Below are 70459 nucleotides of genomic sequence, written 5' to 3'. Positions count from 1 at the left end.
TCACTTTTCACCAGTTCCAGGCATCGGTTCAGAATAACATGGTGCTCACATCTCTTTGCTGCTTCAAATCAGCCTCTGGCAACCTTTGCGCTTAGGTATCGGCTTGTTTATCACCCCTTACCTCTAAAGATAATCTTGCCTCTTTTCCCGACCTCTTGTTTTGGCACCAGCACCTCACAGCCCAGCCAAGGCCCTGGAGCGGGCTGTCCTTGTAGGAAAGGCAGGGAAAACCCCATCCGAAAGAGGCTCTTCCCCTCTCCAACTGTCTCTGAGGAATTTCCTCGCCCCTTCAGGCAGGGCTTCTGCGCCCGCTCACCGTCCCGCCCGTGCCGGCTGAAGGCTCAGGCTCGCCCGGTGACCAGAGGTGCAGACACACGGAGAGCATCGTCGCTGGCTGGCTGCTGGGCGTATTGGCATATTTCTATGGAAGTTGCAGATGGGAGTAACCATTCGGGACCGTCTGCCGCTGGGCGCCAGTGCCGCTGGCAGCACCCCGCGGGTGCGCGGTGCCAGCGGCGGTGAGCGCTTCTGTTGACACGGAGAGCGATTCTTTGCGGCCAGCCACAGCATCAGCTTCCGCAGAGCGAGAGGTTTCAGCGGTCAGATCAAAGAGAGAGAAGATCTCCCCCTCTAGAGCACTTTGCATCGGCCGTTTTTTGCTTTCCTTCACTGAAGTCACGTTCCATGTGGCGCTTCTGACCAGTACAAAAAGCTTCCTCAGGTACGCTGCACGGCACTGCGAGCAAGGGCACGCGTTCAGGGCAAAACTCGCACAATGCTATGCAATAGCTTTTATTTATGTGCATTAATATTTCCTTTCCTAAAGTTAAGTGCAGGTAGTTGTTGCTTCTTCATTGCAATTACAGTGCAAATACTATAGATAGGATTAATGCAATAAAAATGAAATTTGCTTAAAAATCAGGATTTACTTCTGGAGAGAGGTTTTTGTTTGCTTGGTTGGCTGCTCCGGTAGGTGCAAATCTGTGGCTATGGACGAGATCTTTCCTAAAGCACCGTCTTCACTGAACAGTTTACACTTGCTCCTCAGTATATTAAGACTAGTCATTCTTGCCTGCCAGCCAGCCATAAGCAGGAACTTAGCATATATTTTATCCAAGAAAAATCCACAAAAATATACCACAAGAGAATCAGGAGCTTCAGGGTAGATCCTGTCCCATATGTGAGGGTCTTTCTATTCCCTGGGCTTATTGCACTGGCGGAGGAAAGAGTAACCCATGGGCCTCTCTTTCGTGTAATTAACACTTTTTTCTAGGTAATTAAGAAGTCTCAAACCTCAACAAGTGCAAGGAAGAAAACAGACATACAGCCCTGCCGGGTCACCCCTGTGTGCCCCGCCAAGCAGACAGCTCCGCAGGCAGCGTGTGGTGGTAACGCCTGGGAAAAATGGCCTCAGGGCGACCTGGTGGGGAAACGACTCCGGACAGGGTCACCCCCGTGCCAAGACCAAACTAAAGGACTTTGCCCCCAGCAACCAGCCGCACTCCGATGGGAGCGCCAGGGAGAGCTGCCAGCTGCAGTTGCAGGTCCCCTTAGCCCTCCAGAAACCCCTCCGGTTCCCATGTCCTTGGTGGGTTACTGCAGCATCCAGCTCCCTAACGGCAAACAGCAGGGAAGGGCAACTGCGATACAGCCGGCTGCTCCGGCTCCCCCAAAATGAACAGCAACGTTTCCACTGGCGGCAGCTGGAGCAGACGGCAGGGTCAAGGCTGGCATCAACAAAGATGCAAGCTGGGGTTGGCACTGATGAGCAACAGCAAGGAAGTTTGGCACCCACCACCAAATGCTCCCCAGCCCCTCCGAGCACCCCGGCCCCGCCTCAGCCTCATTGCACACAAATGTCTGACCCCGAACTTTCAACTTCACAGATTTCAAAATCTCCAAGCCAGATGTGATGAAATCCTTCCCCGCAGAACGCAGTTAGAGACAGTAAAGAAGCCGCTGTGCCGGGGTAGGAGCGGCGCTGCGCAGCGGGGATTTCCCCCGCGGAGGAGCTGGGCACGCGGGACGGGCCCCGTGGGCTCCGGGCACGGCGCTGGGGGCTCGCGGCTGGAAGCAAAGCCTCCCTGCCCGCTTCCTCCTGCCCGCGGGACGGCGCGTGCTGCTGCGCGAAAACGAAGGCAAGGAGAGCTGCAATGAGCAGAAGTGAGGGTGGGAGTATGGAGGGGCTCTGAAGGAGGAAAAATCCCTTTAGCAAATAACGAGGTTTGTAAATTAGTCCTGCTTAATAAAAATATGTGAATAAATTAGCTTTGCCTGCTGGTTAACTACGTTCAGTATTTCTCTGTTGCACCATTAAGCAAACTCTGGCAAGGCAGCTTGCCTCCTGAGCACATAGTATGACTATAATGGGTAACATTTTCTATTTTGTCACGCCATTGTCTTGCTGAGGAACAACACCTCGCGGGAGAGCAAAGCAATTTCCAGCAGCTCTGCCCCCCACCAGCCCCCCCACCCAGGGAAAGCATCGCAGCCCTGTTTGGCACCAGGGACAACGTGGCTGATGTGCCGCAAGCAGGGGCCGTCGGAGCATCCTCCGCTCCTCAGGGCCTCCCTTCCCATTTCTGTTCCTGGGGTCCTGCTGACACCCCCCAGGGAGGTGAAAAAACAAGTTCCTGCAGGGACTAAGCTCCTTCCTGCCGTGCTGGCGGGTCCCCCCTGCTCACCACAGGCTGCCCCGGGTCTCAGCTCTGTCACATAACTCTTCGGGTGTAACTCCATACCGGTGGTTTCCCCATGGTTCTCCTCCCTGGTCCTGCAGGCTGAGAGCTCTTCTTCCCTGAGTCTCCCACTCAAGCGTCACGTCTGCCACAGCTCCCTGGGTTTGGTTTCTTACATGAAAATCTGGGCTCTGGGTTAAGTGGCACAATGGCAAAGAGCCAGCTTTCAACATCCCTTTTCTCCTCAAAACAGATTCATCACTTAACTATGACACATATCTATATTTGATGACATCAACTCAAGCAACGGTAGTCTTGCGTTAACACCTTTTCCTGCGCATCGATTCAGTGATGTTCAACTATACCAGCCTTCAGCACATACACCTTTTAACATCAGTACGACTTCACCTCTAAACTAACCATAATGGGTATCAAAGTGACTTTTTCTCTCCTATAAATAAAAAAATCCTTCCAACACGAATGAGATGAGACTTCACAGCACAGGCACAACGTAACATTTCACAACGTTTATCACCCTCCTTTCCCGGTAACAAATCTCAGCATCACCATGACAAAAGCCAGTTTTTCGGCTACCGCCCAGCCCTCACCTCCTCACCAGCGCTTCGCAAGGTGTTCACCTTCCAAACCCCAATTCTGCCCCTGCTGATTTCTACATGGCTATTAAAGCTAAAAGCCCTGCGTGAGGGTCACGAGGCCAAGGGGACGGGTGGCCCCGGGGCACGATCCATTGCCTCCTACGGCAGATGTCCAAGCGAGGGCAGGAGAATTGACCCTAGACGCAGGCAGGCAACAAGGCTCCGCTGCCCGTGGCTCCCTGTCAATGAACCCACCGAGACTGGCGTGATGCCCGCCAACGAACTTCATAACATCTCTTCTGCCAAATGGAAACGGGAGCACAACTCTGCCTTGCGGGGCGTTTATGAAGGCTGCGACGCTGGGGGCAGAGGCAGAGCAGCGATACCTCCACTGATTAGTATCCTTTAAAGCAGATGTAGTTACGCTAATCAAGGCTTGTCTGATGCCGAAGTCTAGAAGTGCAGAGTTCCCAGGATTAGTCTTTAGTGGTTAAAATTTAGTGGGAGCTGAAGGAAACTCTAAAGAGGACAGGGAGAACTATTCTGGACTGGGGTCAGTTTTTTCCTAATAAATATGATTTTTGAGGCTGAAAAGGGCTGTTTCAGGAGCTGCCTCACACACTGCTCAGCTGCCCTGGCTGGGAGCTGGGCAGTGCCTGTCCAAAGGATGCAACGGGTGGTACTTAGTCCTCTTAGTCCATCTCTGTGATCTCACCCACGCTGAACCCATCTGAAACTGGAGGGCCCATCTCTAAAACAAAGGCCATCCCCATGCTTGCCCCCAGCACTTCACCATTTCAGCCTCCTCTCCCCGTGCCCCAGTCTCCTCTGAAGACCTCCCTCAGAAGGCAGGGAGAGGAACTGGACATTACTCAGGAGGGGCAAATGCTGTTTGACATAAAAAAAAAAAAAAAAAAAATTCTTAAAGATTAATGTGCATCTCTTGCCAAAAAGATAAGTCTTCCCAAGGAAAAACTTTTTTTTAAAGATGTGCTTGTTGGAAGGCAACATGCTGCTGGGATGGTTTGCTGGCTGAAGGTGCTCCTCTGTTCTCCTCAGAGCTATTTTAACGCTTATCTCCAGATAAGTGTGACTGCTCAGTGGGCACATGGAAAGCTTTTTGCTTTCCCCAAACACAACAGCACGGGGCATTTTCTACAGAACCGCATGACAAAGCCCCCTATTTGCTATAGAGGCAGAAAGGTGCTTGGATTAATCATCAGAACAGCAGGGAATTAAGAAAACTGGGGAGATGAATGCACCAGGATTTTGTTAGATGCTTAAAAAAGAAATAACCCAGACCTACTTTGTTTCAAGCACCTCAGAAGCTGAGAGAATTCGGTGCATCTGGCTGCAGCGGCCACTTCACTTCTGTAATTTAATCTCATTGAAGTGCATTATGTCAAATAATTACCTTAATGAAGACTCTAATGGAAGAAGGGAGGAAAATAATAGAGATGCTTTGAAGAAACGAAGCTGTGAAGTTGCTTTGTTTTTAACCTGGCACTGATTTATCTCCCCCTCCTCTGGCTCTTGCCCTTACAGAGGCATCCAAGCCGCCTCTCTTTCAAAAGGGACATGTTTCAGATGCTGCCCCAGTGATGGATTTTTGCATCTTGGATTCAATACTATAGTTTGAGTTTGAAACAACCCAAAATGTAAAATGAGCTCTCGGTTCAGGGAAGTCCAGCCCTCCAAGTCCTGCTACTTCCCCGTTGCCTGCAGAGCACTGACTCAAATGTCAAGTTTCTGTCTACCACTTTTGAAGTCCTCCAGGATGTTGGCCTAAATTAGAGTCACAGAATCAGAGAGTCATTTAGGTTGGAAAAGACCTTTAAGATCAACAAGTCCAACTGTTAACCTAGTACTGCCAAGTCCACCACTAAACCATGTCCTTAAGTGCCACATCTACTTGTCTTCTAAATATTTCTAGGGATGGTGACTCCACCACTTCCCTGGGCAGCCTGTTCCAGTGCTTGGCAAGCCCTTCAGTGAAGAAATTTTTCCTAATATCAAATCTAAATCCCCCCTGGCACAACTTCAGGCCATTTCCCCTCGTCCTATCACTTGTAACTTGGGAAAAGAGACCAACACCCAGATGGGCCTTTATTGGCTGGTATCATTCCCTTCTGAGATCCTTCAGATCTTCTATTTATATTTTATTTTGAAGAGCCATTTGAAGTGATTTTGTGTACCGATTTCCACCACCACTCATGCCCAGGATGTGCATCTCATGGTCATATTAGTCTTGAGTTTATTTCAGTGGGCTGAAATTACACTTTCTTCGGTGAACAAACTACCTTCTAAAAGTTAGTATTTACCCAGTTTACTCAAGTTTCTATGCATGAAACCTGAAAGAAAAACTCCCTGAAAATTAAAATAATCAAGTTTCCTTTCTTGCTGCCTGAAGACTTGGGAAAGAAAGGAAGTGCATACTTCTTCCAGCATGGATGTGGTGGGGGAGGTAAATGAGCTCTTCCCCCACCCCAGCTCCAACATATTACCCATTTAGCTTTGCCTGATGCTGCAGATATCCTCCAGCCATATGAGCCATCGTCTGCCACCGTTCCTGGAACAGCTGACCCCAGACTTCTAGACTAAAAAAAAAAAAAAGTAAATTTATCCCATTTTTCTCAAATTAATGCAGAATGTGTCATTTCACCCTTTTTTTTTTTTTTTTTTGGCAAATATTTTTGCCCAGACTCCAAATGCTTCTCTGACTCTGGAAAACTAAATGCGTGGCCATATTGCAGAAGCCTTTGCCCGGCCACTGCCACAGGTCTCAGGCATACCCTGCATTTCCAAAAGTACCCCTAGTTTCTCATGCAGTTTTGCTCCTCCTTGTGTTTCCTGGACAGCTTCTCGTAGAGGTAAAGTGCCCGCTTCTCCTCCCAGCTCTCGAAGAAGGAGCCTGCGATTTTCCTGCACAGGCGGTGTGCATAGGTCTCCAGGAATATGGTAGCGTAGAGGATGCAGAAGAGGAGCCCCACGATGAGCAGCACAGAGGGGTTGGGAGGCGTCGGGGGGCTGATCCTGCAGTGGGCAGAGCTGAAGATCAGATAATGGTGGTAGCTTCTTTCAAAGTTCTGAAGTGGTAGTTCTTCATAAGGAAGCCGTAAAAGTTTCAAAAGAAAGGGCAGGATCCTTATTTTAGCCTGAAATAAAAATTGTTAAGAGTTAAATGGGGGATGAACAAATCAAAATCAACCGACTACCACAAAAACATCAGCCTGGGGGTGTGTAATCAGCGTTGCAGCTTGTTTGGGTGCATGAAGAGAAGGACATCGAAGTGCATATACACTCCAGGCTGAGCGAGAATAACAGCACGATGTGCAGGCGCTGCGCACCGGGCACGGCGAGACCCGGTCCTGTCTGTCATCTTCATCTGCTGTTACAGCGATCGTAACAGGTATGTGAGATTGACAATGAAAGGCATAATCCAGGCAGCAGTATTAGTGGCTGCATATTTGAGTATTAGAGGTTTTTTCCTGATTGTTTTACTGTAAGCTCACCATAAGCAGGGATCTGTGCTAAGGAGCCCTGGGGCCGGGGAGGGAGGCAGGCTGCGTGGTAGAGGAGGAAAGCTAAAAAACTAAACCAGAGCTAGTTCAGATGAAGGATATTAAAAAGGATAGAAACTGGGGAGGTTTGCGAAAAGGATGGCACAAGGTGACAGCAAAGCCAGTGAGCAAGGCTTTCTCCTTAAAGAACGGCCAGTCACTAAGACGAGACATCCTCACGGCCGAGACGTGTATTCATCTGCGTGCCCCTTCTCTTTGTGCTCGCACCCACACTGCGGCGGGCAACGGTGCCGCAGGGACGCCCGTTCCTCCACCCCGCCTCGGGAAGGGACCTGGAGGTAATGGGGACGTCTGACTGCCATGCGCTAGCAGCGTCTTTGCAGCGTGAGGCGCCGTTTGCTGCCCTCCTCGCTCCCAAGGAGCTGTAATTTGGAGCGGGGATTTGCTGCTGTTTGACGCACTGGAAGGAGGAACTGAGGTTGTGCCTCCACCTCCTCCCCTCCAAGCCTCCACCCAGCCGCTGCCGGGGAGGGAAGTCAGGAACGTGTAAATAAGGCTACAAAGACTGCGATCCCCACCGCCGCCTCCTGTGACGTTCTACACAGGAGGGTCCCTGTGCAGGGACGGGCAGGAGACCCCAGCACTTACATTGTATTTGATGCTGAGCGCAACGGGCACCGCGGAGAACTGAGCTGCTTTTCTCACCGCGGTGTCTGCCACGCGGAACGCGAAGTGGTCCATCGCCACGACCACCAGCATCAGCATCAGGGCCACGGTGAGGAGCATGGCTTGCACGAGGCACAGCATCAATTCTTCCCGGGACAACTTTAAGCCTGTTGGTCGAATGAGGTTTTTGGATGAGCTCACCAGCAGATGAGCTGCTTTTCTATCCACAGCTAAACGTTCCAGCTTCTTGGTGATGTAAAAATTGTCAAAGTGGAGGTTGGTGAGGTAATTTTTCAAATACCAGGTGGACTCAAAACAGAGATAGAACATGGAGAAGCCAGCAACCAGCTTGTTGCCTACTCGTACAGAATCTTTGACCAGTACCTCAACAGCCAAAAAGTCCCTCCCAATTTTCTCACCAGCAAGGTGCATTTGTTGGTAAATCAAGGAGCTGTTCTTAAGCAATGAAAACTGAAAATGTCCATTCATAGGCTTATAAATATTAATGGAATGAACGGTTTCTTGGACTGCATCCCCAAACTCCCAGGAAGCTCTCTCTAGCAGAGCAGTTGAGTTCAAAAGACTCTCAGAGGAATTCTTGCAGATGCACTTAATAACCTGCAGTATGGTTTTCATGTTGCTTATGATGTTGGGTGTTATGTTCACCGCTACTATCATGATGCAGGTTGACAAGAGAAGCTTCCGGCCTTGTTTGGTACCTAACGTAGGCATGATCATACTGAAGACGCAACGGGCAGGATGCACCAAGAAAAGGGTCAGGAGAAGGAGCAGGCTGAAGGAGACGGCCATTGCAATGGAGAGATGCCAGGAGTACTCCAGGGAAGCAAACATCCAGTTGTAAAAGAGGCCTCCCATCACCGCTGTAACGCAGGAACACTGCAGAAACAAGGCCCACAGCTCTCTGCCGTTTGCTGGGACAGGCTTGGAGTAAACAGACCACAGGTCTGCCGTGGTCCTGCGCACCTTTGGGAGCAGAAAGTCTTCACAGTAGACACGGGCTCTCATCCTATAGAAAGAGCAAGTACTGGGGTGTTAGCAGAGGAAGTACGGGAATGCGCTAATTAGGGGGCTTTCTTGAGATGATCGCTCATGGGTCTCTACAATGTCCTTCTCTGAGTGCCTCTGGTCTCACTTTTCTCTACTTCTCTGCTAACCTGAGTAGCGTGGACCAAGATTTTCCCTGGAAGCACGCAGGACAGGGAAGTTCATTTCTTGAAAGATAAATACCAAGTACAATGTGACTGCTCCTCCTCTAATGCAAGCACAGGAAAGCATTGGTTTCGTCTATAAAAATCATAATGAACTCATTCGGAAGGGTCAGCTCCAGTGGCTAAGAGTGGCTTCAGTGGTTATTTAGAGGATGCTGAAGGGAGAAAGAGGAGGCTCCTGGCTGCTGTGGAATTACAGCTCTGCAATTACAAGGTGTTCGATGGGTAAGAGGTGTTTGAGCGGGAGTTTCTGATCTCCCTGCCTCTTCAGAGGAGACCAAGCAAAAATCTGCAGGTTTCAGGGTGACAAATACAGAACTGATCAGAGAAAACAGTTTCATACTGAAACTCCAGTACCAGATGAATTCTCCAAGGATAAGAACTTGGCCACTGCAGACAGGATGAAATGTCCTATAAAGCTATTTAAATGTCTAATAAAAACAAACATTTGGGAAGGAATAATAATTTCTCAGGCTTCACATCTGGAGTGACTCCCCAGAGACCGGAAAACCTGGTGGCGAGAACGAGCCTCTCCCCAGGATTAAACCCAGCCAGGCGATCCCTGTCTCCCCCCACCCAACAGCAGCCTCAGTTATCCCCTGAAGGAGAATTTTGACTAGCAAAGGAGGTCTTTTCAGTGGAAAAAGGCCATTCAACAGCTATCAAGACAGAGGGAAGGAAAGGGATTAAAGCAGACACTACATACCCAGAGGCAGAGAGGTGCCACAGTCTTGCTTGAAATCCCTCCATGCCCCAGTGCCTTAGCGCTCGGAGAGAGGGTCCTAGATGCAGCTGCTGGGACACACAGGATAGGAAACCAAGGCAGCTGGCACCAGAGCACCAGGAATTTAAAAAAAAAAAAAAAAAAAAAAAAAGTTGTTTTAAGGCAATTCAGACCATCAGTGCTGGCAATTCCTGAAGTAAGTAGACAAACCTGGTGTGTGAAGCCTGGGGAATAACCCCACAACAGGACAGAGCCAGGATGCACAGCACTGCTTGGGCTTTACACTTCTTCTGACCTTACCGTTGTTGCAGAAGAGGCTTATTTTCATGACACACAGCTGAAAAAAATGAGTCAATGACATATGGACTGCCGAAGCTGGAACAAGCGTCACATGGAACATGGGGTGTCACCATCCCTCATGGGGAAATCAGCTGTCTCGTCCCAGCTGACTTCTCCTCCCACTGCCCACCCGCAAGCAGCAAGGTTGAGATTTCTCTCAGAGAGAAGGGGAGGTTTTCCTCTTTCAGATATCAGTCATGGCACAAAGGGCATGGTAGGATCCAGCAAACCATGTGCTGACAATTGTTCATTTTTCCTGGCAGGCTGCTGCTCCCTGCTGAAGCCGTGAGCTCGTATGCAGGGTGCAGAAACTGCTTGAAGGCTCATCTCATAGTCCTAGCAGAAGAAAATGAAACTTCAGGCTTTAAACTTCCCCAATTCCATACAGCCAGCAAATCCACTGCAAAGAAAGCCCTGCCGGAGGCAGCCTCCCGAGATGCTGAGAAGCTCCCAGACCTCAAGCCAAGACGTGTGGATCCCATGGGACCGACTTACCTGACCCCTGGGATGTGCAGGGCACGGAGCTCCAGCTGGGACATGAGGACCAGCCCGTGGTGTTTGCACCTCAGTGACGTTTCCAAAGAAGAGGATTCCCCCTCCCGCGATCAGCTGGCACAGAAGAAACCCCCTGCACTGAGCTCGGGGGTTATGGGAGCCTTCCCGGGCTCCCACCAAACCTGCCCCTTTGCCCAACGCTTTCACACTAAGCCACCACCCGTGGGCAAAGGCGACACGGCTCACCCAGCCGCTGCTGAGCCCGCTCCTTACAGGGACCCGCTGCCCCGTGCCGAGCCGAGCCCTCCCACCGGCCGGGAGCCGCCAGGCCCCTGGGGTGTTCTCATGCTCCCCGGGCGGGAGAGGGCGAAGGGCTGGAGGTCAGCCCTGTCCCAGCCGCCCCCGGGGACGGAGCACGCGGGGCTCTGCTCTCCGGAGAGCGGTGGGAGAGCGGCGCCTTCCCCAGGGGACACGGCCGGACCCCAGGGCAGCGGCAGTCGTTGCAGGACAAGCAATCATGAGCGCAAGCGGGCAGAGCAAACCTCTGCCTGCTTCCTCAGCCCTTCCTGCAGGTGCCAGAGAAGGTCCTCTCCGCCCTTGCTGCGACACTCAGTGACTCCGCTTTAGTGCTAGAGGTTCTTCTTTTTCCCGCACGGCTGGTAGAGCAAAGGTTTCCTCCTGGTGCCCGGGAGCACAGACACCGAATGGGAAACTCTGACCGGCTCCAGCTGGGAAGAGGCACCAGCCGGGCGGGCATGAAAGAAAGTGCCGTTTGTTTGGAGCATCCATAGCAATTGCTTGCACAGGCCATGAATTAGGTCTTGAATTCAATTTGCGGACCGTAAAGGACCACCCCAAAAGGCCCATAGCTGTATTCTGCAAAACTCCTTGGGTTCTCCTTAGTTCCTATTCTGAGATTAAACTTCTTTCTTGCTGTATTTCTGAGCTAACTGATTTCACCAGCCACTGGGACCCCATCCAGGCCAAGCAGGTAGCTTTCTGGGTCACAAAAAAAAATGTTTGCAATAAAGAACAAAGAAACCTCAAATCCCCAACATAGTGATAAAATGTTTTCTGAGCCTGCTGCATCATCTGGCAAAGGGGAGCTGAAGTCTGTGGGGGAGCTGTGCTTGACCAGTAACTCCAGGAACACCAAGAAGTGTTTATATGCAAAGTTAAACCTAGATTTTCCTCCGGCTCAACTCAAAATTGATCTCTGCAGGCTGGACTATCCTAAATCTAGGATATCTCCTGTTTTATACCCCGAACTGATAACCTCTAAATGAGCTAGATCCATCAATGCCTAACTTTCCCCAGGACACTATGAACAAACTTGCTTTGCCAAAAAAAAAAAAAAAACCAAAACCAAAAAAACAAACTAAAAGTGTGTGTGTGTCCAGATACGGGAAGAACCGTGGGCGAAGGTGGGGAGCAGGACAGCGGCAGGACCGCGCGTCTCAGCGAAGCAACTGTGACATCTTGCGGTCACGTTCTGCTAAAGTGCCTCAAGGTCTGTCTTCATTTCAGCTCAGAAACTAAAGCAGTCTGTGGGTGGAGGAGTTTTAAAGAAAACTGAGGAAGAGAAGGAGAAACGGGAGGCTGGCGAGCCGGCGGTGGGGATGCGTACGCCGTGGCCCCCCGGGATGCCCCGAGCTGCCTTTTCCCACCCCGTGTCACTGGGATCTTGTGGCCCAGCTCCCAGGAGGTATAAAGGGGCTTTGCTTTCTTAACAAGCTCCAGTCCCTATAGAGCTTAAGCTCTAAAATTTTCTAACAACATCCCTGATTTAGACTTTTTAGTGCTACAGTAGGAGACAAAGAAGGGACCCACATGCCTGCAACCAGCTTGCTGCAACTCTAAGACGACAACAGAGGCTTTCATTTGTATCGTAGCCGGGAAGCATAGCCTGGCTTTGCTCTGCTTAGGGACGGTGACCGAGCTTGTACCCACCAGGACAGAGAGTTTAAATCCATTTCTGCTTTGCAGACCGCAGTGCTCACAGAGCGGGTCTCAGGGCAGTCCCAGCACGAGCCTCTTGCCAAGACACCTGCAAGGTCACCCCAACAGGGCAGCCCCGCGGTGGTGACGGTGATGGGAGGGGGTGCACCGTAAAGGAGCAGCTGTATCACAGGTAGAGCGTGGGGTACGTGAACTCTCCAGCTTAAGGAAATGGTTGGGTAAAGATGAATGCAGGGCTAAAAATAGGATGATTTAAGGGCGAAGATAATTCTCCATGGCAGTATCATCGGCACCTGTTGATCGCGTTATGCTGCCAATTCAAGAAATTGAGGATGTGGGAAAGATTAGCCCATTGGTGGTGACTCTTTGCTTGCTAAAATCACATGCAAATGAACAACTTCTGGTGATACAGAGCCAGGCCATGTCTTCTTGGGTTTCTACTGTAGAAATACAGAAAAATCCCAGTAATATCCTTTCCGTGACTGATGAGGGATAAATGTTATAAGGGAACCCAGGCCATCTAACCTGCAATAGCTGAATTTCGCCTATCGTGCCAGGCTTTCATTTGTTTCGCTTTCTCTCCTGAGCTTCCAGCATCTCCGCCGGGTGAAAATCGGCTGAGCGCAGCCCCGGAATCACTCACCACTGTGAAGACCCATACAGCAGCTCTTCTGTGTGAACAGTTTGTAAAGCAACTTGAATGCCTCTGGGATAAAAGCTACTACAAAATGCTTTCCTGCTGTAAACAAACCAGAATGATTTTCCTCCAAGTGTCTCAGGAGAACATGTGGATGTTGGTCTGGGATTGGATGGAGAACATCAAAGGAGTGAAGCAGAGATATTTGGGATGTTGAATTTCAATGCGTGAGTGGCATTTCCTGTTAATTAAAATTCACAAGCAGGCTGCTAATGTGAATGGCTTTTGTGATGGTTGTTGGATTTTTACATTCCTAGAGAAACGGTGCATAGGCGGGCACAGTTCCTTTAAAATAACACAGTCAAAGTTATAGACGGTTAGTACACCGCTTAAAATGCTCTTTCCTGGGAATTTTCATATCTCTACTCACATCACAGCCCCATCAAGAATAAGGGGGTTGACTTACCATTAAAAGCTGCTTTTGGCAAATTTTAGTACTAGCAGCAGCAAATGGAATCAGAAATCATTCACGCAGGCCAGTTCACCCTTGAACCCCAGAAATACTAAATATTAAAATCTCTGTTTAAAAAAAAAAAACAAACTTCAAAAATCAAGCATACCAGACTAGTCCTGCTCTCACAGATGCCTGGATATGAAAAAGCAGAATTAGGTAATGCTGTCGTCCACACGCCTTAAACCAGATCCTCTGGGGAGCCCTGGGAAACTCGGAAGCTGCTGACAGAGCTGGCAGAAGCCAGGTCTTTGTCCAAAGTAGAGGTTTAGGATCCAGGTGTTCCTCACACCTTTCCCAGGTCTGCCAAGGCCCCGTTGTGTGACTTTGGGTAAGTCACTGTTCCCCTCCCTGCCTCAGTTTCCCATGTCAGCACAGAGATAATAAACCTTCCCTGGCTGTGAAGTACCTTCTGCTCTCTGGACACACACTGCCACAGACATGCCAGGATGCTGGGGGTGATTTCTGAAGACTTGTACACAAACTTTGTGGTCTCAGTTCCACTTTCAAGCCCAAGCAAAACCATCCTCCTGGATTCAGCTAGGATGCACCAAGCCAGAGCTGCGACTCTAAGTAAACCTGTGGCCCCTGCGTCTGCAACGGAGCTGGACCCGATGTTACCCTGAGCCTCGGAACCAGACGATCCAAAGGCCCTCGCTGCCTGTCCTCCAGGCTGCAGGCAGACAGCTCTGTCCCAGTGACCGACCGATCCCCTGCCGCAGCAGCTCTCGCCATGCAGGGCAGCGGGACAGCAGGGCTCCTTCCCGCAGCTCCCGGCCGCGCAGGGCGCAGCCCGTTCCCCGGCCCGGGACAGCGATGCCGTGCCGCTCACAGGAGAGCTGGCTGGGAAAGGGAGCTGCAGCGAGCAATTCGCCCTTCAGCCCATCCTCGCGAAGGCGTGACGGGGAGCATCCGTGCAGAACGACAGAGCCCGGCGCAGCCGGCGTGGAGCTGCCCCGGGGCAGCGGGGCAGCGGGACGGGGTATCCCCCGCGGCGGCGGCTGCACCCCTTCGGCACCGCAGCCCTGAGACGCCGGGCTAGGAGCCTTCCCAGTCTCACCGCTCCTCTGCTTAACAGGGCTCCATTTTGGCTCAGACTGTGAGGGACACCTCACCGCCCTCCCGCTCCTCCGGGGGACCCACTGCCCAAATCAGTGGGCGAAGCTAGGGGAGGGGGGCTCAGGCTTTGCTCTTCTCCTCTCACCCTACACAGCAAACAGGACAATGTGATGTGCTAACAAATGTGCTTTATTGTACGTTTTCCACAATCATTAAGGATTTTGTCGAACTTAAGGATTTTGTTGAACATTAAGGGGTTTTTTGAACTTGACTGATCAAAGTTCCACACTCAATTCGTTTTGGCGGTTTCGGTTCAACCCCCACGAGTCCCCACCTACCATGCGAGCCTAGGGTAATCCCCCGCAGCAGCAGCCGTGGCTGGTGAGCATCGCCCTGCCAGCTCTCCCACCCGGCCCTGGGCTTTATCGGCAGCACAGGAGCAGGGGGGATGCGCTGGATCCCTACCCCGGGCCAGTCCGCCTTGCCAGCACCACCAGTTTACATCATCAGAGAAATCTGTCCCAGAGCAGGGATCCAGACACTCACCTTCCCTAAACCAAGAATCATACCCTTCAACTTTCAATCCATCTATTTCAATGACTGATCTTTTAATTTAAATAGTTTAGATTCTTACAGAAAATTAAAAAATCAGATAAAACGGTGATTAAAATCACAGTCAGTTGGCAATGCTTTCATTGAAAGTACCCAAGCAATCAGATTTAAAAAGATGTTAAGAATCAAAGCCTGTTTTTCAGAAGTGTCAATAATATTCCAATGCAACTTGTCCACTGACCTGTGACTCAGCAGGTCGCTCATGAGTGAGTCAATCTCACAAACCTAAAACTGGCCACATTCACCAACGGTGAAATACCACCGACGTCCAAAGTTACATCAGAAATTAATTTGGTCCCAAACCCCCATCTGTGTACTTAGTGCAAAGAACCAGGCAGCAATTACTGTCCCAGGTTTTCAAAATACTGAACACGTTTGGAAACAAACTGTTGCCTTCCTGTTTCCAAAGCTTGGAGTAATGCACTGCGTCCCACCGACACATCTCCTGAATCATCCCTTCATGCACAAACCTGAAGAAATAGTCTTCACTCTTCATGAGAGAATTACTCATGAGATCGTAATGAGACCCCATCCTTCGCATCCGGCTAGAAGCACCCGGCCACACCACCTTCCCCCAGTCAGGTTCTGATACACACACTCACATTGGGTTGCACATAAATAATCCAGTTGCCTCCACCCTGTTCCCAGGGCTACTCTCCAAAACAAGGTAGGCTATCAGAAGCTAGAGCAGCAAAGCTCACTGGCTTTCGCATGGGGAGAGGCATCTACCCAAAGATGCTCGACGCTTACAGGTCTGTCCAGTTAACAACGACCTACAACAGATGGACTCTGGGAGAGTCTGATTGGTACCTGTGGAAGGTGGGGAAAAGATCTTCAGAGAAAATAACAAATGGATGTTGTGACACCGACCAGTATTTCTAAAAATAAAATTAAACCAGAGGGTCCCATACAGTGTGAGCAGCCACGTGGCTTTCCTCCTGTGCATACTCTGATGATTCCATTGCCCAAGTCCTAAGTGAGTGAGTCCTTCCCCGGGGGTAGCTTTGTTCATATTTTATTTAGTGCACTTAAAGTGACATTTTCTACAGCTGTCAAGAGTGAGGTGGCATTTTCTGCATGGATGTTGGCCCATGCAGGGAAGGTCCCCAGCTGGAAGATGCTCTTGGCCCATGTGTTCATAGCCAAGCTAAGCAGCAGAACTCCCATAAGATTCATGAGCAACCCCGTTCTTGCCTACAAAAGAAATACAAAGACAGCTGTTGAGTTTAGACTGGACATCTACAGCATGTGAAGCATGAAGCTATTTGAACATAAACATTATAAAAATGGAAGGCTTAATTGCCGTTAATATTAGCAACATCTTAAGCAGGCTTTCTTAAGCCACAAAGGCCATTCTGCAGATGCTTACCAAGCTTTGATCCATCAAAAACATTAACATCTGTTTAACCTCAGGAATGTGAGCAGGAACTGCGACTGAGCCTAATTTTACTCATAAGCTTTATTTCACTGAGCTGGGGAACTTTTGCTGTATCCAGAAACATATGAAAGTTGAGCTGCTGACACTAGCAGGAACAGAAGCCGGGTCTGGGAGATGCTGAGCGCATTCAAGACCAGCTTTGTCACCATTTGGAGCCACAGTGGCTCCAAATTTCACAGGGCCAGATGTCATACAGGCTCCTTCCATATCCCCGTGCCTTCAAGCACTGCTGAGAACAGTATCAGACTTCTGTCTTTTCACTTTACTACATATTGAACTAGTAACAATCTGGAAAACTCCTTTTTTAAACACTCCACTCAGGCTGACTGCTTTCAGTTTTTTCTGTATCTAAAAGAACTTACCATATCCTTGACCATCAAATGTCCAGAAGAAAACGCAATTGAGTTAGGAGGTGTTGAGACTGGCAGCATGAATGCGTAAGAGCATCCTATAGTTCCTGGTATCATTAAATAGAGGGGATTTACTTTCAGGCGAATGGCCTTGAAAAAGAGAAAGGAACAGAAATTGTACCTTGGGGATTAGAAGTCATAGGCAGATATATCAAAGAACACAAACAGCCAATGCACCGTGCACAGCTGTATCCCACACTCCATGATAAACAATCATATATCTCGCCAACAACATCTGAAGGATTATTATCCTTCGGGGTCCACGTTATGCTACAGGCACTTGCTTTGCTGCTCCCAAGGATTTCAAAGTGCCTGAGGCCCAGGAGCAGGAGAACCGTAGGGTGCCTGTCCCAGCACAGACAGAATACAAACCTGCCCATCCAAGGGGCAGAGCGAAGAGGAGAGTAGAGGAGGAGCTGGTCTTGCCATGGGACTACCTTACCAGCTCTGCCAAGACAGGCAGAAAGATGATAATAGTGGCGGTGTTGCTGGCAAACTCTGTGAATAAGGCGATGACAATCGTGATGAGGATGACAGCCACGGGTGGTGGTACCCCCTCCAAGGGATGCAGACGGCCTCCAATCCAGACAGACAAACCGGACTCCTGCAGAAGGGGAGAGCAAACAAGCTGCAGAGCAGAGCTCCTGCATCCCTGGAGGTGAACTGATCCTCTCCTAGAACTGCAAATTACACGCGACCTTCACCGACCCACACAAGCACCTATGTGCCGTGTTCTCAGGGTATTTAACAGCAAGCAGCTTGAAAGGAGTTGCAAGATCTCTTCACCTCCTTAGTTATCTGCTGCACACTGCTGTCACTAGGAGTTGAGAAACATGTCCTTCAAGTGTTGTGACCCCGCAGATGCAAGTTTCCCAGAGCCAAATGAGAACCCCAAGTGACTCCGTGATAAAAATCCAACTCCGTTGGGCAGGATGACTGCAATGTGGCATCTGCAGCAGGCCTCACCTCACAGCCCTTTGCCATGGCAAAGCCTCCTCCAAGCAGCAAGATGATGTTCCAGGGAACTGTCTCTTGGGCCTTCCTCCAAGTCAGCAAGGGCTGCGTCTCAGTGTTTGGTGCTAGAATAAGAGAAAACCCCCATGTCAAACACCCACCCAGAGAGGAGCATGTCAGTCATCATCTGACAGAATGATATCATGAGCCTGACATCAGTGCTGAAGCTCACCAACCACGAGTTGCTGATGGTTAAAATATAAATATGGAGTCTCTTAAGCTAGACAATTAACAGATCATTTAACTTAATATAAGAACTTTAAAAAAAGGAAAAGAAAAGAAATTCTAGCCCTTAAGGATTTCTTTGAGGCTTTCTTGAAGGAACACTTTAATATCAGGTCAATGTTCCCTCTGTAACAGACATAAACATTGTCCTCAACAAATGGGAGTCTGTGGAAGGAGGAAATTTTCTACCATTTGAATTATGAATATGTTACTAATTTTCCACTTGCCGTTCAACAGCCGGCGAGTTTTATAGCAGAGAGCTCGTCTCCCCTAAAGGCCACCTCTTAATACATGATGAAGTGAGCTCTGTCATATGGAAGAATGCGCTAATGGGACTGTAATTTTCTGTTGAACAGGGTCACACATATTTTATCCAGAGGAGGCCTGATTAAACATATTTCTGTTTATGGACAGCACAACAAAGGACTCAGAGCAGCCAGTACTTTGTTCCCACGGACCCCAGGTGGTGCTGCACCATCCACAAAGGGCCTTCGTCAGCTGCATCTCCACATTAAGACCATCTCTTATTCCAGGTGGCTTGTGAATTAAAATTTGTATCTCGTTGCTACTCAAGAGAACAGATCCAAGATCTCAAAAGATTCCTGGTACCAAAACCTGCTGGAGAGTTTGGGATCTAGGAGTTTAAATTCTAAATCATTCTGGGAAGTGAGGGAGGGTCCCTATTTTTGAGTACGGACAACTAGCCCAGCTCTGCCCTCTCAGAGGTTCATGCACCCCCCTGAGGGACAGGAGCTGTTTGGGAGTCAGAAACCAAACCTCTGTTTCACAATCAGGTCTGCTACGGTAAATCAACACTGATTTCAGTTCGCTTCAAGCCACCATGGCATCATCTCTGACAGCTACATGAGCAACCGAGTCATTTCTGTAATCGGCAGCAGGGCAGCGTCTGCTAAACCTCTTCTGGCGCTTCAGAAAAAATCCTCTGTATGATCAAATCGCACCTTCAAACCACGCGGCTCCCGACGGCCAGCGCAGCTGCTGGGGCTGGTGCAGGTCCAAGCGGGGATAGTCTTGGCTCTTGCCCTGTGCCTGCCCTGCCAGAGCACAGGCGAGGGCAGAGTCCCTGCCCAAAGAGGTCTCCTGCTTACCTTTCAAGTCAAACCACCACCTGAAGGAAGGTTTTTGCGAAGGGAAGAAGAAGAGTATAATCACAATGGTGATTCCCGTAACTGCGTCTGAGATAAACCTGTCCAAAAGCAGCAGAAACACTTGTAAGAAGCACAATCCTGTAGAATTACAAAGTTTCTGAGAACAGGAATTTACCAAAGAAGATTACAAGCTTCCATCAGCTTTGAACAACGCTCATTGTTCACAGTTCTTTTCTTTTTAATTCCCCGTCGAGCTACATTTCTACAATGGGCTGCAAACCCCCTAGAAAAGCTGCCCTACAAATGTAAAAACCAGGATCTAATCCCCACCACACTGATGCTCCGGCTGTTCTGATTGCGGAGTCATGGCCAGTCCATGAGTGGTTGTGAGGACAAGTTTCTTCAGCTCATTGCAGGGAGGAAGAGGGGCAGAGCCGAGATCATCTTGTTTATGAGAGTTCTTTGCAAAATGCTCAGACTCTAAGGTGAAAGGCAAGCTCCCTCCAGCAAAGAGCTTAAGCATGTGTTTGATCGTAAGGAGCTATTAACTGATGAGGAAAAAGTCCGTAACTACTTTGTTGTATTAAGGAATCATGCATTAATCTAGGGCTTTATTTAAAAAAAAATATGAAGGTCTCTTCTGTTAAGAAGTAACAACACCTTCTCTGAGCTGTAGCACTCCCCGACTGCTATATCCGTTCGTCTTCCCAAAGTATGTATGTCACAGGGGAGACAAACTTGTCAAAGACACAGGATAGCACTCAGGGTCAGCTCCTGCCATCTCTCTTCAGTCTCCAGACCTCCAGTGAAATCAGTGGATCGCATGAAGAATTCAGTATTCACTGTAAATGTACCTATAAACAGCATTCCCAACATTAAAACCCTAAGGATGACCTCAGATAGACATATGCCAACTTCCCACCAGGCTTCATGTACCTCCCCCGGGAGACAGAGACAATAAAGCTGGCTCTGCTATTTGAAGCTCAGTTTAATTTATTCCAGGAAACCTGAGTAATAGTGTTAAGCAATGCAATCAGAAACCCAGGAATCTCAACGACTTGGAAATGCTTTTGAAAAATGTGACAGTGGAATGAAAATAAAATCTTACCCTGGTGCAAAGAAGCTTGCCCAACCTGGAATGAATTTGGGATCCCTGGAGAAAAGCATGAGCGCAAACATGCAGAAGAAGAAGAAAATTGCCTGTTCGGCAAACCTAAAATAAAAAAAACAGAGTTAAAATGCTGATGTGCTAAAGGGGTGGATCCAAGCTAGGGCAAATATTGAGCTCAAGCTGCAGCGGCTTGGGTGAGAAGTTAGGCTGGTTTTCTAAAAATAACTACAGTGAAACATTGGAATAGATTGTAAATCTATTTGTAAATATTGATATCTGCCAGCAATCTCTTATCGGAAGACAGTAAGGAGAGACAAGACAGGCATCAGGAGTGCCCAGACCAGATGTCACAACAGGCGTACGCAAGGTTGACCCTCTGGCTGTGGCAGAGAGGAAAGGCCAAGGAGCTTCTCATGGTCATTCCTCTCACCACTGCTCTGGGATGTCCCTAAGGCACGGTCAGCCAGGGACAGCTTCTCTCCAGCTCAAGCAGTGTAGAAGGATGGCTGAAATTCAAATCATGTATGAGACAACAGGAACAAACTTCAAGGTCAAAATCTAAACAGTATCCCTTAGACACATGACAAACAGCAGGGCAAATGACAATATCATTCACTAAGTATCAGGCTTGACTCTAGTGGAGTCAAGATTTAACCAAGACCATACCTCAAAACACTGTTTAAAATCTCTCTGAGCAGAAGGAAGGGCATTTAAACCATTGGGAGGAGGCCACTTGCATTGATTTTAAGTTATAGGGTTGCTAATCAAATTGGTAGAGCATGGCTTAATGGACTTTCTCACTCCTAGACCTCAAAGTGGGACTTTGATTCTTTCAGAGACATTTTGCAGGCTGCTCGATAATGTACTGAATGGAACAAATAATAAACCAATTTCTTTCATTTACAGCACAGGCACAGACAACTGTCTTTGAAGAGCCACTCCATTTTCCACACAACAGCAATAATTACAATGTCAATAGCATGACACAAACATTTCTGAATCTTCACAGCATCGCCACGAAAATACTATTTTACAGATGGAGAAACACAGACCATTTAAGGTTAAGATGTTCAGTTACAAAAACCTTCACCAGCCCTGGCTGCCCAGAATATCAGTGGCTGGATGGACATACCTAGGGTTTGATTCTTGAAGACACTCAACTTTTCCTGCTTCCCCCTGTTTTGGCATTTCTCAGAAGTCTAAAACTCATGTTTTTGCTGGTTCCTTTCTCCAAAATCTGATGCCCATCATTGCAATTTGCACCAAGCTTTTTCCAGAAGACAAGACCTTTGAGAAACTACAATAAGAAGCTAAAAGAGTCTTGTTCTTTCTTCACCTAATACAGTTGAAGGAGTTATTCAGAAAAAATAATGTATTCCATGACATGGATTTGACTTCTTTCCATATGCTTTCTTTGAGCAGCTATTACGATTTCTTAAAGTATATCCACAATCTATATGATTCATATCTATCATATGATTCATCAGCCTTCTCAGTAAATGCTTCCTGCTTCACACAATAAGTATGCACAAACGTTCAAAATTCAGCCTGTGTTGGTTAGCACGTAACACCCACAGGATTGTTTTTGTCCCTGGAGCAGAAAAATTACAAACAGTAATTAAACAACCCAGCATGAATTCACTCTATGACATGAACTTTGTTCTTGAGAAGATTTTAGTACAAGCTGCTATTCGCGATTATTCCCGTTAGTGAAGGTGGAGAGGCTGGAGTGTGGAGCAAACTCCAGCAGCTTACAAACACTCTGAGTGGAAACATCTATTTCATTTTCTTCTAAAAAATTCCATTTCCCCCAGTTCTCCGCTCTTAAGACAGGACGTTTCCAACCCACTTGATTTCTTTTTCATTTTGGTCCCGACTTCACGACTCACTTTATTGGACCCAGTTTCTGGTAGTCCTCCTTTATCACTTCTCTGGCTCGGGCTTCTGCATCCACTCTTATATTTGACTTTTTCATTCTCCAGCCCCTGCCAAGAAACACAGATATATCTTTACATGCCTCTAACATAACTGACGCGTAGCAAATGCTGCATTTACCGCTGCAGCACGTGCACGCACGACGCACTCCTCAGTGCCTGCTCTGCAAGTTTCAAAGAGCCGCACACCTCTGCTGTTATCCCCACATCATGAAGACTGATGATGAAGAAGGTCTCTGGTGCAGATACAGGCAATAAGGCCCTGTTTTATACATCCTTTCTCTCTGCATTCATACAACGGAGAACCTGCAGAGGTTAGGAAGTTTCCTCTCATTTATATTCTAAATTGTTACCTCCAGCATGGGCTGCGATTGCCAAAAGAGAATCCCAGCACTGCAGGATTTCCTCATCTCTAGTAGATACCTACTTGGACAGAATAACTAGGAAGAGAGTGACATGGAAAATTAATCTGTCCCTCCGCTTCTCAAGTCACTTGCAATTTCCTGGGTGATCCCAGGATTCTGCTGAGGATCAGCAAAAATGTGAGGAATTTCTAACTGGCCGGGAATGTTAATGTGCCCCTGGCTAAGCCTCTTAGCCCGGCCACACCGACCGCACACACCGTTTGATCCTCTGTAGTATGTGCATACAAATGATATACTCGTATCTCGCACCGCATCGCCCATCACATCCCATGCCGCCGCACCCGGCTTCTAACCCCGCCTGTGACCTTGATTAAACCTAAAAAACCCAACTTTCTGCATCAGACGCATCTGTCTGGCCCCGCGGTGCCCGTGCCTCCTTAACTCATTCCCCATCGCAAAGGGATATCGTGTCTGGATCTTCTACGTGGATGAGTGGTTGAACATTCAGAAATTCCTGAACCTCAAATAGATATGCTTGGCCTTTTAATTTCGTATTTTTCGGGGGGGGGGGGGGGGGGGCGTTACTGACGGCAGCAGCATCTCAGCTCAGCCAGCCTGTGCCTAAGCCTTTGAATGTCTTCTGGAGTCAAGCAAAGCCGACCTGCTCTTGGAGCGACGTCCATCTACCTGTACTGTGCTGCCAACACCAAGGACTTGGCCGTATAGACAGTCCAGCCACCATCCCCGAGTCGCGACACAGCAGCCCGAACTCCCGCAGACGCTCGGCTGCGCTCGCGCGGCTTTGCAATGTCTCTTCCGAGGCGCCTCGCCCCAGGGAATACTGGTATCTGCGCCGGCCCAGCTATCCCAATAAAGCCGGGCTTTGCGTGGCAGAGGCAGCCAAACAAAACAAAAAGCATCACGTTCTCTGAGCACAAGAGCGATTTGGCATTTTGCCGGGGGCTTTGGCCAGCACAGCTGCCCCTTCCCTCACCTGGTCGTCTGGGGAATTCCGGACGCGGGAATTCAGGCTCCGCTTGCACGAGCCCCGGGCGCGCCACGCAGAGCGGCGCAGGTCGAAGCGGCCGTGAGCCGGCAGAGCCTCCCGTGAAGCCCCACGAGCAATTTAAGGACCAGTGTTCGGCATTTTCTGGATTGAAACTTTCCCATTGATTTTTTCCTGTCTCTGAGACAATGTAAATATTTGGACACCTGTGGTCTCCCTCCCCCCCCTCATCTATTTGCATTTTAAACTTAAAATAACAATTAAAGACTTCTCTAAATATTAGAAATTCTGTATGGTCCCTGGAGGAAGCAAGACTGTGAGTTTGTTGCTATCACATATGAGAGTGTGTCGGGGGAAAAAGGGCTCCAAAGGAACCAGCACGGCAACGCTGCAATCGTTTTAAGTAGTGTACACTAGAGGTTGCATGGATCCAGCAAAAATCTATCGGAAAAACATGTTATTCTCAGTTACAGATTAACACGTTGTTGTAAAATTAAGCCCTGTTGTGAAGTAATCTGTTCCAAACCCAAGTTTTTGCCCCAGGAACAAATCCTGGCTCTTTTACGTCCTAGGAGGTTTTTGCTACTAATTCCAAGGGAACCAAGATTTCACGCTGGTCTTCAAAGTTTGGTCCTGCTTTCCTTTCTGTCAGTGAAAATCTGCCACTGACCTCCACAGGCTCAGGTCAGGCAGTAAAACAACCTTTAAAAACCGCATGTTTAACTGAATGAATATATAATATGTATTCTGTACAGATATGTTTCAGTTACATAAAGTATATGTAGCTATGAGATATCTTTAAAACACTCCTGTTCCCTACCAGCTTCTTAAAAATAGATGACTTGTTACAGCATGAGCATCCCGAAGTTAGTTGTGAAACCCCCCCACCATCCACGAGATGATCCTGGGTGATATCAGTAGATTTAGTCTGAGAATCATGATGAATCACAATGCTGGTAATAACCAGACAACGTATATGTATAGTGAATATAAACATACCTCAGGTCAATTCCTCCATACAGAATGGAGATCCATAGCCATCCCAGGAGAAGAAAAATCAGCATTAAAGGAAATGCAAACATAAACCAAGAACCAAAGTTCACCACATCACATTCTGGAAAATAACTAAGCAAACGTGAAAAATCAGGTTAATGCGAGAAGGGAAAAACAACCCTTCAATTCAAGGGTAAACAAACATCTGAAATCAGCAGCAAAATATCCCACAAACTTCCCCGTGTGTATTAGCCGTTATCTGGGCAGTAGGAGATTTGGGGACTGTTGTCTTGGGACAGCCCCCCAGGCCACCCTGCCACCCACAGCTCACCCAGCCCAGCTGTACAAGCCTCCATGGGGAGATCTGAAAATCTCCCTCCAGACGGCTGATGTTTCACACAGTGATACTCCTGAACGCCCGGGATTAAACCCTGCTACAAGAACTGCTGGAGAGTCTGAACGTGAACCTCACGGGGATGCTGGACATACCTAGGAGAGCCTGAACATACTGCTTGTAGAGGCCAGCAAAGAAATCCCTGAGGGCACTTGGGATGGCACAAATCTCTGTTCCTGTGCACACAGGAGGCATCTTTTATGACTAAGAAAACGGGTCAGAAGTAGCGGGTTCCTTATGTTCCTTCCTACCATCGAGCGGTAGATTAATTGCTCACAAAACACTACACGGCCTGTTTCATCGGAAGAGTTACCAGATTAATTGTAAGCGTGTAGTCAAGTCCCATTAAATTCAATGGGATTAAGAGCATCAGTAAGGTGAAGCACGTATGCATTGGTTTGGCTGACAGCCTGGCTGGGTACACTGGAAATCTGCTTATTACGGCTGAGGCTGATGCAACCACCCTCTACATTCATCTGCTCACAGTTTCCCAAAATGTTCTGGAAGGGCATACATTTTGCAACCTAGTTCTCGGCACGGACGGGAATTTCCTACAGGGATGGAGAACGTGTCTCTGTTTCCCAGGATTACAGGGCTCTCCAGGATGGCCTCCCATACCTCTTCAGCTGTCCCAGAAGGATGAGGTTTGGTGCAGTTCCCGTCAGCGTTGCTGTACCTCCGATGCTGGCTGCGTACGGGATTGAGATGAGGAAACCTTTCCATATATTTGTTTTGTATTCCTCCTCCTTCTTTAAGTCTGAGGGAGCATCGCTGGCAACCTCCTTCTCCTCCGTCAGATCTTTGCTTTAAAATAGTCCAAAAGAGAATCCGGTGAAAGCCCTGGTTTAAATACGGCGCAACCACTTCAGAGCCCTGACAGAAGGAAAATTCACAGTTTTTAGAAATCCAAGCTAACACTGTCCTCAAGGACGCCTAAGCAGCTCAGTGCAGCAGAGGGGTCTGCTCGGTGAACTGCCACGCGGGACCAGCAGCCTTGCAGAGGGAAGAGCACCCTCAGCACCCGTCCATAGGAGCTGAGGGTGCACGCGCCTTGCCCAGCCCCTCGGCAACTTGTAACACTTAGCATGAAGTCCACAGGACTGCTAGAAGGGAAAAAAATAAAATTTGATAGCACTGAGAGGAAAGAAGTATCTGTTCCTGAAAAGATGCTTCCTTCCCGTCGTTGTTATCAAAGCAGGACCATCACCAGTGTGTAAAACCTGGTGGGTTTTACATCACCAGCTTCACACGTTTGATGATCCTGAGAAAACCAAAGCACAGTTCCTCAGCAGGAGACACCTCTGGCTACCATTTCAGAGTGGCTGGAAAATCTCTGCAATGATTTGGACATGCAGAGTGATGCTGGACACACAGAGAGGAGGGTTTCTATCATCAGGCTGCTAGTGATTGGGATGTTTGGTATAATCAAAACATTTCAATGATTGAATTTCAAATTCCTAAAACTTGGTCTAACTCAGGGGATAGTTCTCTCTTTCAACTGTCTAATACAAACTTTATAATTAACTTACTCCTCAGTACTTGCCAGAAACTGCATCTCAGTTGGTACAGTGTAAAGCTTATTCTGCTGTAAAGATGCTGAAAAAGAAAGATTAGGACTTTAAAACAGTTCAAAGCATCTAGAAAATTCTCCGTGAACCAAACAGAGGAACAGAGGAAACAACTGCCATTTACGGAGGAGGGCCTGTCAAACAAAGGGTGAGCTCGTGCCACCGGCACAGGAGTGCCTGGCAGGGATGAACAAGCCCGTCTCCTCCTGCCACCACTCTGGTCCCATCGCAGCACCCAGCTTCTCCTGCAACACCCAGACGTGCTTGGTCCTTTTACTAAAACTGCCACTGGTTGGACTCTGGGATCCTCTAACATGAGCAGGAGTTTCAAGTTACCCCTTACCAAGTCACGGGTTTGGGTGGGGGCTTTTTGGGGGGGGGTAGCCATAGCTTATTCTTAGGAAGAAAAACTGTTGGACCTGATGCATCTGTAAGGCATGTTCCCAAGGTAGAGCAGGAGCACTCCCTGCCACGGAGCTGCCTTCCCAAGGGATGAGAGTTTATTCCCCTGCAGACACCTAGTGCAAAGTCACCGTAAAGCTGTAATTTGCTCGTTAAAGACAAGAGTGGGGCACATCTGGGGATTAGGCTTTGTACCAGGTTCTCTGAAATCCACCCCGACAGCAAGGGCCATTCCCAAGCCCATCGTCTCCTCCATAAATGACAGACCCTGCAAGCTGAGAGACTAGTCCCCAGCACAAGTTTAGGGCCACCCCGGGGGGGACTCTGTTGCATACCCAATTCCCAGGGACTCTCCTGCATATTCCACACAGGCTCTGCCTCACTGTCCTTATCACCACACAGGGAACGTGAGCAGGACTCAGGAGCACTTGGGAAAGGGCATATTTTGACCAGAATGACCAGCGTTGTCTTCGGCAGTAAACTGGGAGGTGTACACCACTCTACCACACATACACATATGGGAGAATTCAGCAATCAAAAGACAAAAATGCAATACAATCACTCTTTTTTTACCAGATCTCACACTAAGGCTTGTGGCATTTGTAGTTCTGGCTCATGGCTTGACCTTCTGAGGTTGGGAGTAGAGGTGTGCCATTAAACCCCATTTTCCATGGTCCTCCTCAGGACTGGCACGCTTGTGACTTTTATGACCTTCACCTCCCCACCACCGCTGGCTCCACTGCCCTTCCTAGGGCTCTTTGGACATTTTTGGGTCCAGAGGCCTGTGTCCCTGCACCTTCCCAGGCTCTGCAGACCACAGCATGAAGAGCCCCTTTCCTGCCAGTGCCACCCCATCAGTCCCCAAATTTCCTTGCACGCTTCCTCAGCCCGAACCATGATCCTCTTGCTACCCATATATGCACCGGAGACCGAAAGCAGTGCATGGAGAGGGGCCAGTGGTCAAAGTCTCTGGACTCATCCGCGTGTGCACTGAAGACACAAAGCTCGTTCCAGTTCAGTGAACCAAGGAGTTTTGCAAAGTCATGTTTTACACATCGCTAATTTACCGAATTGGAGTTAATTGGCTTGGATGCACACATGCTGAGCTTTCATCCCAGCCATGGCGCGATGGAGGGATGTAATTAGAAAGACAAACATTAACCCATGGCTGACTGTTGATCCCCCAACTCATTTAGCCCAAGGCCTCTTACCACTGCTGCCCCACTCAAGCCTAGTGCTGACTCTGCACACAGACATATTACACTCCACCTCTTCACATTTTTCAAATATTTTCCCTGCTACACCCAAACTCTCATCCCACCTTGCCAGGACCATCTGTGAGTTACCTCTCAAGGAAGGTCTGCAAAAGGCAACTGTGCAAAGGAAATCCACAGTTGCTGCAGAGCAAACTTTTCCTGGGAAACTTGCAAAAAGGAGTTGAAAATTGTTACAGGTCCGTAAGTCAAAAAAGACCAAAGGCCACTGAGGTAGGACCTGGCTATACACTCTTCTCACTGAGCAGTACGAGGATTCAGCGGCCATTTCACCCAAAACCCTCATACCTTAGAGGCAGAAAGGTTTGTCCTAGAAAAGTTTGGCTTTATTGACTTTTTTTATTGTTTCTAAAAAGTTGAAAAAGCCTGAGAGGGAGTATTTCCACTCACCGAGGGGTGCAGGCAGCAGAGCTGGGCCATACCCTGCCAGCATGGGCTGGGGTTAGGCAGCCAAAGCTGGCAGCAGTGTCCAAAAATGCACATTTCCCACCTGCCTCTTTCGAGAGATCGTTTCCAGGTTTGCAAACCAGTGAAACACCTCAAGCACTGACTGCAGTTTATCTCGAATTTGCAGAAGATACTCTTTATGCAGGAAAAGAAAGGACAGTAATATTTTCATGTGATTTTTACCTGGAGATACTGAAGCTGCTCAGAGAAATGAAATATTGCCAATGATGGGTTAGTGGGCAGAGAGCAGGAGAGAAGGTCAGGCTCACTAGCTTGTCACACACCTATCGCTGGAGATGTCAGACAGAATTGTAGGGCATCTATAACCCACCTCCAAATTGAAAATCCTGGAAGTTGAAAAAAGCCTGTAGGTGTTCAGTTCATGACCCTGCTTCGATCAACCAGAACCAGCTGGGACTTCAGCTGCCAAGGCTCATCTAACTGCATTCTTGCATCAGCAGCCGGTAGTGTCAAAATGAACACAACACTACACCAAATTTTACCTATCAACAAGACAAGCATGCAAATATTTACTGATCTATAACATGCTGCCCACATGGTTGAGCATGGACATAAGTGATTGCAGCCTTGAGGTTCTCTCATCAGCAAAAAAGCATGACCAACTGATCAGAGACATCACTTGAATTCTGGCACTGTGTGCGTAAGCAAAGCCCTTCACAAAGCTGGTTTCATAGGCTTGTTGAGATTTCTTCAGAAAAATCAAATGCTTTTACATACTACATATTGTTTAATATACTTTTAATTCATTTTTTTAGCCACCCAAGTATTTTTTAGCCTCCTGGGCACTGCTACAGTGTTATTAAAACATATCCATGCAGATTTGCAAACTGACTTTATCATATGCCATTGTAAAAGTTTGCTTCCACATACAGTCCCCTCCCACAAATAAATTTGCCTTTCTTTTTTGGAACACAGATTACAACTCAGATCACAAAAACTAAGTGAACTATGAAATGAGTATACCTTTTTCTCAAATGCATATTCCTTAAATTCAGTCAGGTTTCATCATGTCAAAAAAACTAACTGCAGCAGCCCCACTGGAGATGTGCAGCCAGCCCTGACTGCAGAGGACACCCAACAGAGGAACACCCTGCAGAACGCTCACCTTCACAGCTCCGCTCCTAGGCGTAGCTTCAGATTCGTCGCTTTTGACTGACTTCAGGTTTAGGGCTTCGTTCAAGGAACTCAGCTTTTCTCATCCATTCAGAAAGATTACAGAAAAGGATGAGTCTACCTTGCGACACTAAAGCTCAAATAAAAAGTCTACAAGAAAACTTGCATTTTGATGTTGTACATTTTACAGATGACTCCTCCTTCACTTGTATTGCTTTTGTAAGCCTCTAGCTCAAAAGAAAAATACATCATCACGCCATCACATGATATTTGCAAAGCATCACTTTATTCATTCTTCTACTTGCATGCCTCTCCCTTTGCCTTTTGCGGCTTCTCTCACCACTGTAAACATTGTGAGCCAAGGACGTTAATTTTTTTTGTGCTTGCCCATGTCTAGGACAATGAGGGTCTTGACTTTATGTGTTCCCAAACTCTACTGTATTTACAGTCACAGCTACACAGTCAAATCATTTCAGAGGATGGGGTCAAGAAGGTTAAAAGCAGACTGACAAAACACAATGCTTCTACAGAATAAGAAATTATAGCAAGAAAGTCAGTGGGGTTGATTTTAATAGATGCGAACAGTCAAAAATTCATAAAGCAAATGTGATAAAGCAACCTGGAGTGCAAATACCTTATGATTGCTAGACATCAATGATGAATGATTGATTATATCTTTATTAGAGTATGCACATGCTTGAGTTGTCTTCTGGGGACTCACTGGGAACCAAAAAGCCATTGTTTTTTAAATCACAAGGGCAGAAGAATTACTAATTAGTGCAAGAAAGGGAAGCCGTGACTACTGCTCCAACTACCAACAATAGCTGCAAAGAGGACTTCATTACTTCATTTCTGTTTTGCTGTTTCTCATCACTGTCTGCCAAGAGCCCAAACTCCTGGTAGATGACTTGCGAAGAGAGGGCTGGAGGAAGACCTTATCTGACTGCATACCCGTGACCCAGCCTGCCCACAACCTGCTCGGGAACACCACCAAGCAGGAGCATCAAGCTGGGAAATCACAAAGCACTTTATCAATAGGTATTTAACCTGCCAGCCTTCCCTGTCCTCCTCCCTTTCTCCTCCAGCTCAGGCTCCAGTTCCATGGGGGAACAAATAGGAGAATGAGAGGAGAACCTAAGTGTCCAGGAGCACATGGCAGCCCTTCTTCCTCACCCGTGCCCTGCTCTCGCTGCCTGGCCAGCACCTTGCCTCTCCCTGCAGCAACTCACCATTATGTAGCACTCATCTGCCCAGGTGTGGCTATCTACAGCCCTCCTTGGCTCTGACTGTCCCCGCAGCGAGGCATCCCTATGAACCCCGTCACCACCGTGCCCACAGAGCTGGCCTTCCACTCGTGCCAGCCACAGGTTTATGGGGCAGGTTGGCTGGGCATCACCATTTCTTGATTTTTCCAGACAACTCACAAGCATTGCCTCCTGCATGACATGAGGAAGGGGCAGGACAAAAGGCAGTTTTATGCCAATACTCTTCCACTGCAGTAATAAAGAGTGTATTAAAATGGGACCAGCACTGAGATCAAGCTGCAGCTGAGAAACCTGGTACATGTGCCAGTGAAGTCACTAAAATGGGGCATATTTGACAGCAGCAGGGCAGACCTCAGCTGGCTTATACTACTGCTCTGTCTCAATTACCTTGGTTTTCTTCATTTCCCCTGTTCATATCCTTAGATGTGTCTTTCTCCCCAAAGAGGCTTTTTAAAATTGCATTTGCAATTGGAAGCATCATAGCAGTGGAGGCAGTATTACTTAACCACATGGACAGGAAAGACGTTGTCAACATCATCCCTAAAATTAGTCTGGAAAAGAGAAAAAAGGAAAAGCTGAATTTCTTCAGTTTGGCAAGAAAAGCTCATGTGCAAGGATAACAAAACTAATAGCAAAAAGGACTTCTGCGACTGTCCTGTAACTGGACGGAGCACAAATACGGGGCCGAAAAAAAAGATTCTCCCTGTGGTCTGCTGGCCTCTAAGCAAAGGCAAACAGCTCAATAAACGCAATAAACTGGAGAAAAGGGGTTGCAGACAGCTCTCTGGTATGGGGGACACTCGCACCACGACCCAGCACAGCGGTGCTGCTCCCCGAGCACCTGTAGCTCACGTGCCCCAGGGACGTCCCCCTGCTCCCGTAGTCACCTGGCTGGCTGGACTCCCACCAGCATGAGGACCCGGAGCGCGATCCTGCGGTGTAAATTCCACTCCTCAATGGCCGAAGCCATGATTAAGCCACTGAGGAAGAGGAAATTGGTGTCTAAAAAATATTGTGGGCAAACTTTGTTAGATGGGAGGATCCCCAGGAAGGGAAAGAGGACGATGGGAAGCAGAGCGGTCACAGCCAAGGGCAGTGCCTCCGTGCACCAATACAGGGCCATCAGCAGGATCACATAGAGACATCTTCCTTCCTGCAAAAGGAGGAGAGAGGAAAAGTAAGACATGTGGCATTACAGAGACATCTTTTCACTTGGAGACATTTAGACAAGCAAAATGCACCAATTATTCCTTCAAGGATACAGTATTTCTCCCAAATCATTTCCATCAAGTGCAACATCTTCCCCCCTACATTGTGTAGGGCTTCAGGGCTTACAACAGTCCTCTGAGACCACAGCAACACCCAAATCCTCCTCGATTGCCTGACCCTCCTACGCGCTGCCGGTATCAGCCAAGGAAGCTCTGCAGAGCAGGGACGGTCCAACACGTTGAATTAGGGTGCTAATCCTCAGCAGGCACGGCTGCTAACATCCTCGGGTGTCCCAATAGCTGACCCTGTTACACTTAACGTTTGTGCTTTCTCCCCAGCTTCCACAGACCGTGCTTTGCATGGCTATGGAAAAAACAGCCTTGAGACGGGCGTACCTAGTCCCCGCATTCGCAACAGGAGGCACAGAAAGGTTTCTTTTCTTGGATCAGAGTCTCCCAAGAGATCTGTGAGAAACCATTCCATGGCAACCCATCCCAGTCCCTACGGATATCGGTAAATCAAGCGTCCTGGTGTCACGCCACTTCCTGAGGGCAGGGAGCTCGCCCATGCCCAGCATCGCCCCAGCCTCGGCCAAGGCTGGCAGAAACCCAGTGCCCTCGCGCCGCAGCGTGAATTCATTCACCCACCCAGGAGGCACAGACTAGACCAAGGCCATTTGTCATGACAGCCCCGGCCGAAATAACGAGCGACGGAAAGAAGCCAGGAGAACGGCTCCAAGCCCGGGAGGGGAGAGCCCCGGGGGGCTGGGCTCGGTCAGGGCACGGCTGAACGGGGATATTGTCAGCGGCCGCAGGGCAGAGCGCCCACAGCGCTATAAATAACAGCCGAGAGTCATTTGGAAGCCGCAGAGCTATTTATTTTACCGCGCTTTTCCAGCTTGTTGAACAGGTTGAATTGTTGCTCAAAGGCAGCTCTGTCCCTCCGCTCGGACCGTGCTCCCCGGCGCCCGCGGCTGCGCTGGCCGCCACTTTCGCGAGGGAGGCGGCCCTGCTCCGCGCCGCGGCTGGGTGGGGAACAGCGCGGGCGGGGACCCGCGCGGGGCTGCGTTTCGGGGGTAACGTGGTCCCGGCCGCAGCGCCTGAGTGTGCGGCAAGGCACCGGGGCAGCTGCTGCCGAGCCACGACTTGCCCGGTCACCTGCAAAGAGACTCACTCCGGGCGTTAGCCGAAGGCGGGTGTCCCCGGGCTCCTAGTGCGGACACCAGCCCAGTCACACCCCACAAACGGAGGATCAAAAATAACCATGGCAACTGAGAAAGCCAAAGAGCAGAATCTACCCTGACACCCTGCCGGGTGCGTGAAGCTGAGAGAATTGAAGCCAATGTGGATTTATCGTTCAATACAGCTGTAGTGAGTGTTTGAAAATTGGCAAGAATGACAAAAATCTCCGATTTGCTTTTAGCACTCAAGTTTCGCGTGTCACGGGCAGTTCTGCTAGTAAAGCTCCAGTGCTTCAGTGCACGTGGAAACACAAATACCGCAGAACTGAGAGTAATTTGCTCTGATTTTTTTAATACGTTAATCGCAGAGGAGTGACCACTTTATGTGAAGTTCCCAAGATCTGGATTTAAAGACCATTTGCAGTCCTAATTTTTGACCCCAGTAAAATGACACATGAGATACTGTGAAATAAGCCCTTTACATTCCCAAGGCTCAGCCCTGGCTCCTGGCAGTTCCCAGGAGCTCCCCATGGCTTCACTTCCTCCAAACCAGCAGGACCAGAGCAACAAACCTGGCAGTGCTAAATTTTGCAAAAATATAGAATCATGTTTAAAAATGTTTGCACACCATACTAGTGATTTCATTCCCAGGGCAACTGATAACTTCCCTTTACTCTGGATCTTTTTATACACCAAAGAAATAGCTTTGGTCTCATTAAGCCCTTTCCCATTTGATCTCTAAAGGCTGTATAAATAATTTCTTTCTCCCACTGGCAAAACATTCTTCAGTTTTCTGCAAGGAAAGGTGCAAAGTCAACTTCAAAATGGAGACACTTTGACTCTTACAGAGCAACTGAAAATATTTAACACCACATTGATATAAGAGCGTATCAGTGAAGGCTTTAATTGACTTGATGAAATTGATGAAGTATGATTTCGAAAACTAATTATAAGTAAGGGATATTTACTCTCTGGTGTATGGAAAACGTTCTGGGAACCGCTGGAATGAAACACAGCATGAATCTAATAACTAAGCTTCACTGTAAGATCAAAAGCCAAGGAGTAAAACTGAAACAGGGAAGAAAACTACTGTATGGAAGGTTTTCCCAGAATTTTGGAATCTATATGGATCAACAGCAAACTGCTTTAAAAAGAAAGCCATAGTATTGTTTATCCAACTTATTCTACTCCAAAAGAGGACAAATTGCACCTATGTTAAAGAAATTTTTCACTTAAGGTAGGACAATCATTGAATCAAAAGGGAACAAGACCACTTCAATGTGAAGAAAAAAAAAATAAAATCTAAAATCATTAATAAAATTTAATCAAACTAAATAAAATTGAAAAGTTTTTGGTTTCAAGATATCTTGCAAATGTTAATTAATTAATGCCCCCAGTGCCCAGCAAACTTCGTTAGTATGCAAACAATAAATGCTAACAAGTATCAGAAGAATGGTCTTTCAGGGGGATGGCCAGGGCTGCCCACGCCGTGGCGTGCAGGACCATCATGCCCACATGATCTTTATCCTTCGATCCCTCCGCTGTGTGTCTGCCAGACTCCTTCTACTTCTCTCACCTCCCTGCAGCTTTGCTTTTATTTTTTTCAAAATAAGTCTATCAAAGTTCAGGGGGAAAAATGGTAGCACGTATGAACTTTAAAATGGGTCTTGTGATTGGGTTAATTTTATAACCATTTAATCATTTCCAGGGAAGCGCTCGGTGGCTCTGGACGGCAGCAGCTCTCCATCCTGTTGCTCAAGAGCCTTGGGAACAACCTCTGCCCCTCCAGACAGATCCTGTCTTCGTTGCACTGAAAGCACCGGGGATTTTCCACACAGGGGGACCTGCTGAGCTACGGCAGAGGAAGCCAAGCCACGAGGTTGTCTCCCGTGGGCAGGAGAGCTGAAGGGAGCAGGAGGTCTCCTGGAAGGGCAGCATCCCAGGGAAAAGAGGTGCTGGCAGCAAATGTGGGTCAGATAAGGCAAACCAGCTCACCGAGGCGTAGCACCAAAGCACGGTCATGCACGAGCCACCAGTCCCCACCGCCACCCTGAAAGGGGACATCAGGAGCTCAGCTGGACCTTGTTCCCCATCAGCCCCAGGCTGCTCCTGGGCAGCCCAGTGCTGCCTGCCCAGCATCCATGGCCTCCCCACCAGACAGACCCAGTGCCCGAAGAAGCCCTACCCTGGCCAAGCTTTGATTTTTCCTCCACCTTTGCAGGTTACATGGTCATCACAGCCTCATTTCCCCAACATGGGCTCTCCCCATCGCCCCTCTGCCCTATGACCAGGCAAACGAGTGGCAGACAGGCACCAGAATCCCTCCAGGACCTCGATCCCAACACCAAGAGACGCTTTGTCTGGAACTGGAGCTCTTGAAGCCCTTTTATCCCACTACCAAAGGAACAACCTATCTGTGACACTCAGAACTACCCAGTACAAAAAAGTACCGGTGGCTTTTAGCATCTCGCTCGCACTGTGCTACTGGCCATCTCGTTCACACTGCAGGCTCTCCGATGGGATGGGTATGTGAATCTGATTTCCACTAACCCAGCTCCCGCAAACATTATGTAATCTGGACATAAACCAAGCCCTATTTACCAACCTTCCTGCCAGCAGAGTTGTTTTGCTCCCACTGGGTATTTGCAGAGTAGCTAGAAAGGGGCCAGTAACACAGGGGCATAAGCTGTAAGAGCTGCAGGGAAGATATTTTGCTCTGGAGTTATGCTAAAAAGACGTAAAACTTAAACACTTTTATTTAAACTTCTTGAAGTATTTTGTAGTTAGCAGAAAAACAGAGTCATTTTCTCTATTTCGCAAACAGGATGGCTGAAGCGCAGAATCGGGCAAATTGACCAAGATCACAGAGGAAACTAATGACAAAAACGAATGAGGTATCACAGAGAAAATCTTCCCTGGCTCAGAGGTCCGAGGGTCACACCTTCTCTTGGAGGCAGCAGTAGAACCCTCAACTTGAAACATGGATTGTGAAGCTAAAACAGCACAGCGTGAAAGTTTGACACCCTGTGTGAGGTTAACAGGGCTCCCCTTTTGAATCTCCATTTCAGCATCAGGGTTTGGTTTTGTTTTAACATAGATCCACTACATTTGCTTAGGAAAAAAAAAAAAAATCAGTGATGGTGAACCCACCACAAGTTTAGTAAGCCCCTCCTACAGTTAACCTCACTGTTAAAATTATGTTGTGATAATCTGAATCTGCCAGATTTCAATCCTCTGCATCTTCTTATATGCTCCTCCTTTATGCCTTAGCCTGGGCCACCCTTACTCAAACTCTGCTCGCGATGGATGCCCATTCAAGGCGATCAAGTTACTCCTTGCCTTTTTGTTCTTTAAAACAAATAGGGTAAGCTCCCACAGCCTTTCATCACATGGCCCATTTTCCAGTCCTTTACTCAGAATTCTGAGACTTCTTCAATTTGTCAAAGCCGTTTCTGAGCTGTGAAGCCAGACTGGAAGGACGTTCTGGTGAAAGCCACAACCTCAGCAAATAGCCTGGTAGATCCTCACTGCTCTTGCTCAACTTTCACATCTCCATACACACCAATATCACATTAATCCTCTTGGCTATGGGTAGCCAGTCTGGTAGCCATGTTCAGCTAATTACATATTGCCATCTCAAGCCCTCTTTTGGCATCTGCTTCCCAAAAGGGCCTCCAGACCAGCCTGCCCTGCAGCCAGCAGTCCTGGTGATCTCCATCTACCCTGGGGCACGTAGAAACGCACTCAGTTTATTGGTTCACAAAACTCCTCAGGCAGCTGTTACAAAATTCTTGTATGGAAGTTGCCTAAACCCGTAGATTTAAAGTAGCCAGGGTTGGATGCAAGTATTTTAATATCTCTTTAGTTACTGTCACAATAAAAATATTTCATTATCAGTCAACTTATGATATAGGACTGTACTACAAGCACTTTTCTGAATACAGAACAAAAATGCTTCATTGAATGTGGCTTCTTCTGCGTTGTCCATTTATCAACAGAATACCATGGGCCAGATTCCTTTTGTGCCACACGCTCGAAACACCGCTCCTCACCCTCAATACCCTACCTACCCCGGGATTTCTTCCCCAATTCTTTCACATCCCTTTTCATGTTTTCTACAGTTCTTGGCTCCCAATCTGTATTGCCTTTTGCCCCCAAGTATTGCTGCGTTCGCTTCCCCTCTGTGCCAGCTTGCTTTCCGCCAGGCTTGTGCTCTCTCCAGCCTGAAGCTCACAGAGCACATGGTAAAATGTAGCCACCCCACTTCCAGTTACCACCCCTCCTTCCTCACTGAAGTTCTTCCTCTCATCTCTTTTGACTGACCATTGCTTCCAGCTTTGTGAAATTGGCCTTTCTAAATCACCAGGCACGTACACGGCAGAGATGGACTCCGTGAACGAAACGTATCATCAGGCTACAATCACTTATTTCACCTGCCAGGCTGCTCTCCTGACTGCTCTTTGCCTGCCTGTGCTCCTGCTGTGCTCTCCAGCCCAGGATCCAGCTCCCCTCCACCACTCCCAGCCCACCACCCCACTCGCCTGCATTTGCCTCACCCCCTTTCCCCACAGTGCCATCATTTGGAGATGGACGATGTTCTTTGCTTTCAAGTGCAAGCAACATCATTTTTCTTCTGGAAGTTCTTAAAGTCTTCCTTGTTCTAATCAGGAGGACTCATTATGTTCAAGTTAATTTAAAATTGCTCTATGGCCACTGAGGAAGTCAAGTCTGTTTTCTGAAGGCATTGGGCCCTATTTGCCTGCTCAGAGCTCCTTTTAGCAGATTTGGCTGCCTCAGCTGTTACCAAGCCAAGAGGCTGTAGACATTGAGTTCATTAGAAGATGTTGGAACAAGCTCTTTGCACAGCTCATTAAAAGTGCCCCCCATGCCCCTTCCAGCAGAACAGTTCCTCCAGCCTCTCCTGCCCTGCCCGAGCTCTTTGCAATCATTCACAGCCCTCTGAGCAGGGGGTCGCAGGCACTTCCACTCATGGGACAAATATTCAGCCATTTCAGCAGCCGCCAGAGCAGGAGGTGGCACACAGACCCGTGTGTGGAGAAGTGGTTCCCAGGAAGCGGCTCCACACAGAGCCTTTCCTTCTGATGGACACAAGTCACTGTTCCAGCCACAGTTTGGGGAGCACACCCTGAGGTCTCAGCAAACCTGTCCACAAAGCAGAATCATTTCTCTATTTAAGAGGAAGGAGATTGCAGACAAACCCACTTATAGAAGTCTCTCCCTCCATGACGGCAACCTACAAAGAGCGTCAAATAAAAACAAGGGCTGTCAATGTGATATCAGCACCAGTGCCAGCCCTGACATTGTCCCTCTGAAGGGACTCACACAGAGATCTGGAGAACAACCACTGCGGGCTGACAGCTGCCAAGAGCTTTAATAGCAGACTGCAGATAGGGATGCTGGAGTTCATCAGCAACAAGCAAGGTCAGACTTGATGGATGATTTTTCTCAGAGGATTTGGTCTCCAGGGATATGTCATCTAGGTGCAGGTTTCACTGCAAAACCCATTGCACCCAGACTATGATGTCACTCAGAAGTACATACTAATCCAAGAAGTCACATTCTATTTGTGATTCTCTGTTAGATCAGCTTTAGCTCATGATTTCTTGGTCTCCAGATCCACCTGAGACTAGTAAAGGCTGAGCCTCACTGCTTCTCATTTCCTACCAGTTTCTGTAACACCCTGTGGGGTAGCACACCGACCAACCCAGCAGGAACATGAGGCTCTCCAGCCCATCCAACTCTCCCATACTCCAGATGTGAAAGTACTTGGTAGCATCAAGGTTGCTACAATGACTGCACCGCACCCAGGAGCTCCTCCTGCCCCAGCCCACTTTCCGTGAGTGCCCTGCCTGGGACAGCTTCCCACCGGCAGCAGCCCAGTCAGTTGAATTCCTGCTGAGATGGAGCTTGCTGGACACCCGAGGCAGCTCTTGCTACCTGGCTGCCCAGGAGAGCACGAGGCTGAACTCGAGTCCCGCATTAGGATAAACCACCCGATCCGAGCGGTGCAGCTGAGGGCACACATTTTCCATCACGCGCCAGGATAACTTCCCAACTCCAACACCACCAGATCCCCTGCCTGCTGAGCCCTTGCCTGTTCCCCTCCTTGGTGTTTTTACACCGCGGTTAAAAGCGTAACCTGCTCCCGTCCTCTCCTGCAGCCCCCTGCGGCGCGGGCTGCGGAGGGCAGTCCGAGCAAGCTCCAGGCGTCAGAATTTAATCCCCTGTTGATGCAACAGCAAGTGTTCTTTCTTGCTGAACAAGCGAGAGACAATTTCGTGTTGAAACTGTAGATGAATCACTGACCCCTGAACATGAACAGATACGATTTTCTATGGTAGCTCACAGCTACAGGTTCACCCCTGTGCCAGACGTGGGGGGAAGCTGGCGAAGCTGCAGTCAGGCTTGCTTGAAGTGTTGCGCTGGTTAACAGCCACGCGAGCATCAGAGTTTTGACAGCGACCAGTGTAGGTACTGGCCAGTCTCACTGCCACCCACGGTTAATGCACTTGGTGCCCATGGAAAATGAAAAACAGATCGCTAAGGTGAGCGGGCAGACCAGTCAGCTCTGCCAGGGCCCCTCCTTCCCTGCCCACAGCTGCCCTGCTGCTCCTTCACCCTCTCAGCTGCAAACACTTCTACTTTGCCATCACCAGTTTTTCCTTTAATAAAAGAGCATTGGTCAGACTGGACGGTGCCTGAGGTCCTCCGTGGGCTGCACCCAGGAACAGGCTACCAGCATGCTGCAAGAGTGGAGCGGGTGCGAACAGCACCATTACACCACCAGAGGCTTTTTTCTTCTGTACAAGTAAAGAAATCCCTTTCCTGAACACCCAAATCTTTACACAGCCTGTGTAACAGCACACACGTCCACCAGTACACAGAGCATCTGGATGGATGGCTTCCCCGCAGCACAGTGCCAGGTCCATCTGTGATTTATTCTCACAATTAACCACTGCATGGTTCAGGCACACGCTTGTGCTGAGTGTACGGTGTCTCCTCACCCTCTAACCATATCTCATGATTTTACAAGTGCCAAAGTCAAACAAGATACTATTAAATATAATTGAAGTCACTGGTTCAGCTACCGTAAATGAATGTACAAATATCATTATCTACTTATGAATTTGCAAAGGAATTAAGTACCTGTTGTGCAATGTGCTTTCTGCTCTTTGAGGCAAACATTTAGTATATTCCTATTAATAACTCACCCACTAATGCAAAATAGAAAAACAGGAGATTAAATCCAAAGAATTTTCTCTTTTAACACATGGTGTCATTAAATAAAGCAATGGCCATTCTTTTTTTTTTTTTTTTGGACACTTATTTTGCTATCTTGAACATAAAGGTTTCACCTGACAAGCACTATACAGGCAGAATTAAATGCCACCTTCATGTCCTTACAACATCGGAATCATTCTGTAATCACTAAGTACTGAACATCACTTATTTTCTGACGTAAACAAAGTCATTCTCAAATGGATCTGAGTCAGAAAATAAGAGTGAAATCCTGCCCATACTGAAGTCAACAGCACAAAATTTCCCAGTGACTTCACTGCCCCGTGGACTTCCACCCAGGGCTCAGCGGCTCCTGGTGCCCAAGAGCTGCGTACATGGGACAGCTGCAAAAATCCTCCAGTCTCCAAAGTTTTGCCACAGATTGCTTAACGTGCAGCCTAACACATGTGCCAAAGCCCAAACCTTACCAGGAGACCAGTTTATTCCACATCTACAGGACGCCACAAAAATCTCACCCGCAAAGCCTTTTCAGCTACAGCACCAAAGGTCCCCCCGAGAATCGCCCGCAGCGGAGCAGGTGGCACTTGCGGCTCCCCTGCATTTCCCAGCCCTGCACCACAAACCCCACTGCATGGCCACTTCCAGCTCCGCAGCATCCCTCTCTCCCTGCCCACACTGCTGCCCAGTGCGATTCCCATGGCACAGGGGATGGGACAGCAACGCCAGGCAGCCTCTGAGCCCCGGGCACTTGCCTTCCACCCCAGCTCTACAAACACTTTGCTGGGTGATGCTGGCTGTGGACCTGCTTTGCCTCAGTCTCCCCAGCTCTCCTTTGAGAGCTACTGATAAAAACTGCAGTAAGCAGCTAGGTCCCAGCAAGAAGTACTAGGCAGTGCCACTTAGGTTGAGCTGACTCTGAACCACAGGTCCCTTACACTTCCCCATGTCTATATAAGCAACATAAACAACAGCTCACGCTACCTATTCCTTCTTGCCCCGAAGAAGTTAAGATAAGCCCAGGATGCCCCCTCCCTTCGCGCTCTAAGGCGGCTGCAGAGGAGCTGTGGCAGGCAGCAGCCTTCGGCGGTCCCGTCCCTCCGTGGGGCAAGCCTGGAAGGTAGCAAGGTGCCCCCAGCGAGGGCCCAGTACTGCTGGGGCTGAGGAGCAAGGTGGGACTGAGCACCAGGGCTTGGTCCATGCCCCCAATCAGCGTCCCCAGTTTGTGCTCCCCGTCCACGGCCCCAGTCGCTGCCCCCCCGCTGGTGCCCCCAGTCTGCGTCCCCTGGCTGCAGCCGCACCCCGGCCCGTGTCCCCCTGCTCCGTGCCGCCCCCCCCAGCGGGTACCCCCAGCCCGCAGCCCAGCCGGGTACCTTGGGGGGCAGGCTGAGCAGCACGGGCAGCAGCGCCAGCGGCGCGCACAGCAGCACCACGAACCGCCGCGCGCTCCACGCCTTCTTCACCAGCGCCCCCAGCGCCGCCATCCCGCGCCCGCCGCCGCTGCCGCCCCCGCCGCCGCCGCGCTTTATCCCGCGGGAGCGCGGCCGCCCCGCCCCGCGCCGCCAGGCCGGCCCGCCCCGCCGGGCCGCCCTTCGCCCCCCTATACTGCCCTGCCAGGCTGCTATACCGCCCCGGCCCCCGCATCGCCCCCCCCCCCCCCCCCCCGCGTACTTCACCATTTTGCCAGCCGCGGCAGCTGCGGCCGCCCCCTTTTTGCAGCCGGAGGGGGTCGGCACCAGGGACGTCTCGAAACTGGTTGAAAAACTCCGGCAGCACAAGAGCTCGTTCGGTTTGACCCGCTGGGTATCGCTGGCCATAGAATAGCACCCGGGTGTGCTAATAACTGAGGCTCGATACATCTAACTGTAAAGAAATAGTGAGTATACAAGCGGCTGTTAGAGGTAACACCCGTCCAAATCCAGCAGTTTAAATATCTGTTCTCAACCTAAAATATTAGTTCTCAAATGAACAGAAACAGTACGCAAATGCATATCATTAAAAACTCAAAAGCATGAGAAAAACAGGGAGCTGCAATTGCTTTTGGCAGTTTAATTTAACCAGTAACTCAGAGGTTTGACAAGTTGTTTGCCATGCCATGTGAGAAACGCTTTTTTTTTAATTAAAAATAAGTGAACACAACCAAACAAAAGGCCAGTGGAGCGGAGCGGGATAGAGCCATGGGAAACACCGGAAGAGCAGGAGGCAAAGTCTTGGCTCTCACAAGCGCGAGCTCCGGCAAGTGAGTAGCGTATGACTACACCCTGGCTGGCCTTAACGCAGTCAGGCCAGACCCACGCAGCTGAGGATGCTTCAATCACAAGTCAAAAAGGAAACGCAAAAACTGCCCGGTTCCAACCCCGAGGGCAGATTTTCATGCCAGCTCTGCCCTGCATCAGGGTCATCAGAAGGAAAATGGGAGAGCGTGTGGGGCTGGATGTGTTCCCCTCCCCTGGACCAAGGTAAATCTCAGCGTGCGCTGCAGAGGCTGCCGGTCTCCATCGGGCCGCGGGGAGCCCAAGCGAGAGGCACACATCACAGGAAACAGACCTGATGCACCATCAAGTTGAGCAAGAGATCAAAGTCAAGGGAGGTGGATTTTCTCTCTGCTTTTTGCATCGCCTGGATTCTTGCAATTGGGGGCTAAATGAAGCTGAGTAGTGAGGGGAAAAAAGGGAAAGAAAAATAACCCCCTGACTTAGTACTTCACCAGCATCCTTTGAGTGCTTTAAAACATATTAAAAACCTGGGTGAGTTGACCCCATGTATGTGAAAGATATATAAAAAACATGTTCAGCTGAGAAACCTTTCCCTTTTCACAATTGGCTCTCTGGACAATTACTACCTCCAGGCAGGTCACTCCTGGAGCATCAAAGAAGTTGGAGTCAAATGCATCGGATAAAAAAGCAGACCCCACTGAGAAAAGCTCTCTCCAGCTTATAAAAACCATGAATCACTGGCAGAAAGGGAACAAGAAATTAGAGAGGAAGAGTGTGGTGATACAAACAACATTAGAGACAGGACCATATCCCCATCTGAACTGACTCTGCTCCAGGTGTGGATCTACCTCTTCTGTTCCACTCTCTCTCCATAACGACATATATATATATATATAAATTTGCACAAATAGTAACAAACCAGTTAATCCCCACAGCCATCCCCAGCAGGGACTAAAGGGTGACGGCATCACCACCGCGGTTCTTTTCAAATAGCGGAACGGACACAAAAGCTTTTGCCGGGCACTGCCGGGGGCCGCTGGCAAAGCAAGGATCCGGCATCCGCCTGGCGCCCAGCCCTCCGGCTGCCCAGTCCCGCTGGCAAATGCACCTTCTCTTGGGGCCCAAAAGAAAGCACAGTCAGCTCGACTGATAGAAAGCTATGGGGATTTTTGTCTCGCCTTTCTTAACTGCTTGACAACATGAAGAAAAAGTTACTGCGATAAAAAAAATGAGTAGGAGATTCCTGTGCTGCCTTAATGCCACTACAGTGGGCTACAGTAGCGTAAGGTGCTTTATCACTCGGATAGTGGTGCATGATGGAGAGGACGGGCAGATGGATGGCTGAAGACCTAACAGCAAAATTCAGGCCATCAAAACAGCGCAACTGCTTAAAACAGGTTCAGCTTACCCAGTATACCCATCAGCCAGAGACTGGGTGCGCGTGTATGAGTGTGTGCCACGTGCTGGACCAAAGGAGCTCTACAAAGCTTTTTCTCTCAAAATCAACCTTGTAAGTTTAAAAAAAGCTTCAAAAGAGTAATAAGCTGTCAATGCCACAATCTGTTCTTTCTCTTACGAAGATACAGACTTCTGCCAGTGCGGAGGGCGAGGGGAACGGGAGCACATTCCCCCTCCGAGATACGAGTCCCTGCCTGGACAGCCCCTGCTCCGATCCCACCCGGCCCCTCTCGGCTCGGCGAGGCGGATGCTGGGCTCAGGCTTCAGCGCTTCCCAGCCGAGCACATTGTGCAGGGGCTACATGCTGGGTCACTCGGCCCTCCAGGACTGCAGCTCTGAATTAACATTTAATTAATTTGTTTCCTTGTAAACTCCGTTACTACCACCCCCCTTTTCCAGTGCCAACAGCAGCCGCAGCTGCCCTCACTGTGCCCCCGCTGTGCTCCGCTGCCATCACTGGGATCAGACCGCACTCCTCTCCTGGGCCGTTACTCTCCGTTACTTAGAGAGTAAATTTAGCTTATTGCAAAAGAAAGAGGCGCTGCGTGGTGCCCAAAGGGACCGCTGTGGGACACAGCTTGTGCTCGGGGCAGGGAGAGGCTTTATTTATCTGTAGTGACCCTCACATAGTGAACCCTGGGTTACAAATGAGCTTTTATGCTTTTATTGCACTAACTTGGTTTTCTATCAGCACTTATGGGAAAGCAGGGTTGCAAAAGGTTATCAGTGTTTTGCATCTTGCAAAACTGGAAAATATCAATTTCCTGCAGACATCAAGGCCTAGACTAAAAAAAAGTTCACTCGAAAAACCTGCAGCCTATAGCTTGTATGCACAGTCTTTACATATACACACAGTAACTGCCGGCACAGAGCAGCCACTGTCCAAAAGTCATGGTAACAGCATACCCAGATTATGCAACCGCATTTTCATTCCTGTTTCTTGCCATACTTGTGTTTTCTTTCACGTCTGCTCTTCCTCTTGGTGCTCCTATAGGTCTACAACTCACATCTATCTCCCCAAATCCCCTTATTTCAGTTCTGCACTTAGTGGGTAAAACAGAACTTGTTATTACTGCAAATAATACTTGTCAGGCTGGTAACCCTGAGCTTGCAAGCTGGCTCCCCACTCCCACGAGAGACATCACTGATGATGGTCAGACAGCAAAATAAACAAAAAAGGCAACTCCATCAATAACCAGAGATTCCCTCGGAAAGCCTGACGCTGCACATTCTGCTGATGAAACGCCTCTATTTCCATTTCATTTGCCTTTTCCTCTTGCCTTTTATTCTTCTTTTCACAGCTTATTTGCACACTCCTTGTGTTCATGGCACTTTGGGGGATACCCAGATGTGGAACAAGACCAGGCAGGTGCCGGGAAGCCCCTGGAAATGAAGCCATTCCTGGCAGGCCTGGAGTTGGTCCCCTGAGGCAACAATTCATTCTTAACAGCAGAAAGATTCAAGTGGTGGAAAGACACAGAGTGATCACTGTCCATCCAGCACACACATGGCACTATTTTCTGTGGGAAGAACATTTTTCCCAAATTTAAAGATTTTTCTGGTGCTAGCGATGGTGGCAGAGAGACCCCCAGTGGCTGGTGCAAGAGGAGCGATCACCCTTCACATCCCCACTGCCTCTCCCTGCCCCAGGCAGGCAGGCGCCAGGGTTTTGGGGCCAACGCAGCTTTTGGGGCCGGCGAGAACAGCCCCTCAGGGTAAGCTGGGGCAGGACATCACCGCTTCGCACAGTGTCACACGGAGCTGTGACCGTCCCCAGTGTCCGGACCCCTACTCTGAAGGGAGTGGGACTGACTGCGGGGCTGCTTTGGCCCACGGTGGAAATACAAAACAAGACAGTCGCTCTGAGTTAAAAAGAAGTTTGGGTTCCCAGCCTAAAAGTTCGTTTACTGCTTTCCAAAGATCATTGTTCTGATTTCACTTAAAAGGGTAGTTTTTATTTTATTTGTTTTCCTTTTAAACTCAAATGAGCTAAACTGGATTGCAAGGACTTTTACAAAGTCAGAACAAACTCTGAAAGAATATTGGTGGCTTGAAACTGTATTTGCAGCAGATAAACTATTCATGTAAAAAAAACCAACAACAGGAGTCCTAGTTTCCTTATGACAATGCATGCACATTGGACATAAAGCCTGAGTATTACTAATGCAATGGCAAATTATATCAATAATAATAACGACGATTCAGTGTTGCTTATGACCATGCAGGTGCACTGAAAGCTAACACAGCAGCAAGCCAAGCTACCTTCAGTCAAACCAAGACTGGAAACTCCACCTGCCTTGCAAACCAGCCGCGGAATCAGCAGTTTTCCTCCAAGGAGCTGCTGCCACAGGCACAACCAGTGATACAGCCGAGGTTGCAAGAGGGTGTGGGGTGGGTACTTTGCAGGTCCAGCGTCCTTTTTGCCTGCTGTGCACCTGCTGTGATTTTTCCGCTGCCAAACAGCAATACCTCAGCATTCACTACAGCAATCCATACAGACACATCAGGCCGACCAAGAGGAAATATCAACAAGCTGTAAAACAGATGTGCAAAAAGTAACACTTATATAACGAGGAGGAGTTTTATCACGCAGCGAAAAAGGAAAACATTTTGCTTTTCATTATCAGTGATGTTCTGCTTTGTTCTGATGCACCATCCCAGAGCAGATTTCAGCAGAGGCCAGTTCAGGAGTCCCTGCTAGAAGGCCAGCCCCACGCACCGGCCCCCCGAGAGAGCCAGCCTCACCGCGGGCTGCTGACCCCAGCTCCACCGCAGGCCTTCATCTCAGAGCACCGTGCTGGCCACGAAAACTTGCCGTTGATCAGCTTTGTTTCTACTCTGCGGTCCCGCAGGGAGAGCTGCATTTTAATAAACATAATGATAGTTAGAAACAGACTTCTTCAAAGGGTTCTACAAACATAACCCTGGCATCACCAGGAGATGGTGAAAGCGGTGTTTGTACAGATGGGGGATGGCGGGCAGGGAGGTTAGGCGTGCTGCCTCCCCTCAGTGGGTCCAGGATTCGGGGCTCAGATCAGGCCTCGTTAGGGGACTCGTTAGCTCACTCCACCTGCTCGCACCACGCCACGACGCCTCGCTCCAGCAGCCCGCAGGCCACCCCGGGAGCATCATTTTAAGTGGCCGTGTGCTGCTTGGGCTGTGACATTCGCTCTCCAAGCAGGTACCAGAGCGTGCAGCAGCAGCGGCTCCTAAAGCCCCACTGCTCCCTGCACGGAAACACGGCTCCTTCTTCGTGCTCCCCGGCCGGGCCGCAGCGTGCTCCGTGCGGGGTGAGCACGGCTGGCCCCCAGGCAGTAAAAACAGCACACACACCGGGGGCTCGCGGTGCTGGGGGCTCCGCGGGCCCCGCAGCCAAAGCTGTGGCTGGGCGGTGGAACCCGGGGCCCCACGCCGGGGCCGGGCACTCGCCCAGGCGGCTCCTCTGGCAAGAGGTGAATGCGCACCGGGCACGGGCAGCCCGCAGCGCTAGGACACTTGCGCGGCCGCGAACCGCTCGTCTCGCTCGTCAGAGGCGGCAGCGCTGCGGCGGCGCCACCGCACGGAATCAGCTGCCCGCCGCGGCAGCGCCTTGTGGTTCGCGGCGGCACCGCCCCCGCCGACTCCGAAGAGCGGCCGCAGCCGGACGCCCCGCGGGCTGGGGTCCCGGTGCCCAGCGAGGGGGCTGCCGTCCCCTCCTGGCGCGTCCACAGGCAAGGCTTTGCTCGGGTCGCTTTGCTTCAAGCGGGGAGGAGGAAGCCCTCCAGCCCCGTCCCCCCGCCAGGCCGAGGGCGGGGCTGTGCCCGCCGGAACCCCCGCGCTGCTGCCCACGGCCGCTTTCCCCTCCCGCGGCAGTCAGGGCGTGTCCGTGACTGAGAGCAGAGGCGAGCGATACGGCCGTGCGGAACGAGGCTCCGGCCCGGCTTGAGCCCTCTTAGCACAAGTCATGCCCAAGCCTTTTCAGGCCGAGCAGCAGAAAGAGCGTAAGGGAATAGTTTGCCTTTCTCTTGAGGGGCAGAGGATCTTCCCCGACGGACGACGAGGCTGCCCAACACAGCAAACCGCGCGGGGAGAAGTTCACTGTTTCTTTTAAATCGCTGTCTATCTGAAGTACATGACAAAGCTTACACACTCACCCAGCACACAACTCGCATCCCATTCTGCGTGTAACACAGAGGACTGATTACCCTCCATCTACAGCAGGGTTTCTAAACTTTTCCTCTGGGCCGTTTTACATTGACACTGTTAGATACAGTAATCCAGAAAATCAAGTAATATGGCGAAAACATTACCAAAAACCCCAGTATTACTGCCTACCTCTCTGCCAACTGCCTACCTAGGCAGGCAATCACAGTACAAGCAGTCCCTCTTATAAGCTCCCAAAACCAGAAATTTGCAGCAGACTACTTGCTTGAAGTGGAAGTTTCTCAGCAGAAAACTGTTCTTGATTAACAATTTTTGTTTTGCTTAAGGAAAGACTATTCACTGAAAGTTAAAAAAGCCGAAATTACTACCGGAGGAACATGAACCTATCTTATGTGTAGTGCTGCATTTCAGCATTGACCATGTCCTGGAATTCAGTCCTCCTAAGAATTTTCAGGGTATGTAGAGACATTTATAATGGATTCAAACACTGTTTTGTAAAGTCTTCTAAGAAAAATAACACATTTGTTTTCCTTAATTACTTTTTGTAGATGCTCTGGTATCCCCAGGCCCCTCCTTCCTCCCACAAATCCATGGTCCATAGGCTGAGGAAGATCACTCAGTATGACTTTAACCACATAAAGAATAGTGTGAGTGGAATGACACTGAACTACCTTTTAGAAGAAATATTTAACATTTAGGAAAGAAGTGACCTTTAATCATCTCTCTCTTGTCTGTGCTCACATCTCACAATTACTTTGATTACGACACTTACACTCATTCAAAATTTATTTATTTGAAGACACAGTTATCAAAATAGTGATCTGTAAAATAAAACCAACTGGAAAGATAAATATCCATGTTTGCAGAACCTAAGTAGTAATATTTCTCCACCTCTAAGCCTGCTCTCTTCTACCCAATCATGGATCTCTTCCTTCCCCTTAGTCGTACTTCATCCAGCCTTTTGATCACAGGACCAGATTTTTTAGATGTAGCTGCATAGGTCTTTAGCAGAGCTTTAAACATAGTTTCAGTATCTGGATGAGTACTAAGGAAGGCCTTTTCCAGAACATACAAATCGACGCCTTTATCCTCTGGAAGACCTGAAATAAAACTGAGTCCAAAGTCTATCAGCACCAAGTCCAGCTTGTCTGTGGGTGGTCGCAGAAGTATATTGGAAGTTGTAAGATCGCCGTGTATAAGATCTTCATCGTGCATTCTTGCTAACAGCTCACCCATCTTCTCGGCTAAGACAAGGAGGCTACTGGTATCATTTCCACTCTGTTGTACAGAATTAATATGATCTTGAGCAGTAGTTGAGCCTACAATATCTTCAAGATATATGGAGTTAGTGGCATAATCCACAAAATAGACCACTGGAGCTGAAATTCCTGTTAAAAAAAAAAAAAGAACTAGAATTAAATGCTAGCTGTTAATTTACAGGATTTTCCAACTTTAGCAACAAAACACAACCAATACAAACCTTAATCAGAAATGCCAGTTGAGATCACCCCCAGCCACTACATGCCACATCTAGGAATGCTCCCCGCCAACACCCCACTCCCAACCCATCCACGCAGAACCTGCCTCCCGCCTTAAGCAGCTCGAGCTTGGTAAGAGGATCAGCCCCTCCTGGGGCGAGACTCCCTGGAAAAAGGCACGTAGGGGCTTTCTGGTCAAGGACCGACTGCGTTTTAGGGGGGCACCCTGAAAAAGTAGGGCAGGTCGTCCCAGGGTAAGAAACGACCTGCATCCTTCAGGATGAAGCAGGAAGGCCGTCAAACGTCTGTTATTTGCTCTGAGCAACGCGGAGAGCCGGGAGGTGCCGGTGAGCACAGAGTGGTGCCTGTCCTGTCAGGGCAGCCTCGTCTCACGCTGCCCCGGCCCGGCCCGGCCCGGCCCGGCCCCGCCGCCCCCGGGCCCACCTGCGCGCCGGCACCGCAGCAGTGACCGCGCCTCCTGCGCCGTGCGCCGCCGGCTCAGCCGCTCCTCCAGCGCCGGGTGGCGGTACCGCTTCGGGATGCGGAGCTTGGCCACGGCCGCCCGCCCGAGGAACAGCCCCCGGTAAACATGCGCCTCGGCGCCCTGCTGCACCAGCTGCAGCCCCGGCAGCGGCGGCGGCGGCGGCGCCTCGGCCTCGGCCTCGGCCTCGACCATCACAGGGCCCGCGGCGCCCTCCTCGGCCTCATCCATCGCAGGGCCCGCGGGCCCCGCCTCGCCCATCGCAGGGCCCGCGGGCCCCGCCTCGCCCATCGCAGGGCCCGCGGGCCCCGGCTCGTCCATCGCAGGGCCCGCGGCCCCGGCCCCGGCCTCAGCCATGCCAGAGCGCGCACCGCCCGCCTCCGCCGCAGCCGCCGCCATCACAGGGCTCCACCGCCACACAGCGCATGCGTGTCGCGCCTCCACTTCGGCAATCTTCGGTAGCCCTGCCGGAAACGTACGAACTCCCCAAGCTCCACCTTCCCTGCCCCCTCTGGTACCGCTTCCCGGCGCCCTCGTTATAACGCGCCCTGTGTCCCACTTCTTCGTCTTGCTTTTCCCAGTGCTGTCTCTCCCCAAACCCCTCTTTGTGCTTCCTCCCATAAGTCTTGCTGCCTTCTGCCTGCCTCTGCCCTGCTGGGGGATACTGAGTGGCTGTGGGATGGGAGGACTTGTGCCTGAGCCTTCCCCAGCCCCAGCCGGGCTGTTTTCCCGTGTTTCTGCCACTGCGGGAGTGGGACCCGCGGCTGCCCCAAGGTCTTCAAGTGAGCTGCTGAGTTGTGCACCTTCCCAAGATGGCAAGGTGTTGTGGCTCCCCTGACACCCTCCCAGTACTACCACGGAGCCGCCTGCCAGGGCATCACCCCTGTGACTCCACCACCAGAACTTCACCACGGTGACTCCACCACTGGGGCATCACCACTAGGATGCTCCACCACTGGGGTATCACCACTGGGGCATCAGCACTAGGACTGCACTAGTGGGGCATCACCACCAGGACATCACCACCAGAGCTCTACCACTGGCTCTTGGCACTTCATGTGCCAAAAGCCTTTGCTGGAGCCCGTGCAGATCCACTGCTGCTGCCCAGTTCGTGGCTGGGGAGGAGAAGGGGTTTGCCTGTGGGCTGCAGGGGATCACCAGCCTGCAACAAGGCATGGTGTGACCTCAGGTCCCCATGCTGGGCAGCACTAAAGCGTCTGCCCCAGGGGCTGGCACAGGCCACTCATGCGGTGAGTTGGGTGACTCCCCTTTCCCCGAGCAGCCAAGCCTCACATCTCCTTGTTAGTAAAAGATGGACAAACGTCATTACCTTGGGAGCAGTATTTGGGTTTTTATGGCATGCTGAAAACCCACTACTCTACTGGGTGATCTGCATGCATGGCAATTTATGTTCCTCAGAAGATGCAAGAGACTTCAGCCCAGTCCATGTAAGCACGTTTTCAATTGTTGCCTTTGGAGGTGCCACAAGTCCATTTTGTCCTTGTTTCCTCATCCACAACATTTGTTTCCTTTTCAGAACATTTATATTTTATTAACACATTCCATACAGCTTACTTGTCATTGCATGGTGGGATCATGCCTGGCAAATATTTATCTTGCTTCAGTAACAATTTTTAAATAACCTTCCCAAGTTTTCAATGATATGGGTAATCCATCCCACAATTCTGCCGACTCGTGGCATCCTCCTTCAGCTGCCCTCGCCGTGGCAGGGCTGCAGGAGCCCGACAGCTCGGCCAGGGACAGGCATACGTTCCTGGGCTCTGTGGCTGGAATTTATAAATGCCACAAACAATCATATAAACAAAGAGGTTTTCCCCTGTTGTGGGCAGATTTTATCTAAGCATCCGTGCACAGTCCCCACAGGCATACATATATAACCTATGAGCAAGTGCACAGAGATGCCCTCGATTTGTTATTCTGGCAAATGTGACGGTCTTCTCATGCTGGCCAAAAACATCCTCCAGAGCTTTCAAAATACAAAAGAAAATATTTTTGCTCTATTTTTCCCATTACTTTATTTATTTTAATTTTATCTTCTGTGTGATTTCATTTATTCTTTTCTCTTTGAATGCAATAAACAGTTGACATAGCCCTTGGAAACCACCTAGAGCCATTTACAATATTTATGGTATCACCCAGTATTTTTATTGGAATATTGAATCACCCCAGAGAATTGCACTGAAGCCACAGACTCTCTGGTAAATTGTTTAATTATGTAACTTTGTTCTCCTGGTGACAAGCATTTGTAAACTCTCCTTTTACAAACAATGTAATTGAGTTAGAAATTGCAGTGTGGCAAACCAAGCTAATGGAAACCAAGGCAGATCCCATGGGCTCTCCCTCCGCTGTCCTGCCAATCCCTGGGCATTGGGCAGGCTGCAGCGCTGCGGGCAGCTCTTCCCTGACCCCCAGCTTAATTAAGGATGGAGGCTGCCATCCTCAGAGCTGGACAGACTGGAAAAGGGCTGAATTTGGGCTACATCAGGGCTCAAGTGGCTCCTTACGCCCAGCTCTGAGGCTCTGAGGTTGGCTCCGAAGTTGTGTTCTCAACCTGCACAGCACGGGCACAGGGATCAACCCTCCTGTGTGTGAATTCACAGCTCTGACTCCCATCGCAGCTCAGAATTACAGATCTTGGCCAAGTCCCCCAGCAAGAGGATGCTACAGGCAGGGCAGGCTGTAGGGACCAGCCACCCAACGGAGGGGCACAGGGATGCAGGGATACAGGGGAGCACCCTGGGTTGCCACAGGCTGCCATGCTGGAGGCATCCCTAAAATGTGCAGGAAACAGGAGCGATGGGGTGACCACCAGTACTGACCAGCATTGCCAGCGAACCCCCAGGGGTAGGATAACATCAAAGAAAGGCATGTAGCTTGGCGTCATAAGGAGAAAGCTCTCTGGGCTACAAACGAGCATGCAATAAATGCAGGTGCCTGGCAAGCTGGCTCCATCCCAGCCAGCTGTAACACTGGTGCCTCCTCATGGGTTATAATTTTCATCAATAACTGAGTTGAGTTTGGTCAGTTTGGTCCCCTGAATCCCCTCCTGAGGGTCAATCGCAATTAGGGAAAATATGCTCGAGTGTGTGATGAGCATTGCTGAACACCGTGTCTTCCTTTTTCCGGGATGAACTTCTTTCTCCTCATGTATTTGTATTTTAATTTGTCATTTTAAAGCCTTTTTTAGCTGCTCCAGTCCAGAGGTAGAGAGTAACGTTTTCAGTAATCACAGCCAGGTTGTGTTACCAAACACAGGCTGCCGTTTCAAACACTGAGCTCTTCAGGAAGCACATTCCTGGGCTCAGTTGTTCGGCTGCAAAGCAGGAACGTGCCCTCACGCGCCGCCAAGACCAGCAGCCAAGAGCGAGATAAGGATCAGATGGAGAAATGGCACTGCCAAGACACACAGTCTCGGGAGGAGGAGGAAAGCATCGCAGGAGGGAGCAAGGCTAGAAATATGCCGGCAGACATGAAGCGTGAGCCAGTCCTGGTGGATCCGATCCCTCCAGACTTTCTCATGTGGAGCTTAGGGACAAAGCCACTGACTTCAACAGGCCCAGCTACAAGTGCTATGATAAGAAAGATGTACTTTAAAAACCACAAAGGAAGATTTTTTTTTCCCCAAATTATCCCTGCTGTACATCATAGCAGGTTTTCACCTTTTTTTTTCAGAGGACCCCAGCCACATGCAGCGGCTGCGTTTCTGTACATACTGATGTCATCTTTTTGGCCACCTTTTGTAAACATACCATAAGGCTCTGCCTATACTCCCTAGGACCTTGCCTCCTTGCTGTCTGTGCTAATAATATTTATTGCCCTGCCAGACAACAGGAAGCCTCCAGAAAATGGTGGCGTGGCAGATAAACAAATGCTGAGTGACCATGGAGAAAAATATCATTTCTTCCTTTTTACACTGAAATCATTTGAGAAGGAAGGAATTGTTCTGGCGACTTGCAGATCATGTGGCTAAGAGTGGGTTTGCCCAGCGGCTGCTGAGGACTGTAGGTTGCCGCTGGCTCTCTGCCTGGAGTGGTGGGGAATCATGTATGGGCAACATCTCCCCAGCTCATAACACAACTCACCCAAAATGTAAAGGCGTGAGCTCCGAGGAGAAGCTGCAGGGGCCAAAGATCAGGTGCAAGATCACACTGCATATCCAGCACACCCCTGTGTTCCCAAAACTTGGAACCAACACAGAGCTGTAGTACCTGCTCGCCACCGCGAACTGGCCTCATATGCAGGGTCTTGGGGAAGAGAGAAAATTGCAGTCATTTCTCCCTCTGAGTGTCATGAGAGGTGGTTGTGTTTTCAGAGCTGTTTAAACTGCTTTAATATGAATTGCCAATCCTATTGAAAAGTTGCTTCCAGGAACACCATTGGTTTCTGCAGGCTGGTGTTTGTGTTTGAAGCCATTCTCCACCGAGTGTGTGATCCCTGCGCAGCTGCCAGTTTGTATCAGATACGAGGTTTTAGAAGAGGTATTTTTACATACTGAATTTCCATTGAAATTAGAGCATATGAATGGGAAGCATTTATTTAATCTATAAACCCAGTAGATGACTTGAAACACTTTTGATATTCACTATGACTTTGAGAAGAAACAAAACCAAAATCTTTGATCAGCTGCTGCCCATGTTGCAGGCCAGATATCCCACAGACTAAAGCTGAAAGGATATGCATGATCCAGTATTGCTCATCTCAAGCATCCTAAAACTATGAGTTCAAGCACAAAAACAGTTGGTGCCACTGGTCTGCAGAGCAGAGACAGGACATGCATCCCCCTACTTAGAAGAATAATGATTCTTTAAATATTTCTCTTAAATGCCCCATTAAGTTAACATGTGGAATGACTGGAAAAGCTGTTTCAAAAAAATATCACGTGTTCCTCATTCTTTACCCAACCTGTTTACTTTCGCCTGTGTCAAAGGGGTGTGCCTGCAACCACAGGCACGATGGTCACTGATGCAGACCTTCCCCAACCTGATCTTGTACCGTGGCAAAAAGCTTCACCAGTATGGGCTCCACAGAGCGCTGGGCTGGAGCTCCTGTTGTTATACCTGTGTGATTAAATGAAATATTACCTGCAGTCACATCCCGGCTCGCAATGCAGGTTTATGGTCGTTTGCACTTACCCTCCAGCGGTGGTCCCTGTTGCATGGCTCTGGGAAAGCTGTGCAAGCCCACCCCCAAGCCTGGGACAGCACATCTTCCCTGCACTGGTCCCCACACCCACTGGGTTACAGCAAACTTCTGAACATCACGCGTGCTTCACTGCACACACACGTACTTCACCGCAGCGCAGCCCGCCCAGCAGCTGCAGTTGGCATGAACGGCACAGAGGAAGAATAACTGCATAGTGTTAAAGAGTTTTGAAAGCACTTCTAGGCATATCAAGTTTTGCAAAATCCTTGTTTTACAAACTGGACTTTGGGATACACGAACTTACCCTGAGAGTCAGAAAAAGATCTTGCATCCAAATGCAAGTCCCAGTGTCTTTTATGCAGTAGCCAGAAGGAAGGTTTCTGTTCCACTGAGCAGAAAAAGAATGTTAATTGCAAGGAAAGTTGAATACAGAAAGCTTCGCCTAATGGAGCACTGTGCAGAGGGAAGGAGATAAGCTCGACAGACTGATCCTTTCTTTCCCACAGAAGAGAAAGGTAAGACTGCAAATTCAGTCATGTTGCTCTTTTTTTCTTTTTAGCTTTGAAATGGTCACTCCTTTCCTAGCAGGCTTTCCTTGGCTTTGCAACGGAGCTACCTAAAATGTAATAAACTGTCAGTCTCTTCTGGGCTTTCTAGAGGCTTTCTAGTCGAGAGGAGCGAAGCTCTGCATTGGAGAGGGTCTGCATTCAGCGAGCAGAGGAGATTCCTACTCCTGGCTCAAGTGAGCTGGACTGGGGACGGAGCGGTCATTCCAGCAACCTAAGCCATGCCCTGCCACCTCCTCGTTTCCAGCGCAATTAGCAATATACCCCTCGGAAAACGTCCCCCGCCGCCCTGCGCGGGCAAACTTGGGCCGCACGGAGCGGTCACACGCCCAACCCCGCGTTACGGTGCGGCCAGCGGCACCGCGTCCCGCCAGGCTCATCCATCACCCCGCAGTTCCGCTCCCTCTCCCCGGCCCTCTGCATCAGCTCCCCAGGGCGGTACCGGCACCTCGAGAGGCACATCCCGGCACCGGGACACCCCCGGACACCCCCCCCTCGGCCCCGGGCTCCCCGAGGGGCGGGCAGGGCGACTACAAGCCCCAGGCTGCCCGGCCGGGAGGCAGGACGGGAGCGACGTGGCGCTGCGCGGCCCCGCTCCGGCCGCCGGACCCCGCTCCGCCCCGCTCCGCCCCGCTCCGCGCCCGCCGCCGCGGAGCGCCGGGGGCTCTGCCCCGCCGCGCCATGGGTGAGTGCCGGCCGGGCGGGGGGCGCGGGGGCGGCGGTAGCGGCGGCGGGCGGGGGCGCGGGAGGGAGGAACGGGCGCGTCCAGCCCCAGGGAAAAGTTTTCCAGAAGAAAACCCAAAAAAAGAAGTTTCCAACTTTTTTTCTAAAGGCTGGGACGGCATCTCTCTCCTCCCGCACCCAGCTCCTTTCTTCCCGTTTCCCTTGGCGCTCCCAGCAGCGAGCACAGCAAACAGGGAGACCAGTCGTTTCCCGCGGGCCATCCCGGAGCCCCCTCGCGGGGGGGCTGCGTGCGGGGCAGAGCGCGGCAGCGGCGGGAGCAGCGCGGCCTGGCGGGGGCGGCGGCGCGGGCCGAGGGGGCTGCAGCGGCTGCGGAGCCGGGCCGGTCTCGGCCGGGGCCGCGGCCACCGCTGCGGCACGGCCCTGTGACCAGAGCTTGGCACGGGCGGGGAGTCGCCTGGCGCGGCTCCTCGGGAGACGCACCAAACTTTCTGTCTTCACGTCAAGATCCGAAGCGTCCTCGCGCTCCCCGACTGCCTCAGAGTAGGATGTGCGCAAAGCTGGATTTCAGTCCGAGTTCACAAACTCTTACCGCCCATCGGGTGAACAAGAAATACGGCAAAAACCCGGTGCAATCGGCTGTGGTATTTACAGCGGGGCTGTCTGTGTCTAATTGAGTTTGTGGCTTGCAACTAATGGCATGCCCACTTTATACAAAGCTTTTTGTTCCCAGTGAGCAAATATTTTTTCTGATTATCTGCATAACATGTGTACAAGGAGTGATAAAAGCAGTGCAGGTAGCCACACAGAGCGTGGTGGGACAGACTGGCGTGTAGCTGGGACGGTATAAGTAACACAAAGGAAACACAGAGGGTTACAGAATAAATACAAATATAAATATAGCCGTCGCTGAGAAATAACCTTTATTGCTAGCTGTAATTAAAGGCCGAATGGAGACACTTCCTATTAAACACAGCTTGTGAGGGGGGAAAAAGCCCTAAGGCAGGATGAGGACAGTTTTCCATGGTCTGGTGGTTGTGTTCACATTCTTTCCACATACAGTCTACTGAAACTGTGAGTATTTCTAATTAAACAAACCCAATGTGAGAATACAGATAGTATGTGCTAGAAATCAGCACAAACTTTTAAGCTAATGCACTTTACCCATGTCTCCAAAACTGTAACTGTCACTGTCACTGCTGTTCCCCATCTGCACTGGCTCTCATGCCGTGTGCAGTCCCCCCTGCCGTAACATGACTGATGGTTCACACATGGTCACCCTTTCATCCTCTCCCTGGGGTGAGAAGCATGTGCAGCAAGCACCTCGTTTTTTTAGGGTTGGTTGGGGTGGGTTGGTTGGTTTGGGTTTGGTTTGCTTTTGCTGTTGTTTTTTCTTACTTTAACTAAACTTACATGCTCAGCTATAGGGGAAAGGCAAGGTCGAAGAATCACTTCTTGTAGTGGGGGCAGGCAACAGTGAGCTTTTTAGCTCATGATGAAGTTTGTCCTGTAGTCCTGGACCAGCTTGAGAAGGTTGTGCCTGGCGTGGGAATCCTGGGCGCTATGTGCCATAGAAGGAGAGATGAGGAAATCAGGGCCACCCCCACAAAGTCATGCTGAGAGTGCAAGATTAACTAGGAGAAATAATTTTTTGCGAGCAGCGTTTTTAACGACGAGGTAGGGAGTGAGAATGCAGAGCCTGCAGTGAGAGCTGATGGTGCCACATGCACTGAAACTTGAAACTGGTAACGTAGAACAATTCAGAACCAGAAAGCAGAAGCTGTGTTTCCTGCCCAGAAAAGGTTTTGTAATTAGAATCACAGGAGACCACAGAGGATCCCCCTATACAACTCCAGGCAGTGCAAATCACTGTCCTCCGCTACAAGTCTTAACTTTCTTAACAAAGTCCTGTTTTCACAGTTCTGCACCCCAAATGAGTGCCTCTGCAGTTAGTGGAAGTGTGTGCAGGCCTGGTAGGTTGTGTGACTATCTGCAAGTACCTCTCTGCACATGACGTAGTGACCTGTGGGGAAATTCAGCATCGTGGCTTTGCAGATGGAGAACTTTAGCTGTCCTGGGAGACCTTGTTCCAACTTCTGTCAGAAAACTGAACCTAGCATTGCCTGCTTGTTTTCCAGGTCGTGCACTGCTGGTCCTCCTCTTGTCTGCAACGGTCTCTCTCCTGGGTGGGCTGATATTTGGATACGAGCTGGGGATTATCTCCGGTGCACTGCTGCAGTTGCAGATAGACTTTCACCTCAGCTGCTTCAAGCAAGAAGTTCTCGTGAGCGCCCTCCTTATCGGAGCTCTCCTCGCCTCTCTGGTTGGGGGGATCCTCATTGACCGCCATGGACGGAGGAGAGCAATCTTGGTCAGCAACTTGGTCCTGTTGGTTGGCAGCCTTATTCTCACATTGGCGAGGTCATTTATTGGGCTGGTCATTGGGCGCATGACCGTGGGCTTTGCCATCTCTGTCTCATCCATGGCCTGCTGCATATATGTCTCAGAAATGGTGGCTGCCCATCAGCGAGGGCTGTTGGTGTCTCTCTATGAAGCGGGCATCACAGTAGGCATCCTCCTGTCCTATGCGCTGAATTACATCTTTGCGGACGTGGATGAGGGATGGAGGTACATGTTTGGACTGGCCATTGCCCCGACAGCCATGCAGTTCCTCAGCATCCTCTTTCTCCCAGTGAACCCCGTTAGATTAAGCTTGTGGGACTCAGACAGCCAGAAGGGCCTCATTCAGTTGCAGAACAGTGAGGACAGAGCAGCAGCAAAGCGGGAGCCCTATAAGGAGAAGCATTACTCATTTCTTGACCTTTTCAGGACCAGAGACAACATGAGAAGGCGGACTCTGGTGGGCCTGGGACTGGTGCTCTTCCAGCAATTCACTGGGCAGCCCAATGTGCTGGGCTACGCTTCCAAAATCTTCCACTCAGTGGGGTTCCAGAGCAACTCCTCGGCGATCCTGGCCTCCGTTGGGCTGGGGGCAATAAAGGTGGTGGCCACGCTTGTCGCGATGGCCTTTGCAGACAAGGCTGGCAGGAGAGTGCTACTCGTGGCTGGCTGCGTGGTGATGGCCATTTCTGTCACCACCATCGGCCTCACCAGCCGCATTGCTCCGCTGGCCGTGGCCAGGGACTGCAAGGCAGCCGCAGACCCCAATTCATCCCACAGCCTCACCCAGCACCCCCTGACGCTCGTGTCACCCATCCCACCAGCATCAGGTGCTGTCAAAAGTCAGGCAGGCCCTGGTTTTCCTGCCATGAGGAGCCTTACAAAAGTTTTTGTCAGTACTCAAAGCAGAGAGGTTGTTCCTGATTCTTCCCTCACTCAGAAAAGGGGCTTGGTAGGTCTGTCCAAAAAAGAGACAGCGGAAAGCACAAGCCCTCCTTTCGGTGGTGCTCCCTGGGCAGAACATAGGGTGTTGAATTGGATTACGCTGCTGAGCATGATGGCTTTCGTAAGTGCCTTCTCAATTGGATTTGGACCAAGTAAGTATGGTGTTTATATATCCTTGCACTAACGCAGAGAATAAAACTAGGGCTGATCTTTACACTCTGCTTGAAACGTTCATTATGCATCTGCTTTACCAAGCAACTCAGTGTCTGGGAACTGGAAATAATGTCCCCTTCTGCCCACTGAACCATTTTCTAGCATTGCAGGTCTGTCAGCTATAGGGCTGGTACAGCAGTAGAATAACTTTCTCTTCCATGGTATCACTACCCTTGTAATAGGTTTTTTTTTTCTGTAAAGCTCATTGCAAAATCAGAGCATCCCACAAGCACTACCTAATCTTCCTAGCACCCTGGTGAGGCTGAAAATAGAGGGCTGAGGACAGAAGGACTGAGGGGCTTCTGCTGTGTGATAAAGAAAGTCAGTGCAGAACTGGAACCAGAACTTCTTTGAAAGTTTTGCAGTATCAGTTGGTCTTTTTCTGAAATCATTATTTATTCATCAGATGAGAATAGAGATTAGTTCTTGCTTCCATGTGAGGTCTACTGTTTTTTGGAATTTATCGCTTTAAATGCCTTGACGGGAGAAAACAGCATCTGATGTAAAAAAAGACATAAATGAGCAAGTATCATGGGTTTGACAGTCACCCTGTAAGTTATTTCAAGCAAAATAAGCTTGGGATAAGAGAGACTACTTTAAGATATATATTGCTTTAGCTCTGATTTTAGCCCAAAGGCAACATTGTCTCCTTAATTCTACCCCTTCCTCATTTCTTTACAAAGAGCACATCCTGACAGCAGATATGCCAGAACTTTTCCATCTCCTGTGAGTGTAATGACCAGCTCCCCTGCTTTCTCCTTTGCCCCCCGGGCCTGTCCATTGGTATTTCATTCCTCCGTGGAGTGCTAACGTGGGAGTTTTGAAGTGGTGTGCTGTGACCCGACTCTGAGATCGATGAATGTTTGACAGCACCAGCAGCGGGTGCTGGGTGAAGCCAGAGTTTAAAACCCCTGCTGAAATCTTCCTTGCCCATTTCCCAAATAAATTGCTGAACCCCTACAACTGTCTTTCTGATCTTTAATCCGTGCAGTGACCTGGCTGGTCCTCAGTGAGATCTACCCTGCTGGGATAAGAGGAAGAGCCTTTGCCTTCTGTAACAGCTTTAACTGGGCTGCTAATTTACTGATCAGCCTCTCCTTCCTGGACCTTATTGGTAAGTGGCCGTCCCCCATCCCTCCTGTCTCCCACAGCTGGTTAGGGAAGGTGGCTACCACAAGCCATTTGGAGATTAAGTGGCATTTTGAACCCCGGGGACTTGACACTGGAATAGGCGTGACCCTGATGCCTCCAAGACGAGAAAAATTGGCACCAGCAACACTGGCCTGAGCCCCTCTGCCACTCATTTCATAAAAATCATCCATCCCCCACGGGCCTATGGTATACTGCTGCAGTATCAGGAAACCATGGAGTTCGCAGCTTTCACGCCGGTGGCTTTACAAGATTTCTTTCTAGCAGAGCTCTTGGCTGAGGCACTCAGCAGGCACTGCTGGCCCCGGGGGCTCGGCTGCCACCTTCCCTCTGCCGTGCTAGGGCAGAGCCTGGTGTGAACCATCCTTCTCCTTTGCCTATTCCCGGTCCAGGCCTTGCAGATAAGGAGCTTTCCTGCCCTTTGGAGGGCTTCCCAAATTAAAATGTCCCAGTCAGGCACCAATGACCACTTTGCAATAAGAAACCAGCTTACTTTGTATCCCATGATGCGACCTACCTCCAATGGACCCTTCATGCTCTTGAATCTCTCTGCAGATGCCATTGGTTTCTCTTGGATGTTTCTTCTCTATGGACTGATGGGCGTGATGGCTGTTATATTCATTTACCTCTTCGTTCCGGAAACAAAAGGACAGTCCTTAGAGGAGATAGACCGGCAGTTCTCCAGGAAACGGTACGTGTGCTGTTGTACCAGCGTGCGTGCTGGCGTTGGGTGCTTCCCACCAGCGGTCCCTGAGGACTGTGGCACGGGGCAGTTCAGGGCGGTTGCAAAGTCTGGCCAGTGCCTCTGAGAATATCTCAGGTTTGTGCAGGCCTGTGGGACGGAGTGTGATTGCTGCAGCGTGGTTCATCAGCAGGTCGCTGCACTGAGCCTTGCGGCCATGCTGCTGGAGGGCACTAGTGACACTCGGGAGGAAAAGGGCTAAAAACCAGGGCTTGTGGGTGCGGGGAGGAGAGCAGGACCAGAGCATGGCACAGGCAGGTCAGGACTGCAGGGTCCTTAGAATAATCCTGGACTGATCCTTGTCCTCTGGGGCAGAGACACCTCCTGGCGTACCACAGGCTCCCACCTGGTGATTTCCATGCAAAGCCTGTGATGGGCGAGGGAAGGTGGAGCGGTGTGTGTGCCCTTCTGGTTGTGGAGGAGGTGGCAGGGCAAGGATCGCTGGAGCAGAGGGAGGTTGTGCAGCCGCACGATGACAAGGGCCGGAGCAGACCCCCCGTGGCGGGGTGGCCAGGGAGGGCTAAGTGCTGCTCCCGGCGAGCAGCTGCTGCAGCTGACCGTCGCCATTGCCCGGCAGGGTGTGGGAAGGAAACGTGTTGAAGCAGAGACGTGGAAGAGGAGCAAGCTGCACACACGCCCAGTACCAGAGAGTGGAGCACGCCAGCGGCACGTGAAACCAGTGACACTCCTGCAGCATCGCCCTGAGGAGAGGAGCAGGCTGTGCCATCCAGACAGTTCTTTTCCATGGCCTTTAACTGGTGACCTCTGCTCAGAGATGGTTCTCACCGCAGCGCCTTAGGTCTTGGGTCAATAGCTGTCCTTTGAGGATCGTAGGTCCCAGGCAGGGAACATGCCCTTCCTTTGATATCTTTTCTTTTTCATGGGTTGTATCTCCTATCATTTAAGAGATTAATTGTTTTGTGTGCAGAAATTAAAGCACGACTTGCTGACAATGCTTTCCATCTGTGCAGATCATTTGTGAGCAAGGTGTATTTTTTAGTTCTTTGAAATACTTGATGTTTTACAGCGGGGACAGCAGTGCAGGAGGAATATGTCAAGCACTCAGCAGCGTGCATTAATATTGTCCCGCTTTGTCTATGTAGGAGCCTGGAGTCTGAGATGGGAGCTAATGCAGGTGAACACCCTGTTTCAGTGGAGGCAGAATGAGTGCTAGCTCACGGGCTGCTATTTCCCACAGTGTCAAGGCCCCACAGCTCACCTGCCTCATCACCCAGGGCCCACGCTAAATGAGCGTCGAAGTACATCTCACTCGTGTTTTGTACACAGGGGCTGCTTTGCATTCATGGCCAGGGTTTGCATGTACAAAAATGCGTGCAATATTCTGGTGCCTTTTGCAAGTTTTCCACCTCTTAAAATTGCACATTCTTTGATTAATTCACCCCTCCTCCTGACACATATAAACTATAAAAACCCACTCTACTAACACCACCCTCACTCCCCAAACCTTGTGAGAAAGGAGGAGCTAATATCCTGCTGAGCAGCCATCCTTGCCTCTTTTGAACGAAGTCCCAAAGTTTGGGGTTTTCCACTGAAAATGCAAGTCCTTGGGGACCAGTGACTACTACACTGAGCCACCTGGTTGGCACCACAGGGACAAACCAAAGGATGTGGCCATGTCACTCAAACCCCTGTCTCAAAGAGAAGCCACAAAAACACTGGAAAATGATCTGTGCTAGGCTCAGTCCACAGCTGTGAGGTGGCTGCAATGGAAGTGCTTTTCCCACTGAGCGATGGTGGTCACCCATGACTACCTTCGCCCACCTCGGCCTCCCCGCTGCACCTCTGCTGCAGCTGGAATTTGGTGTTTCTGAAGTCCCTCGTTGCACTGCAGATGCTGTCACCTCAAGGCACACAAGGACACCTGTAAGACAGAAAACTGATGCTCCTTTCCTGAAAAAAAGCCTATGAATACCGAGCTGTACCAGGAGTAACTCTGATTTTCTGGGGGGGGAAAAAAGCATCAGTGCTGCCCTAGGAGTTAAAGTTGGCCTCCAGGTTATGGCTGCAGACTGTGGCCGTTGGTAACAGGGTCGTGTGTTCATCAGAGGATCCCTGGCCAAGAGGGCTGGGGGGCGGAGGGGGGATGCTTGCATGCACCCCTACATATCTGGTTGGAGGGAGGGCACGGCGAAGGGGCAGCAGGGCTCAGCAGCAGTTTTTCTTTAGGGGCTGTGACCATTTACCGCCGCCCCCAGCCGGGGGGCACCCCGCCGGCTGCCCGGCGCCGGGAGCGGGCGCGGGGGCCGCGGGTGCAGCGCGCCGGGCCTGCCGCGAGGGGACACCCCGGCACCGCGGCACCGCCCCGGCCCGCAGCGGCAGCTCTGCCCCGGCCCTGCTGCACCCCTCGCCGCGGGTGCGCCCCGGCACTGCTGTGTCACCCTTTGGGGGGCGCGGGCAGGCGGGCAGACACCCACCCCCGCCGACCAAAATCTCAGCCCACCTCACCCCTCGGACACAGCGTCTGAGTCAGAGGGACCCCCCGCCTCACAGAGCGGGGGTGCCGCTGCCCCCCCGTGCCGTGCCCCTGGGCTTGATGGGGCCCGTGAAGGAGGGAGGTGGGAACGGGAATTCAGGGGCACCGCGGCATGGGGGTGGCAGGCTGCTGGGGCTGCCCTGGGGGGCGAGGGGAAGGCAATGGGGGCCCTTGGACCTCATAAGAGGATGGAGTGGGCTTGGGTCAGGGGGCTGGCTGCTGGGGCAGCAAGCAGGGCTGGCTGGGTTGAGGGAGGGCAAGCTGGCTCTGGGGGCAGCAAGCAGGACCGCTGACAGTGCCAGGCGCTGTGGGTGAGCGTACAGAGAGCTGTAAGTTAGCCTGTGGTAAGGGGGCTTAACAAGCCCTGGGTGAGTCTTTGCTGTTCCCTTCAGAGAAACATAATGCAACGTTCCAAACCCAACAGCTTCTGCCCATGAGGCAGGAGGAATCTGCAAGGGGCTGCCCAGCTCATCACACAGAGCGCACCGTGGTTGTACAGAGTGCGAGCCTGGGGGATGCTGCAGAGCAGAGTCCCACCTCCGTCCTGTACCCCTTGTGATGAGGGGGGTACGCACCAGGGAAGGGGTCCCTGCTGGGAAAACTGCTCCCAACCTGCCGTCTGGTGCCACGGGGACCGGCTCCTCCATCGCAGCAGAGCGTGGCTGGTGAAACTGAGGAATGGGAAGGCTATAGCCAACTGTTTAAATGAGAAGCTGAAGGAAAGTCAGTGGGTGTAGAAATTCAGACTTGCACCCCTGGTGAGGAGGATGTGGCCACTACCCAGGGAAAGAGCAGCGGGGAAATAAATGGTGCAGCTGCAATCAATAAGGTGAGTTTGACCACGTGTATTGCTGGCAGACCCACAGGAATATTATTAAGCAACAAAGCAAGGGCAAAACTTAAGGGTGCTTCTGTCTCTATAGGAGAAGCTTAAAAATAAAATAACATAATGCCAGGCTTTCCCATTGCCCGGAATGACAACCCCAGCATTACTACAGATTTCCTGAGAAAGGAAATCCCAGATGCCAATAGGAAAAATATAGAGCCAAGGCTGTGTTACTGACCTCTGATCAGGATAAAGGTAACGATCAGCAAATATAAAATGAGATTAGAGAAGCTAGTCAGCTCAGTGATCTACCAGGGAGGAAAAAAGTACTTTTGGATACAATAATGAGTCTCCTGGATCAAGCAGTGCTGGAAGCGGCTGCTCTGGGTTTGATGGGGCATGGTGCACAGGACCTGCTTCACAAGGTGTTTGTGGGAGAGCTGCTCTCTGCTAGTGACCACAAAACAACCAATTTAGTTCTGTAGTGGGAGAGAGCACACCAAATAAATCCAGTGTGTGGCTCGGCAATTTCAAGAAAGGGAACTATTTAAAAATAAGGTGATTAGTCAATAACAACAAAACAAAAAGGAACAGACAGAAAGCAAGCAGCCTGCAAGCAGTCTGGAGGCGATTAAAAAATGCTCCATTAAAACCCAAGTAAAACATGTGCCACAACTCAAAAAGAACTAAGAGGTCCTAAAAAACACCCTGCCTGACTCACTGCTAAGGTTAAAGAGGTATCACAGGGAGAAGGTCAGCATTTTAAAAGTGGAAAGGTTTCCCACATGAGGAGAAAAGGAAAAAACATAAAACATAGCAAGTAAAGTGTAGACAGAAAATTAAAAGAGCTAAAAAAGAGCATGAAGATTTCCTTTCAAATTTTTTTTTTTTAAAGTTTCTTTAAATATATCAGAAGTAAGCAGCTGGCTAGGGAGCCATTGCTCAATATAAAGGTGCAATAGAACCAGGGAGGATAAGGCATGACAAGGCAGCTTAGGCACGACTTTGTGTCGGTCTTCACCGCGGCAGGTATTTGGGAGATCCTCACACTCAGTTCATTCTTTGTAGCCTGTAAGTTAGAGGAATTAGATCAATGTGACTTTACAAATGGCTACTCTATCAGAGGACTGGCAGGTTGCTAAAGCAGCTCCCACCTACAAACCAGGCTCTGGAAGGGGAGCCTGGGAGCTAGAGGCGGGTGCCTGCTCCGTCCCTGCTGGGCTGGTCGGGTCTGCACCAGCAGCAAGCACACGGGCAGACAGGCGGGTGGGAAAGAGCCAGCAGACACGGCTGCCGGAGGGGGAAATCCTGCCTTGCCGGTGTGCTGGGACGCCAGGAAAATACCGGCATGCACAGGTATTAGGGACAGGGAAAACCCACAGGCAGAGCAGATGGATGTTTTCACAAACATTTTGGCAAAGTTATTTTTAAAAATTCACATAGCCATGGGGTTAAAACAAGGATCCTTTTATAGATTGAAACCTAGTTAAAAGATATTTCTGTCTTGTAAGTAGCAAAGAGCAGGGTTTAACAGACAGTTTTTAGGGGGCTGCCCAAGAACCTCTGCTGGGTCCGGTTTTATTCAGCACCTTCATTTGGCATTGGGAAGGGATGGACAGCAAAACCTCCAGGTTTGTGGATGATGCTAAGCTCTCTGGGGAACTAAAATGCTTTGCCACTGACAAAGGGCTCCAGAAGAACCTTGCAAAAGTGAGCGAGCAAGCAGAAAGGCTGCCGGGATGGATGTGCCAGGGAAAGCTGCAGTCTGGTGCCAGAGGCCTCTGAAAGCTGTCTGGGCTTAGCATGGGTTGGAGGAGTCCTCAACCGGGTGACCTACCTCCCTCCATCATTGTCTAACTGGACAAACGTGTCCCCGCTCTAAATTTGTGAGCCATTAACGTAGCAACAGGCTGTTTCTCTTTTTCTCTCCCCTGAGGCTGAGACCTCATAAGACTAGAGGATACAGAAATGCTTGAGGCAGTGATAAATCTTCTTTAGTGGGCTTTTATTTCCTTTTCTTTCACAATATTTTCTTTAGTTTCCTAGCCAAATTTTTTCTAAGGAAAGATTTCTGACTTCCTTTGAGCCACAGCTCAACATCTGTCCACATTGGGGGCTGAAGTAATACACTGTTAAGGGGTTTTGATGTCAAGCCCAAAACCCCACCAGGGATTTATGCAGCTCTCCCCTTTCCTCCCTCCTCCTCTTCAAACAGCCTTTCATTTGCTCTCACTAATTGTGCTGTCATGCTTTTCTTTTTTCCCCCCAGTTGTGCAGACAGCCTTTCACGCAGACAGGTTTCGGTGACAGATGCCTGTGCCACGAGCTTTCCGAGGAGGTGGGTTGCGCTGCAGAGCGTGCGCATCGTCCGAATGTGCCGAGCCGCGCTGAAATTATCCAGGCACCCATCCAGCCGGGGGACGGATTAGGGAGCGGCTTCCCTGCCCCCCTCCCCGAGTTGCTGCTGGATAATCGCTGCCGGTCGGGAGAGCCCCGCCAGCCCCAGCCCACCCACAGGCACCACTTGCTGCTCTAAGTGGGCAGGAAAAGGTTAGCTGAGCATCTCTTGGAAAAAAGGAAGGGGAGAGTCTTCAGGAGGACAGGTCAGGGACAACAGATACTGCAAAGCCCCGTGTCCCAGGGGAGGTGGCTGCAGGTGAGAGGAGCACAGCCGGGATGGGGAGGAGTGCACAGAGCCCCTCGGGGCTGCGGCCCCTTCCTCGGGCATGCGCAGCGGGAGTCCTGCGGGTGGCTGCGAAGACCAATGCTCTCGACTTGCATGAAATTGTGTGACAGGGCTCAGCCCTGGGGACTGTGTAAATCAACCTGCTCAAATGGAAATATGCTCTCAGTCCTTGTCAACAAAAGAACACCACTGTTGAGCAGCTACCAGATCTGAAGGTGTCCGGGACACCACCAGAAGTTAATCCTGGAGAGCCTGAACGCTTGAATTTCCTCAAAGTTGTGTTTGTGCCCAGGGAAGACTTTGTCCTTGGCAGGAAGGCTGGGATATGCACATCTCGAGTTCATAGATGATCCTTATCCTGTTATCTCTGATTTCCAGCTCTTCTTTTGGTCAGAGGATAGGGACAGTGAGGGGCTAACCCTGATTATCAGCCAGCTCACAGAGCGCTCCTCAGAGGGAGCTGAGTGCCCAATTTGGGGACCTCGGCAGACCTGCCTGGGTCCCCTGCTGCCCCTTTCCCCACGGGGTGCCTGTTGGATGCTGCTGTTGGCAGGAGGAAGCCTGGCAGCTCTGCGCCCCTCCTGGTGCTCCCCGGGTCCCCATCTCCTCCCCGCTGCAAAGGAGATAGATAGCAGCAAAAGCCACTGGGGTCTGTGCTAAGGGGTCAATACTATGCCAGAGCCAGAGAGGGAAGTGAACTAGATGTTTACCCCTTTTTTATCCAATTAGATTTTTTTTCTTGTGTTTTAAATGCTTGTGTGAAAAGATTGCCAAGAGAGATAGAGAAGCATTTTATCTGTCCCAGGGTCTGCAGACCTGCACAGGGACGGGCGGGGAGGTAGCAGGGTCAGGGGCACTCACACCAACACAGTGCTGAATTGCAGGAGGTTTTAAGTGAAGTTACAGTGCACAGTCATGGTGGACTTTTTAAAAGCACTGACAAGCCACCCCCACACGCCCGACACTTACGTGTGCCCCTGTAGTGTGCCATAGCCAAAATCTGAATGACGTAAGAAGTAAGTACAAATCTTGGCTTGCTGTTGCTGGTCCAGACTTAAGCAAGCAGCTTGTATACAGGCGCTGTGAAGTTTGAGGGGCCGCGTGTACCATCACGGAGCCCTCAAGCTCCAGCCCTGGTAACGTGATCGAGGGGACGGACTGAAAGAGAGGGAAGTGTCAGTCCCCGCTGCAAATGCTCCCACAGCTCTGCAGAGAAATGTGGGCGTGGGGGTCCACGTCACTCCTGTACTTGTGAAGGCAGCAAGCTCAAGGACTGGATCCTGCTTAGTCTCTGCTTGGGGGGATACTGGGCTGGATGAAAGGAGCCAGGATACATGAAATATGATAACTGGAAAAAATACAAACCAGAAGATGGGCTGTTTAATGCACTGCAGATCCAGCAAAACAACCAGAGCCGAACAAAAAACATTCCTCGTATAGGAACAAAGATACCGGCTCGATCCAGGGAGAACCTGGAAGGAGAAGGGTGTGCTGAGCCGTGTTTTGCTGTTGTGTGTCTCCAGGCACTGCGGGGATCAGACCCAAGCCCAACATGCGGCGGGGGCTTTCTCCTTTCACTGTCTCTCTCCCGTCCTTTCCAAAGTGGTCCTTCCAGCACATGCACCTCCAAGCTCCCCAGGTTCAGTGTCTATGTCCTGCATCCCTTGTTCTTCCTGCTCTACCTGGCCTTCTCACTGCTTCTGCCTCTGGCCTCTGCTCCCCCAGCCCTGAGGTCTTCCCTCTGCATTTGAAATAGCAGAAGGAGAGTTGCTGTCACTTTTAGTAATAGGAGTAAAGCAGGGACAGAAAAGTAAGGTCTCTCCAAACACCACTATGCTGATGGTCTGCAAAAGGAGTTGCTCTGACAGGTCATCCACCTAGGAAAGCCTGTTGTACGTACGGAGACAAGATACCTTGGGATGGGCTGGGAGTGAGAGCTGAGGTGCAGTACTGGGCAACACAGAAACCACCACTCTGTCCCTGGGATTCCCCCAACAAATACAGCCTCTGGATAAGCAGGAATCACATTATTACCTTTACTGGGGAGCTTCTCCAGT

The 70459-nt window shown here is 50.1% G+C and overlaps 4 protein-coding genes across 4 annotated transcripts; 1 reads left to right on the top strand and 3 right to left on the bottom strand.

Moving 5' to 3' along the window:
* Window positions 1-5532: 5532 nt before the first annotated feature.
* On the bottom strand, window positions 5533-9871 carry OCSTAMP (osteoclast stimulatory transmembrane protein). The gene is made up of 3 exons (XM_082007032.1): window positions 9397-9871; window positions 7444-8488; window positions 5533-6429 (listed from the first exon to the last, which is right to left on the bottom strand). Exons 1-3 carry the CDS (start codon window positions 9438-9440, stop codon window positions 6088-6090), a joined length of 1431 nt encoding a protein of 476 aa, XP_081863158.1. The 5' UTR covers window positions 9441-9871; the 3' UTR covers window positions 5533-6087.
* A 6163-nt stretch (window positions 9872-16034) lies between these two features.
* On the bottom strand, window positions 16035-42245 carry SLC13A3 (solute carrier family 13 member 3; the record flags this gene model as incomplete). The annotated part of the gene is given in 15 exon segments (XM_082007366.1): window positions 16035-16220; window positions 16827-16964; window positions 17317-17478; window positions 17841-17953; window positions 19223-19320; window positions 20331-20435; window positions 22223-22318; window positions 24638-24763; window positions 25644-25829; window positions 26555-26621; window positions 28342-28387; window positions 28390-28418; window positions 31503-31666; window positions 32003-32268; window positions 42135-42245. Coding segments are annotated over 15 exon segments (1893 nt in total).
* A 7242-nt stretch (window positions 42246-49487) lies between these two features.
* On the bottom strand, window positions 49488-50936 carry TP53RK (TP53 regulating kinase; the record flags this gene model as incomplete). Its single annotated transcript, XM_082007285.1, has 2 exons — window positions 49488-49966; window positions 50501-50936. 2 exons carry the CDS (start codon window positions 50934-50936, stop codon window positions 49488-49490), a joined length of 915 nt encoding a protein of 304 aa, XP_081863411.1.
* A 6011-nt stretch (window positions 50937-56947) lies between these two features.
* On the top strand, window positions 56948-63070 carry SLC2A10 (solute carrier family 2 member 10; the record flags this gene model as incomplete). Its single annotated transcript, XM_082007166.1, has 5 exons — window positions 56948-56951; window positions 59086-60444; window positions 61497-61619; window positions 62210-62345; window positions 62974-63070. 5 exons carry the CDS (start codon window positions 56948-56950, stop codon window positions 63068-63070), a joined length of 1719 nt encoding a protein of 572 aa, XP_081863292.1.
* Between the last annotated feature and the right edge of the window lie 7389 nt (window positions 63071-70459).

Source organism: Phaethon aethereus, assembly GCF_964289735.1.
Source record: "Phaethon aethereus genome assembly, chromosome: 16".
Classification (NCBI taxonomy): Eukaryota; Metazoa; Chordata; class Aves; order Phaethontiformes; family Phaethontidae; genus Phaethon; species Phaethon aethereus.
This window is presented reverse-complemented; position numbering and strand designations above follow the sequence as displayed.

Excerpts from the sequence above, each read along its gene's own strand:
- OCSTAMP (XM_082007032.1), bottom strand. The coding sequence starts at position 9,440 with ATGGAGGGATTTCAAGCAAGACTGTGGCACCTCTCTGCCTCTGG. Across the intron at positions 8,489-9,396 it reads TGGCACCTCTCTGCCTCTGG|GATGAGAGCCCGTGTCTACT; the intron begins GTATGTAGTGTC and ends CTCTTTCTATAG. Across the intron at positions 6,430-7,443 it reads CGCTCAGCATCAAATACAAT|GCTAAAATAAGGATCCTGCC; the intron begins GTAAGTGCTGGG and ends TTTTTATTTCAG.